Source organism: Pyrus communis, chromosome 7, assembly GCF_963583255.1.
Source record: "Pyrus communis chromosome 7, drPyrComm1.1, whole genome shotgun sequence".
Classification (NCBI taxonomy): Eukaryota; Viridiplantae; Streptophyta; class Magnoliopsida; order Rosales; family Rosaceae; genus Pyrus; species Pyrus communis.
Genome location: NC_084809.1, coordinates 19,059,977 through 19,132,065, shown reverse-complemented (window position 1 = coordinate 19,132,065; position 72,089 = coordinate 19,059,977). Strand labels below are relative to the sequence as shown.

General features: G+C 37.9%; 3 protein-coding genes across 3 annotated transcripts; all 3 read left to right on the top strand.

Annotated features, from left to right (window-relative positions):
* The first annotated feature begins 16,041 nt into the window (after nucleotides 1–16,041).
* On the top strand, nucleotides 16,042–18,432 carry LOC137740663 (uncharacterized). Its single transcript, XM_068480499.1, has 5 exons — nucleotides 16,042–16,561; nucleotides 16,784–16,920; nucleotides 17,350–17,482; nucleotides 17,717–17,885; nucleotides 18,171–18,432. The coding sequence occupies exons 1-5, from the start codon at nucleotides 16,042–16,044 to the stop codon at nucleotides 18,430–18,432; spliced, it is 1,221 nt and encodes a 406-aa protein (XP_068336600.1).
* Nucleotides 18,433–30,259: 11,827 nt separating this feature from the next.
* On the top strand, nucleotides 30,260–31,783 carry LOC137740662 (uncharacterized). The gene has a single exon (XM_068480498.1). The coding sequence runs from the start codon at nucleotides 30,260–30,262 to the stop codon at nucleotides 31,781–31,783; it is 1,524 nt and encodes a 507-aa protein (XP_068336599.1).
* A 2,941-nt stretch (nucleotides 31,784–34,724) lies between these two features.
* On the top strand, nucleotides 34,725–35,792 carry LOC137740661 (uncharacterized). The gene has a single exon (XM_068480495.1). It carries the CDS (start codon nucleotides 34,725–34,727, stop codon nucleotides 35,790–35,792), a length of 1,068 nt encoding a protein of 355 aa, XP_068336596.1.
* The last annotated feature ends 36,297 nt before the right edge of the window (nucleotides 35,793–72,089 follow it).

Here is a 72,089-nt window from a genome sequence, read left to right as displayed (position 1 = left end):
AAGTTTAAGACAAAGAAGATAAGGAAAGAGCAAGAAGTAAGGAAACTTATCCTAACAACCTTATCTTATCCAAACCTTATCCTATCTTATCCTAACCAAATCTTGTTCCAGCTTAATCCTAGCTCCAAGTGGACCTAAAAACCTAATTTCTAGAAGCCTTGCACCTTTCCTCCTTTTATTTCTTCTAGAAAATCCAAAATCAGCCACAAAACACCTTGTTTCTAGAATGCCCAATTTTGGACGAATTTCCCTAACCTTTTTCCTCTTGGATTCTAATTTAAATTGACCCTTTTCCTCTTGGATTTGGATTGTATAAGTCCATATCTGAAATTAACTGGGCTATGACTTAATTTCCAAGCCTTGTACCGCACCCTAGGGTAGGGGCCCTAATCACTTGTTTCTGCTAGGCTTAACCCTAATTCTGATTCCTAGGGTTTTTGCTGCATTATATTGGGACCTTAATGTGTTGCACCCCCTTACACACCCTATGTAGCCATTCATCCTTCAATTCATTCATTCATTCACACCACACACCATATATTCAGAGACATAACCCTAGCCGCAAACCCTAGCGAGAAGAAGGAGTGTCGTGGCTTCCATAGGAGAAAGACCATCTTGTGCCGCAAGAAATCTGCATCCATTGGAGACTTTTAGAGTTCTTTCTTCCCACGTTTCGTTTCCATGTTTATTTTAATTCGCTTTTCAATTGTTATGAACATGTGTACTTAAGTTTTTCTTAGTTAGAGGTGAATTCACGGCCATGCACATATGTTTTATATGAATTGATTTCATCCAGATTTTGTTTCTTGAATTGTGAATGCGATTTACTTAATTGATTTATTGAAAACTTGTTCTTGTGTGTTGATTAAGGATGCATATTGATAGGAGCATATTTAGGCGACTTATTTAGCTTGTTTTCGTGCATTTATGTTGTTAGTTCATAGTTGTTTTAGTAGTTTAAGCCATTTTCGTGTGTTTTTACGTTCCCATGGCTAAGGAAGCAAAAAGATGCATTTTGGAGCATTTTGGAGCAAAATTGGACTTGGAATGTATAGCTTATGCTTGGAGCAAAAGGAATGGACGAAATTGAAGACCTAAAAGAGTTAGGATTCCTAATCACAAGAGAATTCCTAATCACAAGAGGATTCCTAATCACAAGAGGATTCCTAATCAAATGAGGAATCCTAGTCAAAGAAGGTTTCCTACTTGAAGTAGGAAAGTTAAGCCAAGGTTTCCTATTTTGGTTTAATCTTTCCTAATCCTTAAAGACTCCATGTTTCAGCAATATCAAGGACTTCTACCTATTCTAGGACACAAGACAATGTTCCCTTGCAAACCAAAATCCTTGCCGTGTATCCCCTTGGTATTTCCCTTCCTTGCCGTGCAAGGAAGGGTCCTCTTTCCTATTTTAAAGCATTCAAACACATTCCTTTTTCATATCAAACTCAGCCATAATTCACATACCCTTTTCTAAACCAAAATCCTTGCCTAATTTCAGAAATAAAGAGCATTCCCTTTCTTGCACTCCTTTGCCGTGAGTTTTGCCTTTCCTTTGGATTTTCTGACTTTGTGTTTCCTATTCTTGAAGGATTTGGAGTTATTTCTTTCCCTAAACTAAGTAATAAAGCCTTAGGATTCTTTCTTCCATATAAATACCCTATGCCGCATCCTTAGAGACCCTAATCACACTTCCACACAACCTGCCTTCATTCATTCAGAAAACCAACCCTTGCCACAGCCTTCCATTCAACTTCCCACCATTCCCCTACTTCCAAACCTTCATCCAATCCTCCATACACCACCCACAACCCTTGCCGCACCTCCCTACCTTCCTAAATCATCCACAAAACCACCCTAGCATCTTGTGCCGTGACTCAGCAAGGAGGAGGAGAAGGAAGACGAAGCCTTGGACGTTTATGCATTCAAGTTGGAGTGTTGGAACGTTTTTAGGTGTAATCTATCTTTTATTTTCAATGTTTACTTCTATTCTCCTTTGTTTTGTTATGAATATGAAAGGCTAAACTCGTTTAGCCTAGGGATGCTTTGAAACCATGATTACGTTTATAATATGAGTTGATAAATTCCAGTTGTGATTTCATAAATTGTGAATGCAATTTACTTAACCGTTTGATGGATAACTTATTCTTGTATGTTGATTAGGGAGGCCTACTTAATTTGCATGCTTGAATTTGGTGCTAGAATATAAGGGTGTTTCACATAATCGTTACAAACTTATAATCACAAGTAGTTACGGTTGTTTTCGCAATCATGTTAAGTAAATTCCTAGCATGAGTATCATGATGTCATAGTTACAAGTGCTTTGTCAATACTTATGATTTCCATTGAACGTAATGATCTTTGATTGTATCTCTATTATGATGTCATGTAGGGGACTTTTGAAGAATGCTTTGGGTTGTCGTATGATGTCATCCAATCCAATAACTTAAGGGAAATCTGAGGGTTAATTAGTGATGTCACGGTTAATCTGGGGTATTGAGGTTCATGGTTTAGCGGAAAAGCAACTGGAAATCAACTTATGTTTGAATGTATCATGTGTGGAGAAGTATCCCTTGGCTAGTTCATCATCCATTGGTTTTTCTTAAATTCGTCCAAAATCTGTTTTAAAGTTTTCAGTTACTTGTTTTCTTTTCAATTCGTCCAAAATCAAACCCCCTTTTCTTACTTGTTCTAAATCTGTCCAAAAGTGTCTTTTTAAGTCTTTTGAGTCAAAACTAATTGTATTTTCGTCCAAATTGAGTCTTACAGTCTAAATTGAGTCTTTTTGATTGTTTTGAGTTGTTTTGAGTCTTTAAAGATTGTTTTAAGTCATACAAGTTTAGTTAGAGTCTTTTGAGTGCGTTTAAGTGTTTTAAAGCATATTTTTACATCTTTGAGTCGATTTTCATTAGATTAGCAATCCATCCTAATCCCCGGCCTAGAACGATCCCTACCTATATCTATACTACAATTGTCTAAAAGAGGGTTTAATTTGAGTGCTATCTTTTATCACATCAAACTTTTTGGCACCATTGCCGGGGATTAGCAACTTTGCTAATCCCCCATTGTTTCTTTTTGTTTATTTTTCATATCTTTTTGTTTTAGCTACTGACCTCATTTCTTTTCTTGTTTGTAGGTACTAGTTTATGACTCGTAGTTCTCAACCTATTAGTGCAAACATCTTGGATTTTGACGACGATTTTGAGCGCACTTTGAGAAAGAAGAAGAAGAACCCAGAACTTCACCCATCAAGTTCTAGTTCGGCTTCCAATCTTGAGGAGGAAGAAGAACCCACGGCAAGGGAGGAAGAAGAGGTCCAAACCATGGCAGTGGACAACTGTACAATCAAGGAGCTTTCCGCTTCGGGAATGGACAATGCCGCACCGTTGTGCATCCAATACCCAAGGGCAGCTAAAGACAAAACCGACGAATTTGAATTGAAGTCAAGTTTGTTGCACCACATTCCAAAGTTCCATGGACTGTCCATGGAGGATCCCAACAAGCATTTGAAGGGGTTCGAGGTGGTGTGTTCGAGTATGACTCCAATCAACGTTGATAGTAGCATTTTGAAGATGAAGGCTTTCCCGTTCTCACTATTGGAGAAGGCCAAGGATTGGTTATACGAGTTAGCACCCGGAACGGTCACTTCTTGGGAGAGCATGAAGAGGGCGTTTCTTGAAAAGTTTTTTCCTACTTCAAGAGTCATTCTCTTGAGAAAGAAGATTAGCGGAATCCAACAAAGTCAAGGCGAGTCTTTTCCTACGTACTATGAGCGTTTTAAAGCCCTTGTTGCATCATGTCCTCAACATCAAATGAAGGAGGAGCTTCTACTTCAATACTTCTATGAAGGTCTTCTTCCCATTGAAAGGCAAATGCTTGATACTTCGGCGGGAGGTGCGTTGGTGGATAAAACTCCCATGGCAGCCAAGAACCTCATTGCGAACCGGGCTCTCAATGCACAACAATACGAAGGAATTGGGAAAAGGGACCCCCCACAGCAACAAGTGCATGAGGTAAGTTCTCAATCCGACATTCAAACTCAATTAGCGAATCTTACTTCTCTTGTGTCTCAGATGGCCGAAGGAATGAAGATACAAGGTCCAATTGTATCTGGCGTATGTTCTATTCAAGGGCATCCTTCGGAAAAGTGATGTGATAAAAGATAGCACTCAAATTAAACCCTCTTTTTGACAATTGTAGTATAGATAAAAGTAGGGATCGTTCTAGGCCGGGGATTAGGAGGGATTGCTAATCTAATGAAAATTGGCTCAAAGATGTGAAAATAAGCTTTAAAACACTTAAATAAACTCAAAAGACTCTTAACTAACTTGTATGACTCAAAACAGACTTTAAAGACTCAAAACAACTCAAAACAACCAAAAAGACTCAATTCAGACTCTAGGACTCAATTTGGACGAAAATACAATTAGTTTGAACTCAAAAGACTCTAAAACACACTTTTGGACAGATTGGGAACAAGTAAGAAAAGGGGATTTGATTTTGGACGAATTTAAAAGAAAACAAGTAACTTAAAACTTACAACAGATTTTTGGACGAATTTAAGTAAAACCAATGGATGATGGACTAGCCAAGGGATACTTCTCCACACATGATACAATCAAACATAAGTTGATTTCCAGTTGCTTTTCCGATAAACCATGAACCTCGATACCCCAGATTAACCGTGACATCACTAATTAACCCTCAGATTTCCCTTAAGTTATTGGATTGGATGACATCATACGACAACCCAAAGCATTCTTCAAAAGTCCCCTACATGACATCATAATAGAGATACAATCAAAGATCATTACGTTCAATGGAAATCATAAGTATTGACAAAGCACTTATAACTATGACATCATGATACTCATGCTAGGAATTTACTTAACATGATTGTGAAAACAACCGTAACTACTTGTGAATATAAGTTTGTAACGATTAGGTGAAACACCCTTATATTCTAGCACCAAATTCAAGCATGCAAATTAAGTAGGCCTCCCTAATCAACATACAAGAATAAGTTATCCATCAAACGGTTAAGTAAATTGCATTCACAATTTATGAAATCACAATTGGAATTTATCAACTCATATTATAAACGTAATCATGGTTTCAAAGTATCCCTAGGCTAAAACGAGTTTAGCCTCTCATGTTCATAACAAAACAAAGGAAAAAAGAATTAAACATTGAAAATAAAAGATAGATTACACCTAAAAACGTTCCAACACTCCAACTTGAATGCATAAACGTCCAAGGCTTCGTCTTATGGATGATTTTCTGGGTTTTTGATGTGATATATAATAGCACTCAAATTAAACCCTCTTTTTGACAATTGTAGTATAGATATAAGTAGGGATCGTTCTAGGTTGGGGATTAGGAGGGATTGCTAATCTAATGAAAACTGACTCAAAGACACAAAAATATGCTTAAAAACACTTAAACAAACTCAAAGACTCTTAACTAAACCTATATGACTCAAAATAAACTCAAAAGACTCAAAACAACACAAAACAATAAAAAAGACTCAAACTAGATTCTAGGACTCAATTTGGATGAAAATAGAATTGGTTTTAACTCAAAACACTCAAAAACACTAATTAGGACAATTTGAAACAAGTAAGTAAAGGGGATTGGGTTTTGGACGAAATTAATGTAAAAACAAGTAACTAAAAGACTTAAATAGGATTTGGACAAATTTGGGAAAAACGATGGATGATTAGATAGCTAGAGGATCCTTCTCCACACATGACACACTTGCATACAAATTGATTTCCAGTTGCTTTCTCAATAAACCATGAACCTCAACACCCCAGATTAACCGTGACATCACTAATTAACTCTCAGATTTTCCTTTAGGTATTGGATTGGATGACATCATACAACAACCCAAAGCATTCTTCAAAAGTTCCCTACATGACATCATAATAGAGATACAATCAAAGATCATTACGTTCTATGAAAATCATAAGCATTGACAAAACACTTGTAACTATGACATCATGATACTCATGCTAGGAATTTACTTAACATGATTGTGAAAACAACCTTAACTACTTGTGAATATAAGTTTGTAACGATTATGTGAAACTCCCTTATATTCTAGCACCAAATTCAAGCATGCAAATTAAGTGTGCACCTTAATCAACAAACAAGAATAAGTTATCCATCAAACGGTTAAGTAAATTGCATTCACAATTTATGAAATCACAACTGGAATTAATCAATTCATATTGCAAATATAATCATAGTTTCAAAGTCTCCCCTAGCTAATACAAGTTTAGCTCATCATGTTTACAACAAAACAAAGAGAATATAAATTAAACATTGAAAACAAAGATTGAATACACCTAGAAACGCTCCAACAATCCAAGTTTGAATGGCCAAAACGTCCAAGGCTTCTCTTCTCTTCTTTCTCCTTCTTTGTTGCGGCACAAGGGTGTTTGGGTATGAATTATGGTGATGGATGGATAGGTTGGATGGTGGTAGGGGGTGGATGATGGCTGAATGAATGGTGAGAATGAGAGAAAATTCGTATGGATGTGTATGGCTGTCTAGAATCTCCCATAAGTGCGGCAGATTATGTATATATAGAGGAAGAAAGGTTAGGGCAATAAGTAATCAATTTGGGAAGGTTTTTAGCTCCAAATCCTCAAGGAAAAAGGGTAACAAATCAGAATTCTAAGAGGAAAAAGGGAAACAAAATATGCAGCAAGGAATTGGGAAAAGGGAAAGGGAAAGCTGCGGCAATGATGTTTTAGAGAATGGGAATGTGATTTGCTGCAATAAAAAGGGAAATCTAGAAAAGATAGGTGCGGCATGGATTAGGAAGTATGACTAAGTTTTCTAGACATATATTTAAGTGTCCTAAATTAATTAGGAACCCTTCAAAGTTGCTGGAACTTAGGTAGGAAGAGATTAGGAAAGTTAAGTCAAAATAAGGAAGTTTGACTCATGTTTCCTTCTTTGTAGTTGATTCCTTTTCTTCCAAGTCTTGAATTAATTTGTTCCATCTTCTTAGCAGATTCCTAGACTCCTTTGGACTTCAATTTCGTCCATCCACATTGCTCCAAGCATGTGCAATCCATTTAATGCCCAAAACTGCTCCAAAATGCACTTTCTTGCCACTTTAACCATTTGAACCTACAACCATACAAAAATAGCTTAAAATACTAAAATAACTAAGAACTAACAACATAAATGTAAGAAAACAAGCTAACTAAATCACTTAAATATGCTCCTATTAGTTTTTAATGGATTTAGGAAGGTATCGTGGTGCGGCAAGAGTTGTGGGTGGTGTATGGAGGATTTGATGGAGGTTTGGAAGTAGGGGAATGGTGGAAAGTTGAATGGAAGGCTGCGGCAAGGATTGGTTTTCTGAATGAATGAAGGGAGGTTGTGTGGAAGGGTGATTAGGGTCAATAAGGGTGCAGCATAGGGGTTTTATATGGAAGAAAGAATCCTAAGGCTTTATTACTTAGTTTAGGAAAGAAATTAACTCTAAATCCTTCAAGAATAGGGAACACAACATCAGAAATTGAAGGAAAGGGGAAGTGACTTGCGGCAATCAATTGAGAAAAAGGGAATGTCATTTATTTCTGAATTTAGGCAAGGACTTTGGAATATAAAAGGGTATGTGAGTTATGGCTGAGCTTGATATGAAAAAGGAAGGTGTTTAAGTGGTTTAAAACAGGAAACAAGGCCCTTCCTTGCACGACAAGGAGGGGAAACACAAAGGGGACACACGGCAATGACTTTAGGTTGCAAGGGACATTGTTTTGTGACCTAGAATAGGTAGGAGCCTTTTAATATTGCTGAAATATGAAGTCTTTGAGAATTAGGAAAGATTAAACCAAAATAAGAAACCTTGGCTTAACTTTCCTACGTCAAGTAGGAAACCTTCTTTGACTAGGATTCCTCAATTGATTAGGAATCCTCTTGTGATTAGGAATTTAATTTCGTCCATTCCTTTTGCTCCAAGCATAAGCTATTCATTCCAAGCCCAATTTTGCTCCCACATGCTCCAAAATGCACCTTTTTGCTTCCTTAGCTATATGAACCTAAAAACACACGAAAATGGCTTAAACTACTAAAACAACTATGAATTAACAACATAAATGCACGAAAACAAGCTAAGTAAGTCGCCTAAATATGCTCCTATCAAATTCCCCCACACTTAGCTTTTGCTAGTCCTCGAGCAAAACAAAACAAAAGAAACCAAAAACAAGCCAAAACACATTCTAAACCTTCCAACATGTACCTCAGGGATTTCAAACGAACATGACACAATATAGAACATCATTCCCACGGTTTTTAGCTTTCTTTACACTTCAACAAACACTTAATCATAGTTACCACTTATTAATTCACAATTAATCAATTAAAACAATGTTTTGAATGTAGTAACATGCCTTAGAGAATTCCCTCAATTCCTCACTAGAATGCACTCTATTTTCACACAGATTTTCTAACTTCACACCCTACACTAGGTATATGTGAGAAGATTGATGTAAATATGAAGACTAACACTCACATATGTTATATCAAAGAAAGCATTTTTTGGATTTACAACAATGACATGAATATGATCTCATGAATGGAATGCTACTACTTAGAACGAGAACCAGTGATTCCATATGCTCATACCAAATTCAAACTCCACATATTGAACACATAACATCAAGATAGAAGTTGAGGGTTGCAACGGGGCTAAGGGTATTGGCTAACAAAGAAAGGTAAAGGATAATAAAGGTTCTTAAAGCAATAGGAAGCAAAGTAATGAAATTGACACTTAAACTCACTTTTAATGGCAGAAATCAACTTTTAAACACAAGGGAAGATTCATGCAACATTTAGGGTCAAATTCAAACTTTTGGACCCTTTCTTCAACAACCAACACTTGTGAGATCATTCTCACTTGTGAGACCTTTTCACCATTTTTTCTTTTCTTTTTACTTTTCCACGAAATTTTTATTTTTATTTTTTATTTTCTTCTTTGCCGTGCCCTATCATCTTCCCCCACACTCATTTTCTGCAATATATTGATCAAAAGGAGTTCATTCTAAGTCGTACTTCACTGTCTTTTAAGAACAAAGGTATGGAAAGTCCTAATCTAGGCTAAGTAAGGAAGGTGTGGCTAACAAAGAGAATAGGTTTTGAAAAGGCTCAAAAAGGGTAATCCTACAATACATGTGAAAAGGGATAGGCTTTTTGGCTTTGGCTTTGACTAACTGATAGGAGCATATTTAGGCGACTTAGTTGGCTTGTTCTTGTGCATTTACGTTGTTATTTCTTAGTTCTTTAAGTCTTTTAAGCCATTTTCGTATGTTTTCAGGTTCTAAGGGCTAAAAAGAAGTGCATTTTGGAGCCTTTTGGAGCGTTTTTGGGCTAAGGATGGATAGCTTGTGCTTGGAGCCATAGTTTTGGACGAAATTGAAGACCAAGTGAGCCTGGAATCGAAGGAAGAAGGAGGAATCAAGATTTGGAAACCAGTTTCCATTATGGGGAGTTTCTATTCTTGAAAGGTTTCCAATTGTGCAAGTTTCCAAATAATGTTGGTTGCCTAAATCACATGTTCTGCCATGTTATGTTGTTTAGTTGCTGTTTGTGTGTTTACTTGTGTTTTGTGTGCATGTATGTTTAAAACATTGAGGACAATGTTTGATTTAAGTGTGGGGGGGTAACTAAGTATATTTGATGCAAATTCGTGGGATTTTATCACCCATAACTTCAAGTGTTGTTCCTTGCTGTTTCAAAGTGTTTTTAAGCTGTTTTGGAGTGTTTTGTTCTATAACTCCGAAAATCACATAAAAATTTGAAAAACATGTTTTGAAAAGCCTAAAAAGAGTGTTTTGAGTCATTTTTGTGTGTTTGTGTCTTAGGGTACCTTCCAACACAATGATGAGGATTTGGTTTGTAATTGCATGACTGTTAAAAAGAGTTATAAACATGGAGAAAAGTTTGATTTACTCTTGGTATATGCTTGCTTATGGTTATTGATAGGAGCATATTCATGCGACTTAAATGGCTTGTTCTCGTGCATTTACGTTATGTTTCTCTCGTTATTTTAGTCCTTTATGCTTCTTTTGTGTGTTTTCAGGTTCTAAGGGCCTAGGGAGCAAGAAAGTGCATTTTGAGGCCATTTGGAGCATTTTTGGGCATGGATTGGATAGCTTATCCATGGAGCCAAGAGGATGGACGAATTTGAAGGCCTTGTATGCACTTGAAGACACAAAACAATGGCTCTAGCCCAATCAAACACATTATGCCATACAAACCAACCTATTTTAGGCCCATTCTATGTACTTAAACCCTAGCCCTTTAAACTAATTCATTTATCACTTATCAAACCATTCACTTATCACTCACCACATATCATTCACTTATCACTTAACATATCATTCATTTATTTCACTTCCATACTCCTCTTAATTCCACATGCATTCTCACACATGCACATCATTCACTCACATTTCCACCATTCATTCTTTATTCCTTTCCAAACATCTCACATGCATTTCCACCTTCCTACTTCATCATTTCACCACATTCTCCCTCTTTAACTCACATGCATTCATCATAATTCACAACACAAAACAACTTCATTGCCGTGGGTTCCCATTTCCTTTCCAAACATCTCACATGCATTTCTTCATTATTTCCTAACCCTACATGCATTATTTATTGCATCTTCACATGCATTCACACACACTTTACACATTCAAACCGTGAGCTCCCATTCCTATATGCCATTTTCAGATTTCCACCCACTAACCTAGTCATCAACACATGCACTTCCACCTTTCATCCACAATGATTCATGATTCATTCACTTTGCATCCTTTAATTCAATCACATACTTTTCCATCATTAATTAGCCACTTGCATCTTAAACAAACAGCCATATGTTCCCTCCACTACTCCTATAAATACCCTTGCATTCATTCATTCAATTCATATCTCATATTTCCATTCACAACACTTCACACAACACAAATACACATCCATTGCCGCAATTCCCCTTCCATTTTCTGTGCAGTTTTTCTCCTTCATTGCAGCCACTATCCAACCACTTCCCATCCCTCCAAAACACTTCACATAATCCCCAAAGCTCACCTTAGACCTTGTGCTACAACAACGAGGAAGAAAAGAGTGCCTAAACGTTCATACAATTCAAGTTTGAGTTGTTGGAATGTTTAGGTGTTTCTTTGATTTCAAAGTTTAAATTTAATTCTCTTTGTTTTGTACGTATGAGAAAGGAAGAGAAGAGTGCCTAAACGTTCATACAATTCACGTTTGAGTTGTTGGAATGTTTAGGTGTTTCTTTGATTTCAAAGTTATGAGGAACTAAACCCCCTTTAGCTAGGGGGTGATTCGAAACTATGTTTATATTTGCAGTTTGAATTGATTACGTTTGGTTGGAATTTCATAAGTTGTGGATTCAATTCGTTTAACTGTTTGATTGATAACTTATTTATGTATGTTCATTGAGATTGCAAGCTTAATTTTCATGCATAAATATGACGCTAGAATATAAGTGAATTTCACCTAATCGTTATGAACTTATATTCACAAGTAGTGGAGGTTGCTTATAAACAATCGCGTTAAACGAATTCTTGGCATAAGTTTCATGCGTATTCCATAGTAACGAATGCCTCGTCGATGTTTATGATTTCCGTTGAACTTAATGATCTTTGTTGAATGTCTCTATCATGCGTATTCCATAGTTAGGGACTTTGATTAAGAATAATTTGGTTGTAATGCGTATTCCATTCAATCCAACAAATTTAGGGAAATCTGAAAGTTAATCTAAGCGGATCTAATTAACTTGGAGCATTGAGTTTCACAACTTATCGAAAGACCAACTGAGAATCAATTTTGTTTGCAAGTGTAACATGTGTGGAGAAGAACCCCTTGGCTATTCCATCATCCATATTTTCATCACATTCATATTTACATTTTGCCTTTAATTATATTCTGTCTTTTTAATTTAATATCGTCCAACCACAATTCCCCCCCTATTTTGTTAAGTCTTAATCATTCGTATTTGTTTTATTTTTGTATCTTTAAGCTTTTGGAGTCATAAACAATTGCAAATTCGTCTAAATCAAGTTCTAGCTTCTATTTGAGTCAATTTGATTGTTTTAGACAATTTGAGTTTTTCAAAGCCTTTCTGAGTCATAGTAGTCTTGTTAAGAGTATGTTAATTTAGTTTTTATGTTTTTAAGTCAATTTAGAAGGTTTTAGCAAGCCCTCCTAATCCCCGGTCTAGAACGATCCCTCACTTATCCATTCTACTACAATTGTCCAACGAGGGTTTAATTTGAGTGTCAAGTAAATCTCGCATCAGTTATAATGTATGACTTCACATGCAATCATAAAAGAAAAAATTCGTTTTTGTAACATGCTTGAAGGAAGGAACTCAAACAAACGCTACAACCTTGTGAGACTTGAGCCTAAACGTTATTTGGAGAGTTAAAATCTGTGCATTATTGTTTTCTAAAGTCGTTGCATGATCTCATTATTCTTTGCTTGGTTACTACTTAGAAGGCGTTTCATCATATAGTTCCAAATTCTAGAACTCATGCCCATTTCATTCAAAGCATGTTATTGATTTGCATAACACATATTCAAGAAGAAGTTGTGTAGTAACCACCACCAGAGCCAAATTGCCATGTATCCTACTTCATTTTATGTTTAAGTTAACCCCGTTGAGCCTTGTTTAGCCTTTATTCTTTGTTAAACCACATTATCCTCACCTAGCCTAGTTTAGGACAGTCCACACCTTTGTTCTTAAAAGATAGTGAGCATGACTTAAATGAATTCCTTTTGAGTTACATTATGCAAGAAAATGAGTGTGGGGGAGGGAATGTTTGTTCTTAAGTTTATATGTATGTTTTGAGATTCAAAAGAAAAGAAAAAGTTGTGAAAAACGTATGAAAAAGAAAAACAGAAAAGAAAAGAAAGAAAGAAAGGAAAAAGAGCTTGAAAAGATATAAGAATGAGTGATGAAGTGTGGAATGTTGAAGAAAGGGTCCAAAACACCAAATCTGGCCCTAAATTGTCTAAATTCTCCCTTTTTGTTCAAACGTTGAGTTTTCATTCAAAAGTGAATTCTAAGTTGATTCAAAGGCTTTGCTCACTATTTCTTTAAGAACCTTTGTTTTCCATATCCTTTCTTTGTTAGCCAAACACCCCTAGCCCCATTACAACCCTCGACTTCAATCTTGAGTGTTATGTGTTTCAATTTGTGGAGTTTGAATTTGGTATGAGCATATGGTGTCACTGGTTCTCGCGTCTAAGTAGTAGCATTCCATTCATGAGATCATATCTAAACATGCTTATTAACTCCAGAAATTGCTTTCCTTGTGATACATATATGTGAGTGTTCGTTTTCATGTTTACATCAATCTTCTCACATATAACTAGATTAGGGTGTGTAGTTAGAAAATCTGAGTGAAAATTGAGTGCATATCTTGTAAGGAATTGAGAAAATTCTCTAAGGCATGTTACTACATTCAAAACATGGTTTTAAATGCTTAATTGTGAACTAGTATGTGGTGACTATGATTAAGAATGTACTTAAGTGGGAAGATGACTAAAACCTGTGGAGATAATGAATTTTAACATGTCATGTGCATTGGAAATCCCTAAGGCAACGTTGGAAGGTTTAGATTGTCTTTTGTTGTTTTGTTTCATTTTGTTTAGTTTGTTTGTTTTGCTCGAGGACTAGCAAAAGCTAAGTGTGGGGGAATTTGATAGGAGCATATTTAGGCGACTTAGTTGGCTTGTTCTTGTGCATTTACGTTGTTATTTCTTAGTTCTTTAAGTCTTTTAAGCCATTTTCGTATGTTTTCAGGTTCTAAGGGCTAAAGGAGCAAATAAGTGCATTTTGGAGCCTTTTGGAGCATTTTTGGGCTAAGGATGGATAGCTTGTGCTTGGAGCCAAAGTGTTGGACGAAATTGAAGACCAAGTGAGCCTAGAATCGAAGGAAGAAGGAGGAATCAAGATTTGGAAACCAGTTTCCATTATGGGGAGTTTCTATTCTTGAAAGGTTTCCAATTGTGCAAGTTTCCAAATAATGTTGGTTGCCTAAATCACATGTTCTAGAAGCCCTAGACATGTCCTAAATTGTGCCGTGAGTTGCCTTCCTTTTCTCTCCCAAAATCTGCAAGATTATGTCACAATCCTTTTCTTAAAAGCCTTGCCGTGCACTTCCCTTGACTTTTCCTCTTCCTTGCCGTGCAAGGAGGGGCCTTGTTCCCTGTTTTAAACCATTTAAACACATTCCTCTTTCATACCTAGCTCAGCCATAACTCACATACCCTTTCTATACCAAAATTCTTGCCTAATTTCAGAAATAAAAAGCATCCCTTTTCTTACAAACCCTTGCTGTGTAAGGGAGATAGTTCTTTCCTATTTCCTTGCATTAAAACACATTCCTTTTGTGTTTTATTCCTTTGCCGCACCTATTCACCACTTTCCCTTAAATTTCTGATTTGATTTCCTATTTCAAAGAGCTTTTGACTTAATTTCTGATTACCTAAATAACCTAGGGTTTTAATTCCTGAAATCCTGTTAATAAACCTCCTTGTTGCACCCACAAAACATTCATTCATTCACCATTCACGCCAGAAATTCATCCCTTCCCTCTAACACATCCATACTTCACCATTCTCCATATTTTCTGCCCAAAAACTTCCCTTGCCGTCCCCTACATCCATCCCAAACCTAATTCCATCATTCTACATCATCCATAACCCCCAACACTCACAAAAAACCCTTGTGCCGCAGCAATTAGGAGAGGAAAGAGGCCTTGAACGTTTCATGCTTGCAGATTGGGGCGTTCTTAGGTGTACTTCGTTCTTGTTTCCAATGTTTACTTTGTTATTACTTTCTGAGTTTGCTGTAATCATGAGTGGCTAAACCCCTAATTAGTTAGGGGAAAGTTTGAAGCCATGAACATGTTTGAGATATGAATTGATTTCTTCCAATTGTGATTCATTAAGTTGTGATTGCAATTCAATTATCTGTTTTATTCAAAATTTGTTCTTGTATGTTGATTAAGGATGCATACTTAGTTTTCATGCATGAACTCGATGCTAGTTTATAAACGAGTTTCACCTAATCGTTACGAGTTTATAAACATGAGTAGTGAAGGTTGCTAGTCACAACCGTGTTAATTGAATTCTTGGTAAGAGTTTCATGCTTTTCATAGTAACAATTGCCTCGTCAATACTTATAGTTTTCATGAAACTTAATGATCTTTGATTGTACCTTTATTGTGCTTTCACGTAAGGGACTTTTAGAGAATGTTTTGAGTTGTTGCATGCGCATTCCCATCCAATTCAATAACTTAAGGAAAACTTGAAAGTTAAAAAAGTGCTGTTCACGGTTAACTTGGGGTATTGAGCATCATAGTTAGTGAAAAGCAATTGGAAAATCGATTCATATACAAATGTGTCATGTGTGGAGAATGGACCTCTAACTAATCCATCCATCATCTTGTTTCCAAAATTCGTTTTACAATCTGCCTAGTTTTATAACTTGTTTTGTTATTTCAATTTTCGTCAAATCAAAACCCCCCTTTACTTTCTTATTCTATAGTGTTTAGAATCTGTTTAGTTTGTGTTTTAAAGTGTTTTGAATCAACCTATAATCTTAAATTCGTCCAAAATTGTGTTTAAGGTCAGAAACTGCCTAGTTAGTGTTTTTAGGCAGTTTTGAGTCTTTTGAACTTGTTTTGAGTCCTTTGAGTCTTTGTAAACGTTTTTAACCTTTCTTTTATGTTTTTAAGTCAGTTTAGAGGTTTTAGCAAGCCCTCCTAATCCCCGGTCCAGAACGATCCCTACTTGCATCCTTACTACAATTTGACAACAAGAGGGTTAATTTGTGTGCTTAACTATTTTCGCATCAAATTTTGGCGCCGTTGCCGGGGGTTAGCAACTTTGCTAATCCCTCGTTAATTCTTTTATTTCTTTTTCATATATTTTCGTTTTAGTTACTGACCTTATTTTTTTGTTCTTGTTTCTAGGTCCTAGTTTATGACTAGAAGTTCAAAACCTGTTCGTGAGCACATCCTTGACTTTGACGACGATTTTGAGCGGACCTTGAGGAAGCAAAAGACTCAACAAAACCCTAACCCACCGGCTTCTAGCTCTACATCCGAGTTTGACGAAGGAGGTGAGGAAGGAGAGGCCACGACACAGTTTGTGGAGGAAGTACAAACCATGGCCGTGGACAATCGAACCATCAAAGAGCTCTCTGCCTCAGGTATGGATAATGTCGTTCCTTTATGCATACAATACCCCACGGCAGCTCAAGGTAAGACGGACGAATTTGAACAAAAGTCTAGTTTATTACATCATATTCCTAAATTCCATGGGCTGTCCATGGAAGATCCTAACAAACATCTTAAGGAATTTGAAGTAGTTTGCTCAAGTATGACACCCATCAACGTGGATGAGAGTATTATGAAGATGAAGGCCTTTCCATTCTCCCTTGTGGACAAGGCCAAAGATTGGTTGTTTGAATTGGCCCCCGGAACTGTGAATTCTTGGGAAAGTATGAAACGTGCATTCTTAGAGAAATTCTTTCCCACTGCAAAGATCATTCTCTTGAGGAAACGAATTAGTGGCATCCAACAAAATCAAGGTGAGTCGTTTCCTTCTTATTATGAACGTTTTAAATCACTTGTTGCTTCATGTCCACAGCATCAAATGAAGGAGGAGCTGCTCATTCAATATTTCTACGAGGGACTCCTTCCCATGGAACGTCAAATGCTAGATGCCTCGGCGGGTGGTGCATTAGTGGACAAGACTCCGGTGGATGCCAAAACTCTAATTGCAAACCAAGCACACAATGCTCAACAATATGAAGGTGTTGGACAAAGAGAGGGGCCACGGCAACAAAGTGTAAATGAGGTAAGTGCAATTTCTGACATTCAATCACAATTGGCTAATCTTACTTCTCTTGTGTCTCAGGTTGTCAAGGGGTCAAAACCACAAGAAAACCAAGTGTGTGGAGTGTGTTCAATGCAAGGGCATCCATCCGAGACATGCCCTCAGTTGATAGAGAATGGAGGATGGGAATCTGCCAATGCCATTGGTTTCCAAGGCCAAAATCAACCTAAATATGATCCGTACTCCAACACCTACAACCCCGGGTGGAGAGATCAGCCTAATTTTAAGTGGAGAGAGCCCTAACAATCTGCACAACAAAGGGGATTTCAACAAAATCCCCCTGGGTCCCCACGGCCATACCAATCCAACCAACCACCATTGTCCCAAAACAACTCAGGTTCGTCCTTTGATAATTCTCAAGTTATTCAATTGCTAACTACATTGGCGCAGGGGCAAGAAAAACAAGCAAAGGACATGCACAATTACGCCAATGAGGTGCAAAATCAAGCTCGAGAGGTGACTGAGTTGAAGAGACAAGTGGGACAAATGGCTGAATTCATGGGGCAATTTAGTAGAGAACAAGGTAAGTTACCAAGTTCAACGCAAGTGAATCCGAAAGGTGGATTCGAATCTGCAAAAGCCATAGGGTTGAGAAGCAGAAAAGAAGTTGGGGCAGGTTCTTCATCAAAAACATGTCACAAAGAGGATGAAAAACTGCATTTTGAAGAGGAGGAATCAACCAAACCCACGGCAAGGGTGGAACTCCCTTTGCCGCAAGTTTCTAGTGACCCTAAACCATTCAATCTGTCCAATAAAGGTAAAAACGTGTTAAGTTCAGTTCCTACTAATGTTTTTCCTTCGAATGTGCCTTTTCCTAGTACGTTCATGCAAACAAAGAAAGAGGAAGCCGAAAGGGACATTCTCGAGACGTTTCGGAAAGTTCAAGTCAATATCCCTCTTTTGGATGCAATCAAGCAAGTCCCGAGGTACGCCAAGTTCTTTAAGGAACTTTGCACTAATAAGAGGAAGATTTCGACCAAGGAGGTTGTAAAAGTGGGTGAAAACGTCTCAGCCATCTTGCAAAGAAAACTGCCCCCTAAATGCAAGGATCCAGGTAGTTTTACAATTCCATGTGTCATTGGTAACACTCGTTTTGAATCTGCCATGTTAGATTTAGGTGCATCAATAAACGTCATGCCATATTCAATTTATGCATCTATGAATCTAGGAGCATTGAAAAATGATGGTGTTATTATACAATTGGCCGATAGATCTAATGCCTATCCAAAGGGAGTTTTGGAAGATGTTTTAGTGCAGGTCAATCATTTAGTCTTTCCGGCAGATTTCTATGTGCTTGAAATGGATGAATCCGACCATACCCCTTCATTGCCCATCCTCCTTGGAAGGCCATTCATGAAAACTGCTCGTACGAAGATTGACGTATATAATGGCACTTTGACAATGGAATTTGATGGGGAAGTTATTAATTTCAATCTTTCTGATTTTATGAAGTACCCTAGTGAGAATTGTTGAAGTATATTTCCTTCCTAATGCTAGAATATATTTAGTATAATGGCACAAGTAAGGGTGTCGAATCCACAGGGACTAATTGGACCTATGTAATCACTTGTTTTGCAAGAACTCTATGAAATGAATCAAACTAATCAAATTGAGCAGATTTGTTGTTGTTACTTAAAAGCATAAATAAAAGAAGTAAACACAACTAAATGAATCAACAACCAAAATAATGAGATAGTATCAATGGAAATGAAACTAGGGATTCGATTTCACCATTGCTCAATTAAATCCATGTTTGTTAAGTTAGTTTATACTCATTCATCTACCTATTTCTTGAGTTTGTTTCACTTGGATATGATCAACCATATGATGTGTGGATTTGATCAAATGTCTCTAATCTTGAACCTAATTGTGATGTGCAACTTTGGTTCATAAACTAGAGTATGTAATGCACAAGAAACTTTCATAAAACCAAAGGGAATAACTCGGCAGGATGTATGCTAAACCTTCCCTTCATTCATTCACATATCCACCAAGATTATGCATGATGTGTGCTCTAATCTTGGCTAAACAACCTGTGGTTAATTCAAATGGTGATCAAACATTAAAATCAACTCACAAAGTCACAATTAAATCGGAGAATGAAACAAGAAATAGATTGACAAAATGAGCATTCTAACTTGATTACATGGCAAACTTTGCAAGGCTACATCGAATCCCTATAGAAAGATTAGTTACAATTCATGCTTACAGAATGTTTAACATAAAGATACACAACATGAATGAACATAGAATTAAGTAGAAGGAACCCTTGAAGCAAAACTGATGTTGAATTCCTTGAAGAGTGCCTTCGGTGTTGGAGCTCCCAAATGTGTTTGTAAATGAGGGTGGAGAAACTAATGTCGAATGGTATGGAATGGGGAGAATGTGAGAGTGTCTAAGGGACTGAAAAATGAAGAAGTAACTTGCGGACAGAAACTGGAGCAAAATATGGTCTGTAATGGAAAAAATGGATCCGAGAGAGGGAATTAGTGAGTGACCTTGGTGAATTTCTGAATGAGTCTAATGATGGGGAGACAATCAGATTGGATCTTGGCTTTGTTTAACTCAGATGGCAGAGCTTAAGTGATGGAAATGATTGTGTTTCTGAGATGGAAGACTCACGGCATGTGTAATGTCTAAGGAAATGTTAATGTATTCAAAGAGGCACATGCTCTTGCTGCAACAAGTGAGTGGACAATCTGACTTGGTTATAATAATCTGGGCATGGGAATGGAAATGCACGGGATGGACTTGAAGGAGTGCTGAAATGGTATGGAATGTTTAATGGGGATGCATGTGGAAGTGCATAAGGGAGCTGCACATGCATGGAATGAATGGATGCACGAAATGGGCAATGTCCAAGCATGTGGTTATTTTAATTGAATCATGCAGGTGGATTTCTGCACAGATGAAATGGAGAAAGCAATGGAATCCACGGCATAAGTCATGTGGAATAATAAGAAATCTGCATGTTTTTGCCTTGTTTAGAACCATCCAATGTGACTCCAAAGCACCACTTTCCTAATCACATCTTCTCTTGAATCACCTCCGCCATATTAGTCTTAGATTTCACATATTTGGACTTCAAATTAATTCCCAAGAACCCTTTCCATGTTTGGAATAATGCTCAGCTACCAAAAGGAATGTTTTTACTTCATTTGCCTTCCAATTGATCTTATTACACACTTGGCTGCACACTAACACAAAACAATGTAAAACGCAACTAGTTTAATCCAAAACAATCACAAAGACACCAAATAAGGAAGATTTAAATGCATGCAAAATGTGACTTATCAAATACCCCCAAACCTGGTTTTTGCTAGTCCTCGAGCAAACTTAAAACTAAAACACACAAAATACAAACATCTAACTAAACCACTTTCGCTGGCCAAACGATTGCACTGAGCATGTGCAACACGCCTTTGAACCCCTAGGTGTCCCTAGTTGGAGGAGTTGTGTCTCCTGAGGGTTTACAGTGATGACACCCACAAACATTCACCAATTCTGCAAATACTTGGTTAAAACATGCTTTAAACAAACTAATAAGAACCAATGAAGATTTTGTCATTCATTCAACTCAAAAGATTGTCACTTCAAAGAATCGTATCAATTGTAACGTATAAAGATATTTCTCCATGTCTTACAACTTCAAGGTCACCATACCCAAATGCTTAAGATAGAATTCGCCTCAACTCTACTCCTCACAGATTTCACTCAAATTTTCACTCAGATCCTAATGTTTAATCTCTCCACAACCATATGTGAGTGAAATTATGTAAATGGAATCCAAATTCTCACATATGAAATCTGAAATGAACGCACAATTTCTGAGTAGATCTCATGAAATAAATCAAATGCTAAGAATATAGATAACACACACACTTACCATCACCTCATGAATACATCCTCAATGATCAGCTAGGTCTTTTCTCAAGATTGTAATGTAAGGCTTAGGTTATAGGTTACGAAAGAAGTGATATGAAATACTAGAGCTTGGGGCATACCAGAGTGTCCTTGAGGATCATGCTCTTCACTTGCATTTGTTTTCTTTCTTCTTTGTTTTTGGCATCCAGGCCCTATGTCTTATCATGAGGAGATTTGGAACTTGTATCCACTTTGATTCTCTTCTCTTTTTTTTTTATAACTTTTTTTTTTAGAAGCATCTTCAACATAGGATACCTCGGTACATGCCATAATCTTGTTCTAAGCTCAATTTACCTTTAGTCTTCATCACCTTGGTATTCCCCAAACTATAAGGTATGGCTTGTAATGGGCTAGAATGGGTAGAGTATGGTGTGGGTGCTGAAAGAATTGGGCTAAAGTGTTTGGCTGCAACAAGGGTGAATGGAGCACACAAAGGGGTAGGAATTAAGCCTTTTAGTAGTTAAACATGCATAGCCTAACATCATCTCATTAAGTTCATTCATGAATGATACTAAATACATGGTATCTGCAAAGAAGAATGATTCTTAGCATCCAAACGAAATAGAAGTAATGAGATCATTTAAAGTGAAAATGAAAGAAAACGATAGGAGTAGAAACAATTTAAACCCTCTCAAAGAAGCAATTAGGCTCAAAATAACTCACTAGGGTAGTCTCCACTATTCTTCTTCCACAATTTGAGTATGGTACCTCCATGATCATAATTTCAAGAGTTATAACTTTATAAATGACAATAAGATGCAACTCTTTTCCATAGCAACCCAATCGTTTGTTTTCAAACATAGTCCTCATATACATTCATATTAGCATGCAAAAACACTCTTAACCAAAACTAACACCTCAAACAAACACAAACACACAAAAACGACTCAAAACACTCTTTTTAGGCTTTTTAAAACAAGTTTTTCAAATTTTTATGTGATTTTCGGAGTTATAAAACAAAACACACTAAAACACTCTAAAACAATTTAGAAACTCCTTAAAACAGCAAGGAACAACATTTGAAGTTATGGGTGATAAAATCCCACGAATTTGCATTAAAATCTTAGTTACCCCCCCACACTTAAATCAACCATTGTCCTCAATGTTTTAAGCATAGATTCACACAAATCATAAGTAAACACACAAAAAGCACTTAAACATACTAAACATGGCAGAATGTAATTAACAAAGAGAAGAGTTTAGGGACGCAAATCTGGTTATGGAGTGTAAATTCCCTCTTCTCCTTGGTAATTGCATTGAGGCTTTGATCATAGTGACTCCACAGGCTTACTCTTGAACTGGTTTCTGCCCATCGTTGATTTTCCTTTGTGCTACTTCTTGAACTGGGCAGCAGGATGGTTCTTTTGGTCTCCCCCGAAGGTCTGAGCTTCCCCCCTTTATCTGTTTCTTTGTTCAATCTTTGCAGTAGTGGTCCCTTCTCTGGAAGTGTATCAACCGTTGAAGATGACTACCCGAGAGCAACGCTAGGTAAGCAATCAGGAATAGATTCCAGGCAGTTGGCACCAGATTGGAAGACTGACTCCAAGTGCCGGCTGATTGCTTCTTTCACTTTGCCATGCGAGTAATAACAAGGACAAAGAAAAGGACAGGGAAAGAGCATGATATGAGATATTTTTGCTTTTGACCTTAATGATATGAGATACCTTTGCTTTTGAAGAAACGATGAATGAATCAGCGCATGCTTCAATCCGCCGTTTCCTCCTGGGTCATATGTACTCCAGGCATCTGGTATCATCTTTGGGGAAGAAGAAAGAATTGAGTATTTCAAGAGGCTTTGCTGGGAGTGCGCCCTCAGAGGTGAGGGAGAGTTGGGTATTTTCTTCAGGCTTGCCCTGCCATAAAAAAAAAACGAAGGTCGACATATATAGAGATAATATCAAGTGGTGGTACTTTGTACCTTTGTCGACAAACGTTTTGATCCCGCAACTCCGGCTTTTTGAAATAGTGGTGCCTCTTCGATCTTTGAACGCCTCTTCGATTTCTGAACGGTAAAAGTAGTCACGGGTGCGGCTCCTTTTGACAGAGCTGCACGCGGTTTCTGAAAAGCAGAGAAAGCGTCGCCGATATTTGCGCTTGTCGGCTAAAGACGTGAAGTTGTGATGATGGCCTCCACGTGTCTTCGACTTTGTCAGATATCTTTTGACAAAGTTGAACGCGTTTTCTGAAAAACCGCGAACGCGTCGTCGAAATTTGCGGAGGAAAATCCGGCTTTCTGAATGGGTGGACGCGTCGCCTTGGCATTTTATAGAGCTATCTATCATCACAACAAACACACTCTGAAGAATTCCCATTCTTGAAAATCGACTCCGACTCTTTGAAAATTAACTCCATCCACCTCTTCTCTTTGAACACTTGTGAAAAAAAATGGCAAACTCATCGAACCTTAGCTTAGATTTGAGTCTCAGCAGCGATCCGGTTGCGCCCCGTCAAGGTAATGTATGGCGCCCTTCTTTTTTATCTTCTCACGGTCTTCTTACAGGTGAAGACTCCGTGATGCAGGACGCCACAACAGCTACAATAGTAGCTAGGAACCTCCTCACTCCAAAAGATAGTAGGCTGCTGTCAGGACGGTCCGATGAGTTGGCCGTTCAAGAGTCCCTCGCACTTAGTGTTCAGTGTGCGAGTTCTGTGTCCAACATGGGCCAACGCCTGCTAGCCCGCTCCCGTCAGGTGGAATCATTGATGGCAGAGGTGGAAAGTCTTAAGCAAGAGAACCAGCAGCTTAAGTACGAGAATAGAAGTTTGCATGTGCTTGCAAATAACTATTCGTCGGGCATGAAGAGGAAGCTTGATGAGCTGCAAGAGTCTGAAGGTCGGATTCACAGTGACCGTCAAAGGTTTTCGTCTTTCCTCCAGAGGCACCTTTTTCCTGGCTCATCCAGCGCTTGGCCAAGTATTGAGGCCTGGAATGCTCAAGCTCCGATGCCTCCCACTCCGATGCCTTCCGCTCCGATGCCTTCCGCTCCGATGCCTTCCGCTCCAATGCCATCTGCTTCGAAGCCTTCTGCTTCGACGCCTCGTAGTGGGGCTTCACGTAAACAACCTTTGTGAAGCACCACCTTTCTCCATGTTTAGTATTTTATTTAATAAATGAAACTTTTTTTTTTTTTTTTTTTTTTTTTTTTTTTTTTTTTTTTTTTGACATGCTTTGTTTTATTCAGTGCATTGGGTTGCCTCCCAAGTAGCGCTTTCTTTTACGTCTTGCAGCCGGACGAAGAACCCAATCACTCCAGGATATGTTCACGAATCGGATGAGAACTCCGAGTCATGAACTAGTACCTAAAACAAGAAACAAAACAAAATTAAGAATCTGTAAAAATACAAACAAACAAAATTAAAACAATCCAAGGGATTAGCAAAGTCCTCCAAAGCTCGAAGTTCATCTTCGTTGCCCGCCATCTCTTCCTCTCTTGCCCAATCAAATTGCTCAGATTCTTTACTTGTTGAACTAGGTGAATTCCCTTCCTCTTCCTCACGGTTAAAGGATGAATTTGATGGCACAAAGTTGTCCAAAGTGTGGCCCTTTAATCTTTCAATTCTTTGGCCTAACTCAACAAGTTTATTTGACATATACTACCTGAAACAAAGTAACACAAGTGTGAATGAAAATCAAGAAGCAACAACAATGAAAAGAACAAAAATAAACTTAAAAACGTTTGAAAAGACTCAAGGGATGTGGAACTAAACTCTTAGAACACTTAAACAATCCAAAAACCCAAAACAGCAACTAGAAGACTCAAAATTGCCTAAAAACCACTTTCTGGGCAGTTTTGAGCACCTACACTAATTTGGACGAAATTGGATGGAAACTTGAGTCAAAACACTTATAAACACAAATCAAAACACTTTCTAACTAATTTGGACAAAACAAAGACTCAAAGGACTCAAAACAGATTCACAAGACTCAAAGCAAGCTAAAAACGCTCAAAACTGCCTAAAAACACAAATTGGGCAGTTTTGACACTAAACTCAATTTTGGACGAAAATTAGGTTTGGACTTGACTCAAAATGCTTCAAAACACAAGATAAGACAGATTCTAAGCCTAAAACCTAACAAAATATGGGGAAAATTGTATTTGGACGAAATGCAATTAAATGGTCAGATTATAACAAAACCAGATTGTAAAGCAAGTTGATGTAAACCAATGGATAATGGAATGGCTAAGGGATTCTTTTCCACCCCTGAAATATATGCAACTTAAATCAACTTCCAGTTATCAATTTGACAAGTTATGAACCTTGACACTAATCAAAATAACAAACAAGCAAACAAGCAATTACAAGGGACTGAAATCAGTCCCCGGCAACGGCGCCATTTTTGTTGAAGTATATTTCCTTCCTAATGCTAGAATATATTTAGTATAATGGCACAAGTAAGGGTGTCGAATCCACAGGGACTAATTGGACCTATGTAATCACTTGTTTTGCAAGAACTCTATGAAATGAATCAAACTAATCAAATTGAGCAGATTTGTTGTTGTTACTTAAAAGCATAAATAAAAGAAGTAAACACAACTAAATGAATCAACAACCAAAATAATGAGATAGTATCAATGGAAATGAAACTAGGGATTCGATTTCACCATTGCTCAATTAAATCCATGTTTGTTAAGTTAGTTTATACTCATTCATCTACCTATTTCTTGAGTTTGTTTCACTTGGATATGATCAACCATATGATGTGTGGATTTGATCAAATGTCTCTAATCTTGAACCTAATTGTGATGTGCAACTTTGGTTCATAAACTAGAGTATGTAATGCACAAGAAACTTTCATAAAACCAAAGGGAATAACTCGGCAGGATGTATGCTAAACCTTCCCTTCATTCATTCACATATCCACCAAGATTATGCATGATGTGTGCTCTAATCTTGGCTAAACAACCTGTGGTTAATTCAAATGGTGATCAAACATTAAAATCAACTCACAAAGTCACAATTAAATCGGAGAATGAAACAAGAAATAGATTGACAAAATGAGCATTCTAACTTGATTACATGGCAAACTTTGCAAGGCTACATCGAATCCCTATAGAAAGATTAGTTACAATTCATGCTTACAGAATGTTTAACATAAAGATACACAACATGAATGAACATAGAATTAAGTAGAAGGAACCCTTGAAGCAAAACTGATGTTGAATTCCTTGAAGAGTGCCTTCGGTGTTGGAGCTCCCAAATGTGTTTGTAAATGAGGGTGGAGAAACTAATGTCGAATGGTATGGAATGGGGAGAATGTGAGAGTGTCTAAGGGACTGAAAAATGAAGAAGTAACTTGCGGACAGAAACTGGAGCAAAATATGGTCTGTAATGGAAAAAATGGATCCGAGAGAGGGAATTAGTGAGTGACCTTGGTGAATTTCTGAATGAGTCTAATGATGGGGAGACAATCAGATTGGATCTTGGCTTTGTTTAACTCAGATGGCAGAGCTTAAGTGATGGAAATGATTGTGTTTCTGAGATGGAAGACTCACGGCATGTGTAATGTCCAAGGAAATGTTAATGTATTCAAAGAAGCACATGCTCTTGCTGCAACAAGTGAGTGGACAATCTGACTTGGTTATAATAATCTGGGCATGGGAATGGAAATGCACGGGATGGACTTGAAGGAGTGCTGAAATGGTATGGAATGTTTAATGGGGATGCATGTGGAAGTGCATAAGGGAGCTGCACATGCATGGAATGAATGGATGCACGGAATGGGCAATGTCCAAGCATGTGGTTATTTTAATTGAATCATGCAGGTGGATTTCTGCACAGATGAAATGGAGAAAGCAATGGAATCCACGGCATAAGTCATGTGGAATAATAAGAAATCTGCATGTTTTTGCCTTGTTTAGAACCATCCAATGTGACTCCAAAGCACCACTTTCCTAATCACATCTTCTCTTGAATCACCTCCGCCATATTAGTCTTAGATTTCACATATTTGGACTTCAAATTAATTCCCAAGAACCCTTTCCATGTTTGGAATAATGCTCAGCTACCAAAAGGAATGTTTTTACTTCATTTGCCTTCCAATTGATCTTATTACACACTTGGCTGCACACTAACACAAAACAATGTAAAACGCAACTAGTTTAATCCAAAACAATCACAAAGACACCAAATAAGGAAGATTTAAATGCATGCAAAATGTGACTTATCAAGAATCATTCGTGTTTTGCTATTGATATACTTGACTCTTTGGCGCAGGACTATTTAGACTATTGATATACTTGACTCTTTGGCGCAGGACTATTTACACCTAAAACACTCCAATCTGCAAGCATGAACCGTTTTAGGCCTCCTTCCTCTCCTAGTTGCTGCGGCACAAGGGGTTTTTGTGAGTTTAGGGAGTTATGGATGATGTAGAATGATGTGTTTAGGATAGGGATGGATGTAGGGGATGGCAAAGGTTGTTTTTGGGCAGAAAGTATGAAGAATGGTGAAGTATGAATGTGTTAGAGGGAGGGGATGAATTTCTGGCGTGAATGGTGAATGAATGAATGTTTTCTGGCTGCAACAAGGAGGTTTATAAATAGGATTTCAGGAAATAAAACCCTAGGTTATTTAGGTAATCAGAAATTAAGTCAAAGACTCTAGAAATAGGAAAGAATCATCCCCCTTGCACGGCAAGGAAGAGGAAGGGTCAAAGGAAGTGCACGGCAAGGCTTGCATGAAATAAGTAAGTGTTTAATTCCCTAAATCAATTCTAAGAATCAGGAATTAAGCTAAATCCCTTTAGAATAGGTAATTGAAATCAGGAATTAGGGGAAAAAGGCTAAGTCTTGCGGCACAAGGGAGGAAAAGAAGGGGAAAGTGCCAAACTTGCAGATTTTGGGAGAAAAGGAATGTATAGGTTCGGCCAAGGCTTTTAGGAAAGGGATTGTGACATAATCTTGCAGATTTTGGGAGAGAAAAGGAAGGTAAGGTGCGGCACATGTCTAGGACTTCTAGAACATGTGATTTAGGCAACCACATTATTTGGAAACTTTCATAATTAAAAACCTTTCAAGAATAGAAACTCCCCATAATGGAAACTAGTTTCCAATTCTTGATTCCTCCTTCTTCCTTCCATTCTAGGCTCACTTGGTCTTCAATTTCGTCCAATGCTTTGGCTCCAAGCATAAGCTATCCATCCTTAGCCCAAAAGTGCTCCAAAATGCTCCAAAATGCACTTCTTTGCTCCTTTAGCCCTTAGAACCTGAAAACATACGAAAATGGCTTAAAAGACTTAAAGAACTAAGAAATAACAACGTAGATGCACAAGAACAAGCCAACTAAGTCGCCTAAATATGCTCCTATCAAATTCCCCCACACTTAGCTTTTGCTAGTCCTCGAGCAAAACAAAACAACTAAAGAACACAAAACTAGACAAAACGAACAAAACACAACCTAAACCTTCCAACATTTACCTCAGGGATTTCCAATGCTCCTTTGAGTCTTTGTAAACGTTTTTAACCTTGCTTTTATGTTTTTAAGTCAGTTTAGAGGTTTTAGCAAGCCCTCCTAATCCCCGGTCCAGAACGATCCCTACTTGGATCCTTACTACAATTTGACAACAAGAGGGTTAATTTGTGTGCTTAACTATTTTCGCATCACTAACAACTTCATCTTATTGTATGTTATGCAATCAATATCATGCTTTGAATGAAATGGGCATGAGTTCTAGTATTTGGAACTTTAATGACATACATTCCAAGTAGCAACCAAGCAAAGAATGATGAGACCATGCAACGACTTTTGAAAACAAGAAATCACAGATTATACTCTCCAAAGAACGTTATAGGCTCAAGTCTCTCAAGGATGTAGCTTTAGTTTGAGTTCCTTCCTTCAAGCATGTTACAAAAACTGATTTTCTCTTTGTAATTACATGTGAATTCATAAGCTATAACCATAACCAAGCATAAACCAAAGCATAAATCAACTTCCAGCCATGTTTACAACATTCTTTAATAGTCATGACATTAAAAACCAAATCCTCATCATTGTGTTGGAAGGTAACCTAAGACACAAACAAACACACAAAAACAACTTTAAAACAACTCTTTTTGGGTTTTTCAAAACTGTTTTGCAATTTTTTTTGTAAATTTTCGGATTTTCTGATCACAAGACATGAAAACAGTCCAAAACACTCTAAAAACACTTAAAAACAGTGAGAAACAACATTATAAGTGATAGGTGATAAAATCCCACGAAAATCATGTAAAATCATGCAACAGCAACTTGTTTACCCCCCCCCCCCACACTTAAATCAAACATTGTCCTCAATGTTTAGGCAGAATATACGAGCTTACAACCACATTTTTTCCTTCACTTCAATAGGAGTTCATGTTGACGAAAACCTAGCAACAGGAAGACGTGGTATTTACACATTTCGTGCTCAAGTTTCCATATATCATAAGATTGGAAGTCTTTTGCCTATTAGAGATAGTAGACCGAGATTCCTACAAATGTATATATATGACACAGCTCATGAAATAGACAATCGAATGAGAGAAAGTGAAGCACTAAACAGAGATGTGGTTGAAAAAATCCAACAAATCTTGAATCAATATAATCCATTTGCGCAAACATTTCACCACCTTGCGCAACGTCAAGATTTGCAAAGTTGTAGATTGATTATCAAAGAGCAGCTCGCGAATCAATGACAATATTGTTTACCGTCTGCATCTCAGGTTGCTGCAATCATAGTAGGTGGTGAAGGATCAGAAAACATTAGAGGTCGAGATATTGTTGTGCAAACTACAAATGGTCAACTTAAGAGTATCAAAGACTGTGTCGGCTACTATGACCCTTTACAATATCCATTGTTGTTATCTTATGGAACATATGGATGGGATGTGAATACTCGAAATAACAACAGCAGAAAAGTGACATGTTGTGACTATTATTCGTATCTTCTTCAGGTAACCTAAGACCTTCATCTCTATGAATACAATATTAATTTTTAAAACTTATATTGTGTTGAACAATGAATTTTATCATTTTAGATTCGTCAACACGACGAATTGCTTCTACTTCGTGGTGGCCGCCTATTGCAACAATATGTAGTTGATAACTACGTCAAGATCGAATCACAAAAGCTTTGATGGATGCGTATAATCAACACACAATTCGATCTGAATTTTATCGAGGACTGCAAGACTCATTAATTGCAGGACAAAATAATGCAGGTATGAAGCTAATCAGTTTATAATAAAACATATATTCTTTAAGTTCATGTTCTGTCACATTAAATGAGACTTATTAAAGGGTTGAAACAAAACAAACATATTTAGACTTATTAATGACCTATAACAAAACAAATACAGGAGACGTCGGTCGTCGTAGGACTATATTACCATCATCTTTTGTTGGTAGTCCCCGAGACATGTATCAGAGGTATCAAGATGCAATGACTTTGGTTCAAAAATATGGAAGACCAGATATTTTCCTAACAATGACATGTAATCCAACTTGGGAAGAAATAAGTGATGAGCTACTACCTGGCCAAACACCACAAGATCGACCAGATTTGCTTACAAGGGTTTTTCATGCAAAATTTGAAGAGTTGAAGAATGATGTTATAAAAAAAGGTGTTTTAGGCAAAGTTCTTGCATATGTATATGTCATTGAGTTTCAAAAGCGCGGTCTCCCCCATGTTCACATGCTTCTCATGTTAGAAGAAAATGATAAGCTTAATAGTCCAGATGATTATGATCAGGTGGTACGGGCTGAAATACCAAATCCAAATGAAGAGCCTGAATTGTATGGTGCCGTCTTAAGGCATATGATACATGGTCCATGTGGAATACACAATTCACGGTCACCCTGTATGAAACGTGGTAGCTGTAAACGAAATTATCCTAAGCCATTTACACTAACTACAATTCAAGGAAATGATTCTTATCCAGTCTATCGTAGAAGAGACAATCATGATCCAATCCCATTAGATCATAATGCACGTATAATGGTGGATAATCGGTGGGTCATTCCGTATAACTCATGGCTACTCCTCAGATATGATTGTCATATTAATGTTGAGATTTGTTGCAGCATTAAGAGTGTTAAGTATCTGTACAAATATGTTTACAAAGGTCCCGACCGAGTAGCTTTTGAAGTCCATCATGAACCTATTCAAGATGAAATAAAGCAGTTTGCTGATGCAAGATGGGTTTGTGCACCTAAAGCTTTATGGAGAATATTCAAATTTGTAACTAATCGACTTTATCCATCGGTGGAACGATTACAAATTCATCTTCCTGAAGGACAAACTATTCATTTTTACCCTCACCAAAGAGTAGCAGATATTTTGGCAGATGACACTAACTCGATGACTATGCTGACAGAGTTTTTTACCAAGAATACCACTTGCCCGGAAGCACGACAATACTTATACCGGGAATTCCCTGAACGGTTCAAATGGAGTCAAAGAGATAAACTCTGGAGTGAGAGGATGAATAACCATAAAGTTATTGGCCGGATATATGCAATCTCGCCGAATGAGGGTGAAAAATTCTACTTACGCATCCTTCTTAATCATGTTAGAGGACCAACATCATTTGAGAATTTAAGAACAGCAAATGACGTTGTACAACCAACATTTAAGAAGGCAGTGGAACAACGAGGTTTGCTAGAAGATGATGATAGCATCAGACAGTGTCTCTGTGAAGCCACTAACATTCGCATGCCGTCAGCTTTGCGAAGGTTGTTTGTTACCATCTTAGTTTATTGTGAGCCACATGGAGTAAGAAGATTATGGGATGAATTTCATTCATTTATGGTGGAAGATTATTCTGTTTCAAGTACCACAAATAATACTTCTATCTTGAACAAGCTTTTGCAAGACTTGAACGGACTATTAGTGCAACATAGTAAGTCTGTATCTGATTACGATTTACCACAAATAACATAAGATTGTGTTAGAGACAACACAATTCCAAGGATAATACAAGATGAAGTTTCACTTGACATCTTTGAAGCAGACCTCAATGCGGTACAAAATCTAAATGAAGACCAAATGGCAGCGTATAACTCGATTGTGTCTGCTATTTGATAGGAGCATATTCATGCGACTTAAATGGCTTGTTCTCGTGCATTTATGTTATGTTTCTTTAGTTATTTTAGTACTTTAAGCTATTTTCGTGTGTTTGTAGGTCCAAAGGGCTAAAGGAGCAAAAAGATGCATTTTGGAGACTTTTGGAGCACTTTTGGGCTAAGGATGGATAGCTTATGCTTGGAGCCAAAGTGTTGGACAAAATTGAAGACCTAATTGAAGACCAAAGTGTTGGAACCTTGTTCCCTTTAGTTTTAGGACATTTAAACCTTTCCTAATCCCATTCATCAACACATGCATCCACATGCATTCACCCTTTAAACCATTAAATCCACATGCTTTCCTATTCAATTAAATCAGCCACATGCATTCATCATCATAACCTAGCTGTCATTCCACTTCATTGCACACGCATCTTCAAATAAATCAGCCATTCCACATGCATATTCAACCTAGCTGTCATTGCACATGCATTCACTCTTTAATTCACATGCATTTACTCTTTAATTCACATGCAAAACATCCCATTCCATCTCCCATTTCAGATTGCATTCCATAATCATTCACTCACCTTTAATCCACATGCATCTTCCATAAATCAAATCAGCCACATTCACCACCACATTCACTCACCACAAACATTCCACATGCATTCATCAACATATCTAGTTGTCACTCACATGCATTTCCTTCATCATTTCCAACCCACATGTCCCTTTAATCATTCAAACATACACCCATTCACCACCAGAAATCATCCTTGCCATGAGTTCCCATCAGATTTCCATCATATTCACATGCATTCCATCCTTTAAAACATTGCACATGCACTCCCTTTAATTAATTAAGCCACATGCACTCCCATCCATTTCATCATTGCAGCCAACACATGCTTTCACATGCATTTTCAGATTGTCCCCTTGCACATGCAGCCACTTATTCAAAGCACATGCATTTCCACCCTTTAATCACATGCATAAATCAGCCACATGCATCTCCCATCACCATTCCAGATTTCCACCACCCTCCTAGCTGTCATGTTCCCCCCATTTCACCTATAAATAACCCTTCATTGCAGCCACAAAGGGGGGGATCCATTCACCACAGAAATAAGGCCTTTGTGCCAGAAATTCATCCATTCCATAAACACTTCCATTCCATTGTACATACCACCAACACTTCCCCCTTTGTGCCGTGAGTTTCCCTTACAATCCAAACACCATCCTTCCATTTTCACCACTCCCCAAACCATTCACACCATCAAACTATCCTTAGACCATGTGCTACAACGAAGAGGAAGAGAAGAGTGCCTAAACGTTCATACAATTTAAGTTTGAGTTGTTGGAATGTTTAGGTGTTTCTTTGATTTCAATGTTAATTTCAATACTCTTTGTTTTGTACGTATGAGGAATGGAAGAGAAGAGTGTCTAAACGTTCATACAATTCAAGTTTGAGTTGTTGGAATGTTTAGGTGTTTCTTTGATTTCAAAGTTATGGGGTGATTCGAAATATATGTTTATGCTTGCATTTTGATTTGATTACTTCTAATTGCGTTTCATAAGTTGTGATTCAATTCGTTTAACTGTTTGATTGATAACTTATTTATGTATGTTTATTGAGAGTGCACGCTTAATTTTCATGCATGAATATGACGCTAGAATATAAGTGAGTTTCACCTAATAGTTACGAACTTATATTCACAAGTAGTGGAGGTTGCTTATAAACAATCGTGTTAAACGAATTCTTGGCATAAGTTTCATGCGTATTCCATAGTAACGAATGCCTCGTCAACACTTATAATTTTCATAGAGCGTAATGATTCTTGCTTGTATCTCTATTATGCAATCATGTAGGGGACTTGTGGGGAATGTTTTGAATTGTTGTATGCGCTAACCCATCCAATTCAATAAGGTTAGGAAAATTTGAAGGTTAATTAGTGCATCACGGTTAACTTGGGGTGTTGAGAATTCATGGTTTATTGAAATGCAATTGGAAATCATTTTATTATACAAGTGTAACATGTGTGGAGAAGAACCTTCTAGCTAGCATTCATCCATTCATTTTCATCGCATTCATATTTACATTCTGTCTAGTTTATTAAACTTGTTTCGTTATTTCAATTTTTGTCAAATTAAAATCCCCCTTTACTTTGTTGTCTAATTTAGTTAGAAAGTGTCTTAGTTTGTGTTTATAAGAGTTTTGAGTCATTTTGTTACACAAATTCGTCCAAATTTGTGTTTGTGCTCAAATCTGCCCAGAAAGTGGTTTTTAGGCAGATTTGAGTGTGTTTGTGTTGTTTTGAGTCTTTTGGTTTGTTTTAGTGTTTTAAAGTTTAGTTTTGCATTCTTTGAGTCTAGTTTAGTGTTTTATATTGCGTTTTTATGTTTTTGAGTCAAATCCAAGTGATTAACAATCCCTCCTAATCCCCGGTCCAGAACGATCCCTACTTACATACTTACTACAATTGATAAAAAGAGGGTTTAATTTGTGTGCGTATAAATCACGCATCACTATTGAACAACGAGACAATGCCATATTTTTTGTGGATGGTCCCAGAGGGACAGGAAAGACATACTTATATCGTGCTTTGTTAGCAACCTTAAGGAGTAAGGGTCATATTATATTGGCAACAGCAACATCTGGAATTGCAGCAACCATATTGCCAGGTGGAAGGACATCACACTCTAGATTTAAAATTCCCCTCAGTCAAGATGCATCTTCCACATGTTCTATTAGTATCCAGTCAGATTTGGCAGAATTGATAAGAAAAACATCAGCTGTTGTTTGGGATGAAGCACCAATGGCACACAGGTTTGCATTTGAGGCTCTCGATCGAACGTTCAAAGATATAATGGGCGTTGACCTACCATATGGAGGAAAGGTCATAATCTTTGGAGGAGATTTTCGACAAGTTCTTCCAGTTGTTCCAAAAGGTACAAGATCTGAATTGATGCAAGCAAGTATGATTAATGCTTCATTTTGGGAACACGTGAAAATCATTCGTCTTAGGCATAACATGAGATCCATCAATGATCAAGACTTTTCAGAGTTCTTACTTCATGTTGGTAATGGGGAACAAGAAACTATGATAGACGACATGATGCAATTACCATCATCTATGGTTATTCCATGGAATGGTGAAGAATCCATTGTCCAATTGGTTAATGAAGTTTTCCCCGATTTGGAATGTCATGTATGTGATGCAAGATACTTGGTGGAAAAAGCAATTATAACACCAAAAAATGAGGATGCTGACAAAATCAATAAAATGATCATCGATAAATTTCCGAGGATTGAACATATCTTATACTCTTTCGATTCAGTTGAGGACGATGTGAGAAATTTGTATCAACAAGAATTCTTGAATTCAATCTCACCTGGTGGAATGCCCCCTCATCAGTTAACTTTGAAAAAAGGTGCCCCGATAATGCTTTTGATAAATATCGATCCGAAGATGGGGTTGTGCAATGGTACAAGAATGGCTTGCCATGGAGCTTACAATAATCTAATTGATGCTGAAATCTTATCTGGACAATTTGCTGGAACTAGAGTGTTTTTACCAAGAATCTCTTTAAAGACCACAGAAAGCGCAGGACTCCCATTCGAAATGATGAGAAAACAGTTTCCAGTGAAATTGAGTTTTGCACTAACTATAAATAAATCACAAGGGCAGACAATACCAAATGTGGGTATTTATCTACCAGATCACGTATTCAGTCATGGACAATTGTACATGGCTTTATCAAGAGGAGTTTCCGCGTCTACAACAAAAGTCTTGGTAAAGAAAGGAGAGTTACACGGTAACGAAGGAGTCTTCACAAGAAATGTTGTGCACAAAGATATTTTGCTTCCCTCGAATTCAACATAAGGTTACATTCTTTCTTTTAATGTTTAATTCCCTTTTTCAACTTTTAATGCACTTCAATTACAAATAATGCTAATATTTGATTTTAACCAAACGCATTAAATTTTCAACAGGACGGAATGATATGAGTTCATGATATTTTTTGGTGTCATGTGCATCAAGGTCAATTAAATTTCTCGGATTGTTTTTATACTTTTTATTTAAATTTTAGTTGCAACTAAGTTATAAGGATCTTCTTTGTTATTTATTACTTTTTTTTTTTTTTTTACATATTCTAGACAAAATACTTTAGATTCCGCCTGTATTATTAGAGACGATGATCGCCTTTATTTTATGTTTCTATACTTTGAACCAATCCTCGCATATAAATACATCTAAAATGTGTAAGTTGCGTGTAGCGTGCCGTGATTTAAAAAGTGTCTTTCGCACGTGCTTGAGAACACCGTAATAGGCATTGCTGTGTGTGAGAGAGTATCCACGTCAACAACTTCAATTTATTGCTTCCAATTAGGTGCAGTCATCTTCTAGATTTCATACCTCACCTCCAAACTTGGTATCATACTTTCTAACTACTCAATAAGAGAACAATTAAAACGTATTATATTGTCATAGTGACTTGTCCGTGTAACTAAATGGACAATTCAAACATCTTAGAATGGATGCAGTGCCGTTCATGGGAGCAACGAAACTCCTTTTCAAACTACTACAACTTCTATAGAAGGATAGCTAGCGGTTAAGTATGACTAAAGAGATAAAAAAAAAAAAAAAGAAAAGACAGGAACCTTCTAGCTAGCATTCCATCCATATTTTCATCAAATTCATCTTTACAATCTGTTTTAATTACAATCTGTGCATTTTATTTAATTTCGTCAAAAACTAAATCCCCCTTTACTTTAGTGTCCAATTTAGTTAGAAAGTGTCTTAGTTTGTGTTTCTAAGTGTTTTGATTCAAGTTATTACCCAAATTCATCCAAATTAGTGAAAGTGCTCAAAACTGCCCAGAAAGTGTTTTTAAGGCAGTTTTGAGTGTTTTGGGGCTGTTTTGAGTCTTTTGGTTAGTTTTAATGTTTTTATTGTTTAGTTTTGCATTCTTTGAGTCTAGTTTAGTGTTTTAACCTTTGTTTTACGTTTTTGAGTCAGTTTCCAAGTGATTTAGCAATCCCTCCTAATCCCCGGTTTTGAACGATCCCTACTTATACATATACTACAATTGTCAACAGAGGGTTTTAATTTGTGTGCTTAAATATTTCGCATCAATGATTCGACAAGTGGGGAAAAACTTCTCCAGAAATGCCCTCTTCATACTCTCCCATAATGTGACGGTTCCGGGAGCTAGTTCATACAACCAATCTTTGGCTTTGTCCATTAAAGAGAATGGAAAATCCTTCATCTTCAAAATACTTCCATCGACGTTGACAGGAGTCATGCTTGAACACACCACCTCGAATTCTTTCAGATGCTTGTTCGGATCCTCCATGGACAACCCATGGTATTTTGGAATGTGGTGGAGCAAACTTGACTTCAACTCGAACTCTTCGGTCTTACCTTGGGCAGGTGGGGGATATTGGATACACAAAGGTGTGGCATTATCCAATCCCGACGCAGAAAGCTCCTTGAGTGTCCGGTTGTCCACGACCATGCCTTGTGGTTCTTCAAAAATCCTTGCCGTGGCCTCTCCTTCCTCTTCTAGGACTTGTTCTTCAAGGTCAGGTTCCGGGCTTGGTGGATTTGATTCGTGTTGCTTCCTTTTTCGTCTCAAAGTCCTCTCAAAATCGCTATCAAAGTCCAAGATATGCTCACGAATCGGTTGAGAACTCCGAGTCATACACTAGTACCTAAAACAAGAAAAACAAAACAAGGTCAGAAACTTTAACAAATTAAAATAAACAGAAAGTAAACAATCCAAGGGATTAGCAAAGTTGCTAATCCCCGACAACGGCGCCAAAAATTTGATGCGAAATATATAAGCACACAAATTAAAACCCTCTTTTGACAATTGTAGTATATGTATAAGTAGGGATCGTTCTAAACCGGGGATTAGGAGGGATTGCTAAATCACTTGAAAACTGACTCAAAAACATAAAACAAAGGTTAAAACACTAAACTAGACTCAAAGAATGCAAAACTAAACACTAAAACACTAAAACAAACCAAAAGACTCAAAACAGCACCAAAACACTCAAAACTGCCTTAAAAACACAATCTGGGCAGTTTTGAGCACCTACACTAATTTGGACGAATTTGGTTCATAAATTGAATCAAAACACTTAGAAACACAAACTAAGACACTTTCTAACTAAATTGAACACTAAAGTAAAGGGGGATTTAGTTTTGACGAAATTAAACCAAAGTGCACAGATTGTAATAAAAACAGATTGTAAATACGAATTTGATGAAAATATGGATGGAATGCTAGCTAGAAGGTTCTTCTCCACTGATGCGAAATATATAAGCACACAAATTAAAACCCTCTTTTGACAATTGTAGTATATGTATAAGTAGGGATCGTTCTTAACCGGGGATTAGGAGGGATTGCTAAATCTCTTGGAAACTGACTCAAAAACGTAAAACAAAGGTTAAAACACTAAACTAGACTCAAAGAATGCAAAACTAAACACTTAAAACACTAAAACAAACCAAAAGACTCAAAACAGCACCAAAACACTCAAAACTGCCTTAAAAACACAATCTGGGCAGTTTTGAGCACTTTGACTATTTTGGACGAATTTGGGTAATAAATTGAATCAAAACACTTAGAAACACAAACTAAGACACTTTCTAACTAAATTGGACACTAAAGTAAAGGGGGATTGAGGTTTTGACGAAATTAAACAAATAGCACATAATGTAATTCAAACAGATTTTAAATATGAATTTGATGGAAATATGGATGAATGCTAGCTAGAAGGTTCTTCTCCACACATGTCACACTTGCATACAAGATGATTTTCAGTTGGTCTTTCGATAAATTATGAAACTCAACACCCCAGGTTAATTAGGTTCGCTTAAATTAACCTTCAAGTTCTCCTTAAGTTAATGAATTGGATGGGACAGCGCATACACAATTCAAAACATTCTCCAAAAGTCCTTTACGTGAAAAGCACAATAAAGATACAATCAAAGATCATTAAGCAACATGAAAACTATAAGTGTTGACGAGGCATTCGTTACTATGATGAGCATGAAACTAGTGCCAAGAATTCATTTAACGCGATTGTTTATAAGCAACCTCCACTACTTGTGAATATAAGTTTATAACTATTAGGTGAAACTCACTTATATTCTAGCGTCATATTCATGCATGAAAACTAAGCGTGCACTCTCAATAAACATACGTAAATAAGTTATCAATCAAACAGTTAAACGAATTGAATCCACAACTCATGAAATTCCAACCAAAGGTAATCAATTTATATTGCAAGCATAAACATGGTTTCGAATCACCCCCTAGCTAACTAGGGGTTTAGCCTCTCATGTTCACAGAAAGAGAAACAAAATTGAAATTAAACATGAAGAACAAAAGATTGATTACACCTAAAACGCCCAAGGAATCCACTTGAATTTCTGCACGTTTAAGGTCCTCTTTCTTCTTCTCCTTGCTGCGGCAGAGATGGTGTGGGTGGTTTTTGGATGTTATTTTGGGTAGGGAATGGATTTAGGGAGGTGAAGGGTTGCGGCAAGGGGTGTGGGTGATGTATGGGAAGCTGCGGCAAAGGTGGGTAATGGCTGATTTGGATGGGGAAGCTATGGATTGAATGGAGAAAGGGGTATGGTGGCTGCGGCAAGGGAGTGAATGTGGCTGAATGTGAGAGAATGAATAATCAATGAATGAAGAGAGACTAGGGTGGAATAAAGGGTACGGCTCAGATTAGAAGGCTTAGGGTTTATGGATGGGAATTGCGGCTGAGATGATTTTGTGGCTGAAAGCCACAAAGAATGAATCAAAGAAGAGAATATAGGGTGCGGCTAGGTGGTGGAAAACCTAGGGTTTCAGAAATTCAAACCCTAGTTTATTTTTATTAACTAAAATTAATTTAAAGGCTGCTAGAATTAGGGAATTAAATCAGAAATTAAAGGGGATGGCTGCAATGTGCGGCTAGGGTTGAGTTTAGGAAGGGAAATAGGGTTTAAGTACATAAATTTGGACCTAAATACCCCCCTTGCACGGCAAGGGAAGGGGAGAAGAGAAAAGGGCACGGCAAGGGTGTTTAAGGGGCCTAGGGCCTTCGTTTTGTGTCCTAAAGTGCCTACAAGGCCTTCAAAGTGGCTAGAAAATACGGCCGTTTAAGATTAGGAAAGGTTACCAAAACGGGAAACCTAGGGTTAACTTTCCTACTTCAAGTAGGAATCCTTGTTTGAGTAGGAATCCTCGTTTTGGTAGGAATTCATCGTTGGAGTAGGAATTCATCGTTTCTTCAAGTCTTCAACTCATTCATTCCTCTTTTGCTCCAAAAGGCTCCAATTTGCATCTTCTTGCACACTTTGGCCTTATAATATGAAAATACACAAAAGTGACTTTAAACACTAAAATCACTAAGGAAACATAACATAAATGCACGAGAACAAGCTAGTTAAGTCGCATGAATATGCTCCTATCAAATTCCCCCACACTTAACATTTGCTAGTCCTCGAGCAAAACAAAACAACTAAAGAATAAGACGAAACAAAACAAACAAAACAAAACCTAAACCTTCCAACGTTTGCCTTAGGGATTTCCAATGAAACATGACATGTCAAAGATCATTACTCGCATAGCTTTTAGTCTTCCTTCCCCTCGAGCACATACTTAATTATAGTCACCATTCACTAGTTCGCATTTAATCAATTAAAACACATTTTGAATGTAGTAACATGCCTTAGAGAATTCCCTCAACTCCTCACTAGTTATGCACTCGATTTTCACTCAGATTTTCTGACTACACACCCTACACTAGTTATATGTGAGAAGATTGATGTAAACATGAAAGACTAGTACTCACATATGTTATAACAAAGAACACAATTTCTGGAGTAATTAAACATGTTTAGATATGATCTCATGAATGGAATGCTACTACTTAGATGCGAGAACCAGTGACACCATATGCTCATACCAAATTCAAACTCCACAAATTGAAATGCACAACACTCAAGATAGAAGTCAAGGGTTGTAACGGGGCTTGGGGTATTGGCTAACAAGGAAAGATAGGGATAAACAAAAGTTCTTTAAGCCATAGTGAGCAAAGTAATGAATTAGACACTTAGAATTCCCATTAGAACGCAAAAATCAACTTTGAACACCCAAGTGGAAGTTACACAAACTTAGGGCCATATTCATTGTTTTGGGCCCTTACTTCAACACACAATACTTTGGAACTCTTTTCACTTCTTTTTTTTTTTTTTCCTTTTCTCTTTTTTTCACAACTTTTTTTTTCTTCTTCTAGCCGTGCCTATGGCACATTAACTCACATATATACTCCTTCCCCCACACTTATTTTCTGCAACACATAAATCAAAAGGAATTCATTCATGCTTACTATGCTTCAAGAACAAGGGTATGGGTGGTCCTAATCTAGGCTAGGTGAGGATGATATGGGTTAACAAAGAACATGGCTAACACGGCTCAATGGGGTTAAACTTAAACACAAAATGAGTGAAGGGCACACGACTATTTGGCTTTGGTGGTGATCACTACACAACTTCATCTTGACTATTTGTTATGCAAATCAATAACATGCTTTGAATGAAATGGGCATGAGTTCTAGCATTTGGAACTAAGTGATGAAACGCCTTCTAAGTAGTAACCAAGCAAAGAATAATGAGATCATGCAACGACTTTAGAAAACAATAATGCACAGATTTTAACTCTCCAAATAACGTTTAGGCTCAAGTCTCACAAGGTTGTAGCGTTAGTTTGAGTTCATTCCTTCAAGCATGTTACAAAAACTAATTTCTCTTTGTGATTACATGTGAATTCGTAAACTATAACTACAAACAAGCATAAACCAAAGAGTATATCAAACGTCCATCCATGCTTGTAACTTTCTTTAACCATCATGCAATTAAAAATCAAATCCTCATCATTGTGTTGGAAGGTACCCTACGACACAATCAAACACACAAAAACAACTCTTTTTGGGTTTTTCAAAGCAATTTTTCAAATTTTTAGGGGATTTTCGGATTTTTAAGTCAACACACTCTAAAACACTCTAACATGGCTTGAAAACAGCAAGGAACAACATTGGAAGTTATGGGTGATAAAATCCCACGAATTTGCATCAACAACATTAGTTACCCCCCCCCCCCCCCCACACTTAAATCAAACATTGTCCTCAATGTTTTAAGCCTAAAATCACACCAAACAAAAGCAAACACACAAACAGCAACTAAACACACTAAACATGGTAGAATGTAAATAACAAAGAGAAGAGGTTAGGGACGTAAATCTGGTTATGGAGTGTAGATTCCATCTTCTCCTTGGTGATTGCATGGGTTGCCTCCCACGAAGCGCTTGCTTTAACGTCTTGCAGCCGGACGATGGTATGCTCATTCCTCACTTAGGGCCCACGGCATGGAGGGTGATGTCCTCCACAACCTGCCCTTCAACACTTTGATGATATGGCTCAATGAATGGGAGGGGATAGTGATCCTCCCTGATGGTGGTGTTTTGGTTCCGAAAGTCCATGTAAATGTTCCCACCACCTTTATATCGGTTGGGCATCTGCACCAAAGAAGGTAACACCCTATTATTTGAAATGGGAATTGAAATTGGGCTTGACGACTTACAAACATATTGTAGTGAAGGCTCAAGATCGGCAGCCCTATCAACAATGTCACCATGGCTACTTTCGGCCATATTGGGTGGTTGTAGGGCAATCACTCCAAGTTCTTTTCCAATGGTGGTTCTTGATACATCCTTCGTGATAAGTGTGGCTCCTTTCGACCCTTTGTCCTTATGCACATCTATGACAAAACAAGAATGACTATCGTTAGGATTCTTAATAGAGTCATAAACATTGAATTTAATTACATCACCACCAAACTCCATTGTTAGTGCTCCTTTGGCCACATCAATCTTGGTTTGGGCCTAGCAAGAGTGGCAACGATGGAGCATGGCTCGAATCCTCCATTTCTAAGACATAGAAATCTGCAGGAAATATGAGATGATTGACCTGCACTAAAACATCCTCAAGGACTCCCTTGGGATAAACATTAGAACGATCGGCCAATTGAATTACAACGCCATCTTTTTTTAACTCACCAAGGTTCATAGATGCATAAATGGAATATGGCATGACATTAATAGAAGCACCTAAATCTAACATGCATTGTTCAAATTTAGTGTTTCCAATTATGCATGGGATAGTAAAGCTCCCTGGATCCTTACATTTTGGAGGTAACTTTCGTTGCAAAACCGCGAATACATTTTCACTTACTTTCACAACTTCTTTGTTTGCAATTCTTTTCCTAGTTGTGCATAACTCTTTTAAAAACTTTGCATACCTGGGCACTTGCTTGATTGCATCCAAAAGAGGTATGTTGACTTGAACTTTCCGAAATGTCTCAAGGATGTCCTTCTCGGCTTCTTCTTTCTTTGTTTGCATAAACCTACTAGGAAAAGGCACATTCAGAGGAAAAACATTAGTAGGAACCGAATTTGACACATTCTTACCCTTTTTGGCCGAATTGGACATTTTTGGATCAATAAAAGCTTGCGGCAAAGGTGTTTCCACCTTTTCCGTGGGGTGGCTTGCTTCCTTCTCTTCAATTCTCAAATTTTCATCCTCGTTAGGACCTGATGGTGATGGTGTAGGACCTGCCCCAACTTGTTTTCCACTTCTCAAGATGATTGCATTGGCCGTTTCGAACCCTCGCTTTGGGTTTGGAATGGTTGAGCTTGGGAGCTTGCCTTGGTCTCGGAATTGGCCTACAAACTCCGCAATCTGCCCAATTTGTTTCTCCAATTGATCCACCCTTTTTTCTTGATTTTGCATTGCCTTGGCTTGATTCTCTTGCCCCTGAGACAAATTAGTTAGTAACTTGAGAAGTGTATCATTGTCTAGGGACGTACCTGAAGCATTTGGGGCAGATTGTTGTGGAGCATGTGTGGGTGCGAATGGCTTAGTGAAGAAACCCGGGGGTTGTTGTCTAAAGCCTCCTTGTTGTGGTGGTTGTTGGGGCTCCCTCCATTTGAAGTTTGGGTGGTCTCTCCAACCTGGATTATAGGTGTTAGAATACGGATCGTTCCTTGGTTGGTTTTGGCCTTGAAATCCAATTGCATTTGCGCTCTCCCATCCACCATTTTCGATGAGTTGTGGGCACTTCTCAGAAGCATGTCCTTGGATAGAACACACCCCGCATACAATTGGTCCTTGCATCCTCATTCCTTCGGCCATCTGAGACACAATGGAAGTAAGATTAGCTAATTGTGAATGAATGTCGGGTGTGGAACTTACCTCATGTACTTGCTGCCGTGGGGGTCCTCTTTGGCCTACTCCTTCGTATTGTTGAGCGTTCAACGCTCGGTTAGCAATCAAAACCTTGGCCGCTATGGGTGTCTTGTCCACCAATGCTCCACCCACTGAGGCATCGAGCATTTGACGTTCGATTGGTAGGAGCCCCTCGTAGAAGTATTGGAGAAGTAATTCCTCCTTCATCTGATGCTGTGGACAAGAAGCAACAAGGGTTTTAAAACGTTCATAATACGTAGGAAAAGACTCACCTTCTTCTTGTTGGATTCCACTTATTCTTTTACGTAAAAGGATGATTCGAGAAGTTGGGAAAAACTTCTCCAGATATGCCCTCTTCATACTCTCCCATGATGTGACGGTTCCGGGAGCTAACTCGTACAACCAATCTTTGGCTTTGTCCATTAAAGAGAATGGAAAAGCCTTCATCTTCAATATACTTCCATCAACGTTGACGGGAGTCATGCTTGAACACACCACCTCAAATTCTTTCAGGTGCTTGTTCGGATCCTCCATGGACAACCCATGGTATTTCGGAATATGGTGGAGCAAACTCGACTTCAACTCGAACTCTTCAATCTTCCCTTGGGCAGGTGGGGGATATTGGATACACAATGGTGCGGTATTATCCAATCCCGAGGCCGAAAGCTCCTTGAGTGTCCGGTTGTCCATGGCCATGCCTTGTGGTTCTTCAAAGATCCTTGCCGTGGGTTCCTCCTCCTCTTCTAGGACATGTTCTTCAAGGTCAGGTTCCGGGCTTTGTGGATTTGGTTCGTGTTGCTTCCTCTTTCGTCTCAACGTCCTCTCAAAATCGTTGTCAAAGTCCAAGTTATGCTCACGAATCGATTGAGAACTCCGAGTCATGCACTAGTCCCTAAAACAAGAAAAACAAAACAAGGTCATAAACTTTAACAAACTAAAATAAACAGAAAATAACAATCCAAGGGATTAGCAAAGTTGCTAATCCCCGGCAACGGCGCCAAAAATTTGATGCGAAATATATAAGCACACAAATTAAAACCCTCTTTTGATAATTGTAGTATATGTATAAGTAGGGATCGTTCTTAACCGGGGATTAGGAGGGATTGCTAAATCTCTTGGAAACTGACTCAAAAACGTAAAACAAAGGTTAAAACACTAAACTAGACTCAAAGAATGCAAAACTAAACACTTAAAACACTAAAACAAACCAAAAGACTCAAAACAGCACCAAAACACTCAAAACTTCCTTCAAAACACAATCTGGGCAATTTTGAGCACTTTGACTATTTTGGACGAATTTGGGTAATAAATTGAATCAAAACACCTAGAAACACAAACTAAGACACTTTCTAACTAAATTGGACACTAAAGTAAAGGGGGATTGAGGTTTTGACGAAATTAAACAAATAGCACAGAATGTAATTCAAACATATTTTAAATATGAATTTGATGGAAATATGGATGAATGCTAGCTAGAAGGTTCTTCTCCACACATGTCACACTTGCATACAAGATGATTTTCAGTTGGTCTTTCGATAAATTATGAAACTCAACACCTGATGCGAGATTTATACGCACACAAATTAAACCCTCTTTTCGTCAAATTGTAGTAAGTATATAAGTAGGGATCGTTCTGGACCGGGGATTAGGAGGGATTGTTAATCACTTGGATTTGACTCAAAAACGTAAAAACGTAATAATAAACACTAAACTAGACTCAAAGAATGTAAAACTAAACTTTAAAACACTAAGACAAACCAAAGACTCAAAATGCTTTTAAAAACACAAACTAAAATGATTTCTAACTAAATTGACATTAAAGTAAAGGGGGATTTAAGTTTATACGAAATTAAATTAAATGAACAAATTAAAACAGAATGTAAATATGAAATTGATGAAATAGAATGGATGAGTGCTAGCTAAGGGGGTCATCTCCACATATGTTACACTTGCATAATAAAAAGATTTCCAATTACATTTCAATAAATTATGAATTCTCATCACCCCAAGTTAATTAGGTCCGCTTAAATTAACCGTCAAGTTTTCCTCAAGTTAATGAATTGGATGGGTTAGCGCAACGCAATTCACTACATTCTCCAAAAGTCCTTTACGTGAACAGCACAATAAAGATACAATCAAAGATCATTAAGCATTATGAAAACTATAAGTGTTGACGAGGCATTCGTTACTATGATGAGCATGAAACTCGTGCCAAGAATTCATTTAACGCGATTGTTTATAAGCAACCTCCACTACTTGTGAATATAAGTTCATAACGATTAGGTGAAACTCACTTATATTCTAGCGTCATATTCATGCATGAAAATTAAGCGTGCACTCTCAATAAACATACATAAATAAGTTATCAATCAAACGGTTAAACAAATTGAATCCACAACTTATGAAACGCAATTAGAAGTAATCAAATCAAAATGCAAGCATAAACATTTATTTCGAATCCCCCCTAGCCAAGGGGGTTTAGTTTATTATAACTTTGAAATCAAAGAAATACCTAAACATTCCAACAACTCAAACTTGAATTGTATGAACGTTTAGGCACTCTTCTCTTCCTCTTCGTTGTAGCACAAGGTCTAGGGATAGTTTGATGGTGTGAATGGTTTGGGGAGTGGTGGAGGAATGGAAGAGGAGTGGTGGAATATGGAAGGATGGTGTTTGGATTTGTAGGGGAGCTCACGGCAAAGAGAAGGAATGGAAGTGTTTGTGGTGTGTTGTGTATGAAATGAGATGTTCATGAATGAATGAATGCAAGGGTATTTATAGGAGTAGTGGAGGGAACATATGGCTATGTCATTTGTAGGTGAAGTAAGTGTGTGAGGTTGGTGAAGTAAGTGGAGGTTGTAGGTGAAGTAGGTGGATGTTGTAGGTGAAGTAGGTGGATGTTGTAGGTGAAGTGGATGTTGTAGGTGAAGTAGGTGGATGTTGTAGGTGAAGAAGGTGGATGTTGTAGGTGAAGTAGGTGGATGTTGTAGGTGAAGTGGATGTTGTAGGTGAAGTAGGTGGATGTTGTAGGTGAAGTAGGTGGATGTTGTAGGTGAAGTAGGTGGATGATATGTTAAGTGATAAGTGATAAGTGATATGATATGTGGTTATGATATGATAAGTGGTTAAGTGGTGATGATAAGTGATAAGTGATTAAGTGATATGATATGTGGTGATGATAAGTGATAAGTGCATGTGGGTTAACTAATGAAGGAAATGCATGTGCAATGACAATGTGTTAGAATGGATGTGTGTTATGCATGGCATGATTGGGATTAGGAAAGGTTTAAATGTCCTAAAACTAAAGAGAACAAGGTTCCAACACTTTGGCTCCAATTAGGTCTTCAATTTCGTCCAACACTTTGGCTTCAAGCATAAGCTATCCGTCCTTAGCCCAAAAGTGCTCCAAAAGTCTCCAAAATGCATCTTTTTGCTCCTTTAGCCCTTTGGACCTACAAACACACGAAAATAGCTTAAAGTACTAAAATAACTAAAGAAACATAACGTAAATGTACGAGAACAAGCCATTTAAGTCGCATAAATATGCTCCTATCAAATACCCCCACACTTAGATTTTGCTAGTCCTCGAGCAAAACAGAAAAACAAAACAAAAAGAACAAAACACAACCTACACCTTCCAATAATCGTATCAGGACTTCCAATGCACATGACAAGTTAAAAATCATTATTCTCACAGATTTGAGCCATCTTTACACTTAAGTACATTCTTAATCATAGTCACCACATACTAGTTCACAATTAAGCATTTAAAACCATGTTTTGAATGTAGTAACATGCCTTAGAGAATTCCCTCAATTTCTTACTAGATGTACTCTTGTTTTTCACACAGATTTTCTGACTACACACCCTACACTAGGTATATGTGAGAAGATTGATGTAAACATGTAGACGAACACTCACATATGTTATAATAAGGAAAGCATTTTCTGGAGTTAATAAGCATGTTTAGATATGATCTCATGAATGGAATGCTACTACTTAGACGCGAGAACCAGTGACACCATAAGCTCATACCAAGTTCAAACTCCACAATTGAAATACATAACACTCAATATAGAAGTCAAGGGTTGTAACGGGGCTTGGGGTAATTGGCTAAAAATGAAAGGTAAGGATAACAAACGTTCTTCAAGCAATAGTGAGCAAAGTATTGAATTAGGCACTTAGAATTTCCTTTAGAATGCAGAAGTCAACTTTGATCACCCAAGGGGGAATTACACAGAACTTAGGGCCATATTCATCTTTTTTGGACCCTTTCTTCAACCATCAACGCTCGTGAGTTCATTTTCACTTATTTTCATTTTTTTTTTTTTTAATTTTTTTAAGCTCTTTTTTCTTTCTTTCTTTCTTTTCTCTTTTTTTTTTTTTTTTTTTTCTTTTCTTTTTCTTTTCTTTTGAATCTCAAAACATAAACACTTAAACATTCTCTCCCCCACACTTATTTTCTTTCATAATGTAACTCAAAAGGAATTCAATTAAGTCATGCTCACTATCTTTTAAGAACAAGGGTGGGGATTGTCCTAAACTAGGCTAGGTGAGGAAATTGTGGGTAAACAAAGAATAAAGGCTAAACAAGGCTCAACGGGGTTAAAACTTACAACATATACGAAGTATGGGAAGTAAGGCTATTTGGCTATGGTGGTGGTCACTACACAACTTCTTCTTGAATATGTGTTATGCAAATCAATAACATGCTTTGAATGAAATGGGCATGAGTTCTAGCATTTAGTTTTATCATGATACAATTGCATTCTAAGTAGCAACCAAGCAAGGAATAATGAGATCATGCAACAACTTTAGAAAATAAAGAATCACAGAAAATAACTCTCCAAAGAAAGTAATGGCTCGAGTCTCACAGGGATGTAGCGTTTGTTTGAGTTTCTTCCTTCAAGCATGTTACAAAAACGAATTTTTCTTTTATGATTGCATGTGAAGTCATACATTATAACCATAACCAAGCATATACCAAGAGTAAATCAAACTTTTCTCTATGTTTATAACTCTTTCTAACCGTCATGCAATTATAAACCAAATCCTTATCATTGTGTTGGAAGGTACCCTAAGACACAAACACACAAAAACGACTTTTAAAACAACTCTTTTTGGGTTTTTCAAAACAATTTTTCAAATTTTTATGGGATTTTCGAATTATAAAACAAAACACACTAAAACACTCTAAAACAACTTAAAAACACCTTAAAACAGCAAGGAACAACATTAGAAGTTATGGTGGATAAAACCCTACGAATTTGCATCAAAACACTTTAGTTACCCCCCCCACACTTAAATCAAACATTGTCCTCAATGTTTTAAGCATAGATTCACACAAAACATAAGTAAACACACAAAAAGCAACTAAACATTTTAAACATGGCATAATGTAATTAACAAAGAGAAGAGTTTAGGGACGCAAATCTGGTTATGGAGTGTAAATTCCCTCTTCTCCTTGGTGATTGCATTGAGGCTTTGATCTTTGTGATTCCACATGCTTACTCTTGAACTGGTTTCTGCCCATCGTTGATTTTCCTTTGTGCTACTTCTTGAACTGGGCAGCAGGATGGTTCTTTTGGTTTCCCCCGAAGGTCTGAGCTTCCTCCTGTTATCTGTTTCTTTGTTCAATCTTTGCAGGAGTGGTCCCTTCTCTGGAAGTGTATCAACCGTTGAAGATGACTACTCGAGAGCAACGCTAGGTAAGCAATCAGGAATAGATTCCAGGCAGTTGGCTCCAGATCGGAAGACTGACTCCAAGTGCCGGCTGATTGCTTCTTTTACTTTGCCATGCAAGTAAGAACAAGGACAAAGAAAAAGACAGGGAAAGAGCATGATATGAGATACTTTTGCTTTTGACCTTGATGATATGAGATACCTTTGCTTTGAAGAAGCGGTGAATGAATCAGCACATGCTTCAATCCGCCGTTTCCTCCTGGGTCATATGTACTCCAGGCATCTGGTATCATCTTTGGGGAAGAAGAAAGAATTGAGTATTTTGAAAGGCTTTGCTGGGAGTGCGCCCTCAGAGGTGAGGGAGAGTTCGGCATTTTCTTCAGGTTTGCCCTACCATAAAAGACGAAGGTCGACATATATAGAGATAATATCAAGTGGTGGTACTTTTTACCCTTGTCGACAAACGTTTTGATCCCGCAAATCCGGCTCTTTGAAATAGTGGCGCCTCTTCGATCTTTGAATACGCCTCTTCGATTTCTGAGCAGGCGCCCCTTCGATTTCTGAACGACGCCCCTTCGCTTTCTGAACGACACGTGGTAGTGCAGATGCGGCTCCTTTTGACAAAGCTGCACGCGTCTTCTGAAAAGCAGAGAAAGCATCGCCGAACTTTGCGCTTGTCGGCTAAAGATGTGTAGATGCGATGATGGCCTCCACGTGTTTTCAGCTTTGTCATAAATCTTTTGACAAAGTTGAACGCGTTTTCTTGAAAAGCCGAGGGGGCGTCGCCTAAATTACGCCGGAAAATCCGGCTCTTTGAATCGGTGGACGCGTCGTCTTGGCTTTTTATAGAGCTATCAATCACCCCAACACACACACTCTGAAGATTTCCCATTCCTGAAACTCGACTCCGGCCCTTTGTGAAATTTTAACTCCATCCACCCCTTCTCTTTGAACATCGTTGAAAAAAAATGGCGAACTCATCGAACCTTAGCTTAGATTTGAGTCTCAGCAGCGATCCGGTTGCGCCCCGTCAAGGTAATGTATGGCGCCCTTCTTTTTTATCTTCTAACGGTCCTCTTTCAGGTGAAGACTCTGTGATGCAGGACGCCACAACAGCTACAATAGTAGCTAAAAACCTCCTCACTCCAAAAGATAGTAGGCTGCTGTCAGGACGGTCCGATGAGTTGGCCGTTCAAGAGTCCCTCGCACTTAGTGTTCAGTGTGCGAGTTCTGTGTCCAACATGGGCCAACGCCTGCTTGCCCGCTCCCGTCAGGTGGAATCATTGATGGCAGAGGTGGAAAGTCTCAAGCAGGAGATCAAACTGCTTAAGTACGAGAATAGAAGTTTGCACGTGCTTGCCAACAACTATTCGACGGGTATGAAGAGGAAGCTTGATGAGCTACAAGAATCCAATGGTCGGATGCAAAGTGACCGTCAAACTGACCGTCAAAGGCTTGCGGCTTACTTCCAGAGGCACATTTTTCCGGGCTCATCCAGCGTTTGGCCAAGTATTGAGGCCTCTTCTTTGATGCCTCCCGCTCCGATGGCTTCCGCTCCGATGCCTCCCGCTTCTATGCCTCCCGCTTCTATGCCTTCCGCTTCTGCGCCTCGTAGTGGGGCTTCACGCAAACAACCTTTGTGAAGCTCCACCTTTCTCCATGTTTAGTATCTTTCTTTTTTTTTTTTTTTTTTTTATTAAATAAAATCAAACGGCATGGAATTGGTCCTTGAATGGAAGGTGATACTTGAAGTGAACCGGCATTGGTTCAAATTCTAAAGTGGGTGCCTGGATCATTAACAACATATTAGTATAAAAGAAAATTGAAATTCGGGGAGGCGGCTTACCTGTGTGTTCCGACATAAACTCAAGAATAAACACCACTCGCTGGAAAGTTTCAGGGATATTGGACTTGGCCAGATTGCATGTGAGTATTGGTCCTTGTCTTGTGTCATAAAATTCAATTTCTTTGTTTGCCTCAAGTATATCCTTTTCTAGACATTCCCCAGTCACATCTTGCTCTTGATTCTTTGGAAAGGATTCGAAGATGCCTTTCTCACCCTCTTCTTCCTTGGATTGCATAATCCTGCAAGGAATAGGGACATTCAGTGGAACGGGGTTAGAAATAATTAACTTTGGAACAACCTTACCTGAATTGGATGGCGTAGGAGCGATAGGTGCCTGCGGCAAAGGTGTTTCCACCCTTGCCATAGGTTGCGTGTGTTCCTCTTCCTCAATTAGCAGCTCCTCATCCACTTCTTGCTCTTGAATTTGTTTCATGAACTCCATAATCTGCCCAATTTGCTCCTCCCATTTACCCAACTTCTTGTCTTGATTTTGTTCGTCCTTGGTTTGAGTTTGGACTTCCTGCGTCAAAGTAGTAAGTAATTGAAAAATCGTATCATTATCGCTTGAATTACTTACATTGCTTTGGGCAGGTTGTGGTGGCTGCATAGGCGTTGTATAGAACTCCTCATATGGTTGCCAATATTCTCCTTGTTGAGTCTCCTCGACTTGGTTTTGCGAGCCCTGTACCAAACAAAGTAATTCATTAAGCTTTTGATTATAATCTATTGACGAACTTGAGTTTGGTTGGGCATATTGAATATGAGGTTGTGGTGGATGCATAGACGTTGAATAGAACTCCTCATAAGGCTGCCAATATCCTTCTTGTTGAATATGTTGAGGTTCCCACCATATAGAGTTTGAATGATCACTCCAATCGGAATTGTAAGTATTGGAAAACACGTCGTTCCTTGATTGATTATGATCAAATGTACCAACTCTTTGCGTTTGGTACTCTTCCATAAGCTGTGACAAAAGAGAAGCACTATCAAGTGTCATGTTTTGCGTCTAAAATAAAACTAAAAATATATACACACAAACGAAAATAAAACAATCCAAGAGATTAGCAAAGTTGCTAATCCCCGGCAACGGCGCCAAAATTTTGGTGCGAGATTTATACGCACACAAATTAAACCCTCTTTTCGTCAAATTGTAGTAAGTATATAAGTAGGGATCGTTCTGGACCGGGGATTAGGAGGGATTGTTAATCACTTGGATTTGACTCAAAAACGTAAAAACGTAATAATAAACACTAAACTAGACTCAAAGAATGTAAAACTAAACTTTAAAACACTAAGACAAACCAAAGACTCAAAATGCTTTTAAAAACACAAACTAAAATGATTTCTAACTAAATTGACATTAAAGTAAAGGGGGATTTAAGTTTATACGAAATTAAATTAAATGAACAAATTAAAACAGAATGTAAATATGAAATTGATGAAATAGAATGGATGAGTGCTAGCTAAGGGGGTCATCTCCACATATGTTACACTTGCATAATAAAAAGATTTCCAATTACATTTCAATAAATTATGAATTCTCATCACCCCAAGTTAATTAGGTCCGCTTAAATTAACCGTCAAGTTTTCCTCAAGTTAATGAATTGGATGGGTTAGCGCAACGCAATTCACTACATTCTCCAAAAGTCCTTTACGTGAACAGCACAATAAAGATACAATCAAAGATCATTAAGCATTATGAAAACTATAAGTGTTGACGAGGCATTCGTTACTATGATGAGCATGAAACTCGTGCCAAGAATTCATTTAACGCGATTGTTTATAAGCAACCTCCACTACTTGTGAATATAAGTTCATAACGATTAGGTGAAACTCACTTATATTCTAGCGTCATATTCATGCATGAAAATTAAGCGTGCACTCTCAATAAACATACATAAATAAGTTATCAATCAAACGGTTAAACAAATTGAATCCACAACTTATGAAACGCAATTAGAAGTAATCAAATCAAAATGCAAGCATAAACATTTATTTCGAATCCCCCCTAGCCAAGGGGGTTTAGTTTATTATAACTTTGAAATCAAAGAAATACCTAAACATTCCAACAACTCAAACTTGAATTGTATGAACGTTTAGGCACTCTTCTCTTCCTCTTCGTTGTAGCACAAGGTCTAGGGATAGTTTGATGGTGTGAATGGTTTGGGGAGTGGTGGAGGAATGGAAGAGGAGTGGTGGAATATGGAAGGATGGTGTTTGGATTTGTAGGGGAGCTCACGGCAAAGAGAAGGAATGGAAGTGTTTGTGGTGTGTTGTGTATGAAATGAGATGTTCATGAATGAATGAATGCAAGGGTATTTATAGGAGTAGTGGAGGGAACATATGGCTATGTCATTTGTAGGTGAAGTAAGTGTGTGAGGTTGGTGAAGTAAGTGGAGGTTGTAGGTGAAGTAGGTGGATGTTGTAGGTGAAGTAGGTGGATGTTGTAGGTGAAGTGGATGTTGTAGGTGAAGTAGGTGGATGTTGTAGGTGAAGAAGGTGGATGTTGTAGGTGAAGTAGGTGGATGTTGTAGGTGAAGTAGGTGGATGTTGTAGGTGAAGTAGGTGGATGATATGTTAAGTGATAAGTGATAAGTGATATGATATGTGGTTATGATATGATAAGTGGTTAAGTGGTGATGATAAGTGATAAGTGATTAAGTGATATGATATGTGGTGATGATAAGTGATAAGTGCATGTGGGTTAACTAATGAAGGAAATGCATGTGCAATGACAATGTGTTAGAATGGATGTGTGTTATGCATGGCATGATTGGGATTAGGAAAGGTTTAAATGTCCTAAAACTAAAGAGAACAAGGTTCCAACACTTTGGCTCCAATTAGGTCTTCAATTTCGTCCAACACTTTGGCTTCAAGCATAAGCTATCCGTCCTTAGCCCAAAAGTGCTCCAAAAGTCTCCAAAATGCATCTTTTTGCTCCTTTAGCCCTTTGGACCTACAAACACACGAAAATAGCTTAAAGTACTAAAATAACTAAAGAAACATAACGTAAATGTACGAGAACAAGCCATTTAAGTCGCATAAATATGCTCCTATCAAATACCCCCACACTTAGATTTTGCTAGTCCTCGAGCAAAACAGAAAAACAAAACAAAAAGAACAAAACACAACCTACACCTTCCAATAATCGTATCAGGACTTCCAATGCACATGACAAGTTAAAAATCATTATAAAGATACAATCAAAGATCATTAAGCAACATGAAAACTATAAGTGTTGACGAGGCATTCGTTACTATGATGAGCATGAAACTTGTGCCAAGAATTCATTTAACGCGATCGTTTATAAGCGACCTCCACTACTTGTGAATATAAGTTTGTAACTATTAGGTGAAACACACTTATATTCTAGCATCATATTCATGCATGAAAACTAAGCGTGCGCTCTCAATAAACATACACGAATAAGTTATCAATCAAGCAGTTAAACAAATTGAATTCACAACTCATGAAATTCCAACCAAAGGTAATCAATTCATATTGCAAGCATAAACATGGTTTTGAATCACCCCCTAGCTAACTAGGGATTTAGCCTCTCATGTTCACAGAAAGAGAAACAAAACTGAAATTAAACATAGAGAACAAAAGATTGATTACACCTAAAACACCAAACAATTCCACGTTGAATTTCTGCACGTCAAGCTCCTCTTTCTTCTTCTCCTTGCTGCGGCAGAGAGGGTTTAGGGGGTTTTTGGATGTTATTTTGGTTTAGGGATGGATTTAGGGTGGTAAAGGGTTGCGGCAAGGCTTATGGGTGGTGTATGGAGGTGTAGATGGATGATTTGGAGTGGCTGCAATGGTGGGAAGTGGCTGGAATGGATGGGAGTTGCGGCAAAAAGGTTTTAGGAATGGATGGTGGCTGCGGCTGAAAAGGGGAATGATGAATGAATGATTAAAAGAGGATCCCTAGGGTGCGGCTAGGCTTAGAATATATAGGGTTTCAGAAATTAAAACCCTAGCTTAATTTTATTAACTAAAATTAAGTCAAAGGCTGCTAGAATTAGGAAATCAAATCAGAAATTAAAAAGGGATTGGCTGCAAGGTGCGGCTAGGGTTTTATTTAGAGAGGGGCATGTGTTTAAGTGCATAAAATGGGACAAAAATGCCCCCCCTTGCACGGCAAGGGAAGGAGAGAAAGGGAAAGGCCACGACAAGGGTTGTAAGGAGGCCTAGGGCCTTTGTTTTGTGTCCTAAAGTGCATACAAGGCCTTCAAAGTGGCTGGAAAATAAGGACTTTTAAGATTAGGAAAGGTTACCAAAATGGGAAACCTAGGCTTAACTTTCTTACTTCAAGTAGGAATCCTCGTTGAAGTAGGAATCCATCTTTCTTCAAGTCTTCAACTCATTCATTCCTCTTTTGCTCCAAAAGACTCCAATTTGCATCTTCTTGCACACTTTGGCTTTATAATCTGAAAATACACAAAAGTGACTTTAAACACTAAAATAACTAAGGAAACACAACATAAATGCACTAGAACAAGCTAATTAAGTCGCATGAATATGCTCCTATCAATCTGATGAGAAGATGAAGGAACTAAACTCAAGACAAAGTGGATAAGGAATTAGCTCAAAAGACGAAACCTTATCCAAAACCTTATCCAACATTATCCAAAACCTTATCTTGTCTTATCCTATCCTAACCTTATCATGCCTTAATCCTAGTTGCAAAGGGACCTAAATAGATATTTCTAGAACTTATTTCTAGAAGCATTCTCTTCTAGAAGCCCCAAATCAGCCACAAAGCTCATTCTTTCTAGAAACCCTACCAATGTGGCGCTTATTCCCTTCTAGAAGGCCTTGCCTTGCCTTGCAAGCCATTCCCTCCTTCCCTCCAACATGTGCCACACCCTCTAGGGCCTATCCCTGATTGAATCTGATTTTTAGGGCCTCATTCCTTATGGATTTGGGTTACACAAATCCTTTTATGAAACTAAGTGGGCCAAACTCCCTCCTAAGTGGATTTAATCACCTATTGCCGAACCCTAGGGCCCTAATCCACTAAATCTGCTAAGTGTAACCCTAATCTAATTAACCCTAGGACTATATAAACATAATTTCAGCCACAGTTTCGTAACACCCCCTTATCCTACTTGTGCCGCAACACCCTAGCCTCCATTCTTCATCCTTCATCCACTCCATACACCTCCATACACAACCTGCCACACCCTACCGCCATAATCAGCCCTCATTCATCATCCTAAACAAGAACACTCCATTCAAAACCCCCAAAACCACCACCCACAACTTGTGCCGCAGCAAGGAAGAGGAAGGGAAGCCTAGCCGTGCATGTCATTCAACCTGGAATTGCTGAAACGTTTAGATGTAATCTTTCTTGTGTTTTCAATGTTTAATTTCAAGAATCTTTGCTTTGCGAGTATGAGGAACTAATCCCCTTTTGGCTAGGGGGAATTTCAAAACCATGGCTATATTTGCAATATGATTTGATTACTTCCAGTTGTGATTTCATGAATGGTGAATTAAATTTACTTATCTATTTGAATTAAAACTTGTTTGTGGATATGAATTGAGAGTGCACACTTAATTTGCATGCATAAATCTGATGCTAGGGTATAAGGAAACTTTACCTAATCGTTGGGAACTTATATTCATGAGTAGTTAAGGTTGTTAGTCACAATCATGTTAAGTAAATTCTTGGCATAAGTATCATGCGCTTTCATAGTTACGAATGCCTCGTCAACACTTATGATTTTCATAGAAATTAATGATCTTTGATTGCTTCCCTATTATGCTCTTTCATGTAGAGAACTTTTGAGGAATAATTTGATTGCAATGTGCTAATGCCATTCAATTCAACGACCTAAGGAAAATCTGAGAGTTAATTTAAGCGTACCTAATTAACTTGGGCTGTTGAGGTTCATGATTCATTGAATAAGCAACTGGAGATTGTTTTGTATGCAAGTATGCTATGTGTGGAGAAGGACCTCCTAGCTAGCCTACCATCCACTTAATTCTACCAATTTCGTGCAAAATCTGTCTAGTTAAACTTCTTGCTTTGGTTGTTTTATTTTCGTCCAAAACCAAATCCCCATTTATTCTAGAGCGTCTAACTAGTTAGAATATGTTTTAAATTGTGTTTTCAAGAGTTTTGAGCCAAGTTAGAACCAAATTTCGTCCAATTTTGTGTTTAGAGTCAAATCTGCCCAGTTTGTGTTTTTTAGGCAGTTTTGAGTGTTTTCAGCTCATTGTGAGTCTTGTGAACTTGTTTTGAGTCTTTTGAGTTGAGTTAAGTGTTTAAAAGCTTTGTTTTATTTATTTGAGTCAGTTTAAAGTGTTTAGCAATCCCTCCTAATCCCCGGTTTAAGAACGATCCCTACTTACTTATATGCTACAATTGTCAAAAGAGGGTTAATTTGTGCGTTAAGTTAACTGTTGCATCAGTCCAAGTAGGTGAGAATGTTTCTGCAGTGTTACAAAGGAACTACCACCTAAATGCAAAGATCCAGGTAGTTTTATAATTCCTTGTGTTATTGGCAATACTAAGTTTGAACATGCTATGTTAGACTTAGGAGATTCAATTAATGTCATGCCTTAGTCAATTTAAGCATCTATAAACTTAGGAGAGCTTAAAAATGATGGTGTGATTATTTAATTGGCCGATCGTTCTAATGCATATCCATAAGGAGTTTTGGAAGATATTTTAGTGCGGGTTAGCAATTTGATCTTTCCAGCGGACTTTTATGTGCTTGACATGGAAGATTCGGCCCATTCTACCCCATTGCCGATCTTCCTTGGGAGACCGTTCATGAAAACAGCCCTCACCAAGATAGATGTGTTCAAGGGGACATTAACAATGGAATTTGATGGGGAAGTTATTGATTTCAATCTTTCTGAAACTATAAAATATCCTAAAGATGATCATTCTTGTTTTTCTATTGATATATTTGATTCATTAGCGCAAGACTATCTTGACTCCTTGGAGAGGGATCCCCTTGAAACAACCATTACTAAAGGAATGGGACTAAAAAACCGAGGGGCAGGAAAGGATAAAACCCACGGCATGCATGAAGAATTCCATGCCGTGCTTACATGTGAAGATAAGGCCGAGATGGTTGCTGCCCTTGAGTCGTTGCCACAACTCTTTGGTAAACCTCCAAACCCAATTCCAATTCCTGCTTCTACTAACAAGTTGTTACCTTCAGGGATTCAGGCACCCATTCTTGAGCTTAAACCATTGCCGAATCATTTGAAGTATGTCTATTTGGGAGAAATTGATTCGGGTGTTGAAAGAGCACAAAACAGCCATAGGATGGACCTTGGCCGACATGAAGGGTATTAGTCCTATAACTTGCATGCATCACATACTTGTAGAGGAGGGCTAGAGAGGCTCAACGCCGACTCAACCCTCCAATGATGGAAGTTGTGAAAAAGGAGATTATCAAGCTTCTTGATTGGGGAGCGATTTATCCTATCTCGGATAGCCGTTGGGTTTCATCGGTTTAAGTTGTGCCAAAGAAATTTAGAGTAACTGTGGTGAAGAATGCTGAGAATGAGCTTGTGCCAACCCGTATCCAAACAAGTTGGAGAGTGTGCATTGACTATAGGAAGCTCAACGCCACCACAAGGAAATATCACTTCCCCTTGCCGTTCATTGATCAAATACTTGAAGTCATTCTTTTTATTGTTTTCTTGATGGTTATTTGGGATATAATCAAATTGTTATAGCTCCAGATGATCAAGAAAAGACTACTTTTACTTGTCCATTTGGTACTTTTGCTTATCGTCGAATGCCATTTGGTTTATGTAATGCACTAGCCACCTTTCAAAGATGCATGGTAAGTATCTTTCAGATTTTGTAGAGAAGATTATTGAAGTTTTCATGGATGATTTTAGCGTGTTTGGTGATTCGTTCGATGATTGTTTAGATAATCTCACATTAATCTTGAAACGATGCATTGAAACTAAACTTGTTTTAAATTGGGAAAAATGTCATTTTATGGTAAAACAAGGAATAGTTCTAGGACATATTGTTTCGGCCAAGGGTATTGAAGTTGATAAATAAAAAATAGATCTTGTACGCTATTACCCTTTCCTACTTCGGTTAGAGAGGTTCGTTCTTTTCTTGGACATGCAGGATTCTTTAGGCGATTCATCAAAGACTTTTCTAAGATTTCCCAACCCCTATGCCGACTTCTCCAAAAGGATGTACCATTCAAGTTTGACGAGGAATGTGAGAAGGCCTTCAAACACCTCAAGGAGATGCTTACTTCGGCCCCTATCATAGTTCCACCAGATTGGAGCCTTCCTTTTGAGCTTATGTGTGATGCCTCAGATTATGCATTAGGAGCTGTTTTAGGCCAAAGGAAGAACAAGCAGCCACATGTCATATATATTATGCATCTCGGACCCTAAATGATGCTCAATTGAACTACTCCACAACGGAAAAAGAACTTCTTGTTGTTGTTTTTGCTTTAGATAAGTTTCGTTCTTATTTACTGGGTACTAAAGTTATAATCTATTATGATCATGCAGCGTTGAAGTACTTACGAAGAAGGAGGGCCAAACCAAGGCTTATTCATTGGATGCTTCTCCTTCAAGAGTTCGATATCGAAATCCGGGACAAGAAAGGAAGTGAAAACGTAGTGGCTGACCATTTGAGCCGTATAGTGCATGAGGAGGATGCCGTGCCTATCCCAGAGACATTCCCAGATAAGCAGTTGTTGTCCATAGAGGTAAGTGTGCCATGGTATGTCGATTTAGTAAACTATTTAGTGTCTAAACAAGTTCCAAGCAACCTAAACAAGCACCAACGTGATAAACTTAAAAAGGATGCACGTTTTTATGTGTGGGATGACCCATATTTGTGGAAATATTGCCCTGATTAGTTTCTACGTAGGTGTGTGCATGAAACGGAGTTTAATTCAATTTTAACTTTCTGTCACACTTATGCATGTGGGGGTCATTTTGGCACTCAAAGAACAGCACATAAAGTTTTAGAATGTGGATTTTATTGGCCTACTATATTTAAGGACGCTAGAACTTTTTGTGTGACTTGTGATCGTTGCCAAAGAACGGGCAATATAGGTGCCAATGACTAAATGCCAAAACATCCCATCTTTTCTGTCGAAATCTTTGATGTTTGGGGCATTGATTTCATGGGTCCTTTTCCTTCATCTTATGGTTTTGTTTATATTTTACATGCGGTTGATTATGTTTCGAAATGGGTGGATGCAAAAGCCACTTGTACTAATGATTCCAAAGTGGTTGCAGAATTTGTGAAAACTAACATATTTGCAAGATTTGGAATGCCAAGGGTTCTTATAAGTGATAGAGGTTCTCACTTTTGTAATCGGACCATAGAGGCATTGCTCAAGAAGTATAATGTCACACATAAGGTTTCCACACCTTATCATCCTCAAACAAGTGGGCAAGTCGAGGTTTCTAATCGAGAAATCAAGCAGATTTTGGAGAAGACCGTTGGGCCAACTCAGAAGGATTGGAGCTTGCGTTTGAATGATGCATTGTGGGCATATCGTACCGCCTACAAAACACCAATTGGGATGTCCCCATTTCGGCTCATCTATGGGAAACCATGCCATCTTCCCGTTCAATTGGAGCACAAACCACATTGGGCCGTCAAGACATTCAATACGGACATGGATGCCGCTGGAATTCATAAGAAGCTTCAATGAATGAGCTTGAGGAGATAAGGAATGAGGCTTATGAGAACGCGCGCATTTACAAAGAGAAAACAAAGGCTTACCATGACAAGATGATTCGTAGCAAGACATTCTGAATAGGGCAGAAAGTGTTACTTTTCAATTCTCGCCTTCGTTTGTTTCTGAGTAAGTTACGTTCTAAATGGATTGGTCCTTTTGTTATTACTAATGTCTTTGCTTATGGTGCAGTCCAAATTCAAAGTTTGAAGACGGGACATGAATTTAAAGTGAATGGACACCGTTTGAAGCCCTACTACGAGAATTTCAAGGAGCATGCCGTGGAGGACATACCCCTCCATGCCGTGAGCCCTATAGAAGATTAAAAGGAGGTATCGTCAAGCTGGAAGACGTTAAAGCAAGCGCTTCTTAGGAGGCAACCCATGTGTTCAAACGAGGAGATGATGGAACTCTAGCTCCACAACCAAATTTGCGTTCCTAAACCCTACTCTTTATTGCTTTTACTTTGCCATGCTTGTCATATTGTTAGTTGTGTTATTTGTTTGTTTGTGAGTCTATGCTTAAAACATTGAGCACAATGTTTGGTTTAAGTGTGGGGGGGTAAACAAGTTGTTTTTGCATGATTTGCGTGGGATTTTGTCACCTATCACTTCTAAAGTTGTTATTCACTGTTTTTAAGTGTTTTTAGTGTGTTTTTAAGTGTTTTTTATGTGTCTTAAACAGAAAATCCGAAGATTTAAAAAAAAAATCGAAAAAAAGTGTTTGAAAAATCCAAAAAGAGTTGTTTTCAGAGTCCTTTTTGTTTTTATATGTGTCTTTGATAGGAGCATATTTAGGCGACTTACTTAGCTTGTTTTCATGCATTTATGTTATTAATTCATAGTTGTTTTAGTCTTTTAAAGTATTTTCGTGTGTTTTTAGGTTCTAATGGCAAAGGGAGCAATAAAGTGCATTTTGAGGCTATTTGGAGCATTTTTGGGCAAGGATTGGATAGCTTAACATAGGAGCAAAGAGGATGGACGAAATTGAAGACAAGAAGAGCTAGGAAAGGCTACAAATCTGGTGGAAGAAGTTCTATTCCAATGAAGATAAGGAAGAAGCAAGAAACAAGGGATCTTATCCAAACCTTATCTTATCCAACCTTATCCAAACCTTATCTTATCCAATCTTATCCAACCTTATCCAAACCTTATCCTATCCTATCTCTAACATTATCCTATTCTTTCCTATCCAAATTAGGTGGGGACTTATACTTAGCTATTTAGGTGGGATTAGATATATATCTAAACACTTAGAACAGATTCTAGACCCTCATTCCTTTGTATGCCGCATGTACACCACTCCTAGTAGGTTTAGAAATTGAAAACCTTCTCCTACTCTTATATCACATGTTCATATCCCTTTAGGATTAGGAATCTATTCTAAACCCTTCTTTTTAGAAGCCTTATCTTATCCCTACAGCCCTTGCCGCACCTATCCTTCTAGAATCCCTAAATCCTAGCCGAATTCCCTATTCCAAATCCCACTTGATTTCTGCCTTGAGTTAACCTTTTTCCAATGGGATTAGGCAATCCTTTTCCTACACTAAGTGTGCCAAACTAGCCTATATAAACAGCCTTGCCGTGCCATTTAATGACGACCACCACCCTTCACACAACAATCATTCATTCATAAACACAACCATCCTTTGCCGTGACCTTGCAACCACCCATCCATCATTCTCCTACTTCCACACCTCCATTCCAACCTCCATACACCTCCATCTACCCTTGCCGCACCACCATACATACCTAAATCCATCCAAAACCCAGAAAATCATCCACAAACCCATTATAGACCTTTTGCCGTGACTTAGCAAGGAAGAGGAGAAGGAAGACCAAGCCTTGGGCATTTGTGCATTCGAGTTGGAGTGTTGGACGTTTCTAGGTGTAATCTATCCTTTATTGTTAATGTTTAAATCTATGTTGCTTTGTTTTGTCATGAACATGAGAGGCTAAACTCGTTTTAGCCTAGGGATGCTTTGAAACCATGATTACATTTATAATATGAGTTGATTAAGTCCAGTTGTGATTTCATAAATTGTGAACGCAATTTACTTAACCGTTTGATGGATAACTTATTCTTGTATGTTTATTAGGGAGGCCTACTTAATTTGCATGCTTGAATTTGGGGCTAGAATATTAGGGTGTTTCACATAATCGTCACAAACTAATATTCACAAGTAGTTAAGGTTGTTTTCACAATCATGTTAAGTAAATTCTTGGCATAAGTTTCATGCAATTCATAGTAACGAGTGCTTCGTCAATGCTTATGGTTTTCAAAGAACTTAATGATTCTTGCTTGTATCTCTATTATGCAATTCATGTAGGGAACTTGTGGGGAATGCTTTGGGTTGTCGTATGCAATCATCCAATTCAATAACGTGAGGAAAATCTGAGGGTTAATTAGTGCAATTCACGGTTAATCTGGGGTGTTGAGGTTCATGGTTTATCGGAAAAGCAACTGGAAATCAATTTATGTTAGAAAGTATCATGTGTGGAGAAGTATCCCTTGGCTATCCCATCATCCATTAGTTTTTCTTATTTTCGTCCAAAATCTGTTCGTTTTACAAAGTTTTAAGTTTTGTTTTCAAATTCGTCAAAATCAAAATCCCCCTTTACTTGGAGTGTCAAATTAGTTAGAAATCAATTTAGTTTGTGTTTTTAAAGTATCTTGAGTCAAGTTATAACTATTTTCGTCCAAATTCTTCTCTAGTGCTCAAAACTGCCCAGAAAGTAGTTTTAAGGCAGTTTTGAGTGTTTTCTTGCTGTTTTGAGTCTTTTGGTTTGTCTTAGTGTTTTAAACTTTAGTTTTGCATTCTTTGGGTCTAGTTTGGTGTTTGATATTGTGTTTTTATGTTTTTGAGTCAAATCCAAGTGATTAACAATCCCTCCTAATCCCCGGTCCAGAACGATCCCTACTTACATTCTTCACTACAATTGATAAAAAGAGGGTTTAATTTGTGTGCGTATATATTCGTTTGTGTCTTAGGGTACCTTCCAACACAATGATGAGGATTTTGTTTTTAATTGCATGACAATTAAAGAAAGTTACAAACATGGATGGAAGTTTGATATATGGTCTTTGGTTTATGCTTAGTTGTAGTTGACATTTACGAATTCACATGTAATCACAAAAAGGAAATAAAATCAGTTTTTGTAACATGCTTGAAGGAAGAAACTCAAATTAACGCTACAACCCTAAGAGACTTGAGCCTAAATGTTCTTTGGAGAGTTATTAATCTTGATTTCTTGTTTTCTAAAGTCGTTCCATGATCTCATTATTCTTTGCTTGGTTTCTTCTTAGAATGCGTTTCATCACTATAGTTCCAAATACTAGAACTCATACCCGTTTCATTCAAAGCATGAAATTGATTAGCATAACAAGTAACAAGATGAAGTTGTTTAGTTTAAGCCCAGAGCCAAAAAGCCTTACCCCTTTGCATATGTATTGTAGGATTAGCCCCTTTGAGCCTTATTTAGCCTATTTTCTTTGTTAAAGGATAATGAAGTATGACTTAGAGGGATTTCCTTTTGTTCTAGAAATTGCAGAAAAACAAGTGTGGGGGAAGGGTTTATATGAAAAAATTAAAAAATAAAAAAAGAAGAAAAAGTTGAAGAAAAGAAAAGAAAGAAAAATTTGAAAATAAATGAGAATGAACTCACAAGTATTGGTTGTTGAAGAAAGGGTCCAAAAGTTTGAATCTGGCCCTAAGTGTTGTGTGAATCCCCCCCCTTGGGTGTTTAAAGTTGGTTTTTGCATCAAAAGTGAATTCTAAGTGGTTATTTCATTACTTTGCTTACTATTGCTTTAAGAACTTTTGTTTATCTTTACCTTTCTTTGTTAGCCAATACCTTAGCCCCATTACAACCCTTAGACTTCTACCTTGATTGTTATGTGTTTCAACATGTGGAGTTTAAAATTAGTTTGAGCATATGGTATCCCTGGTTCTCGCGTCTAAGTAGTGGCATTCCATTCATGAGATCATAAACATATACATATACATGTTAATAATTCTAGAAAGTGTCTTCTTTCATTATTGATGCGAGATTTATAAGCACACAAATTAACCCTTTTTTTATCAATTGTAGTAAGTATGTAAGTAGGGATCATTCTAGGCCGGGGATTAGGAGGGATTGCAAAATCACTTGAAAACTGACTCAAATACGTAAAAATAAGTTTAAAACACTATACTAGACTCAAAGAATGCAAAACTAAACTTTAAAACACCAAAACAAACCAAAAGACTCAAAACAGCACCCAAAACACTCAAAACTGCCTTAAAAACACAATCTGGGCAGTTTTGAACACTAGACACAACTTTGGACGAAAATTGGTTTTAACTTGACCTAAGACACTTAAAAACACAAACTAAAGGATTTCTAACTACTATGACTCAACAAAGTAAAGGGGGATTGGTTTTGGACGAATTTAAAAACAAAACAAACTTTTTAAATTAGAACAGATTGTAAAAACGAATTTGATGGAATTGAATGGATGGGAAGCTAGCTAAGGGGTTCATCTCCACACATGTTATACTTGCATATAAAACGATTTCCAATTGCTTTTCAATAACCCATGAATTCTCAATGCCCCAAATTAACAGTGAATTGCACTAATTAACCCTCAGATTTTCCTAACGTTATTGAATTGGATGATTGCATACGACAACCCAAAGCATTCCCCACAAGTTCCCTACATGAATTGCATAATAGAGATACAAGCAAGAATCATTAAGTTCTTTGAAAACCATAAGCATTGACGAAGCACTCGTTACTATGAATTGCATGAAACTTATGCCAAGAATTTACTTAACGCAATTGAGATCATCAACTTTTACTACTTGTGAATATAATTCCATAATGATTAGGTGAAATTTCCTTATATCCTAGCATCCAATTTATGCATGATAATTAAGCGTGCACTCTCAACCAACACACACAAATCAATGTAATTCACATAGATAAGTAAATTGAATTCACAACTTATGAAACGCAATTGGAAGTAATCAAATCATATCGCAAGCATAAACATGTATTTCGAATCCCCCCTACCCAAGGGGGGGGTTTAGTTCCTCATACGCACAAAACAAAGAGAATTGAAATTAAACATTGAAATCAAAGGAAAAGAAACACCTAGAAATTCCAGCGACGCGAACTCGAATTGCATGAACTTCCGAGCTTCATTCTCCTCCTCCTTGGTGCGGCAAAGGTCTAGGGACAGGTTTAGGGCCTTAGGTGTATGGATGCATGGTCATGGAGGGATGTAGTAGTGTTTAGGGGAAGGGGATGGTGCGGCAAAGCTTAAAACTAAGGAGAAAGGTGTTTGGTGGCTGCGGCAAGGGTGTGGAGAGGGTTGGACGAATTTCTGGAATGAATGAATGTGTATGAGAGGTGGTATTCTGATCTAGGGGTTAATATGAGTATATATAGGCACTTAAAACCCTAGGGTAATCAGATATGAACTTGAATAACCCAAATCCACAAGGAAATAGGCTTAGAAATCAGAAATAAAAAGGGATAATGCTTCCTAGGTGCGGCAGGTAAGGAGATGAGGTGATAAGGCTTCTAGAATGCCTTGCAAGGCAAGGGAAAGCAGCTTTCTAGAAGGGATAGGTGCGGCACTAAAGGATAGGGCAGATTAGGGCTTCTAGAAACCCTCTAATGCAAGGAAAACTCACGGCAAGGATGGATAAGGTTTCTAGAACAAGGATAAGGTATCCTAAATGGATAAAGTGCCCTAAATGGATAAGGACTCCTCATTGCACTTGGAAACTTTGCCTATTAGGATTAGGAAACCTTGTCTTCGTCATTCCTTCTTCATCTTGGACTCCTTTTCCTTCTTGGACTTGGAAAACTTCTTTGTTGCTTCACTTGAGACCATTTGGATTTTGACTTTCCTTCATCAAGTAGGAAACCTTATTTGAGTAGGAATCTTCATTCTTCTAGGAATCCATCTTCAACTAGGAATCCCTCGTTGATTAGGAATCCTTCTTCAATTAAGAATCCTTTGTTGACTAGGATTTCATCTTTTAATTAGGCGCTTTCCTACTTCGACTAGGAAACCTTGTTCAAGTAGGAAACATCATCTTCAAATCTTCAATTTCGTCCATCATCTTGGCTCCAAGCATATGATGTCCATTCCAAGCTCTAATTTGCTCCAAAAGGCTCCAAAATGCATCCTTTTGCATACTTTGCCCTTAAAACCTGAAAACACATAGAACTAGCTTAAAAGACTACTTTACTAAGGAAAAACACTATAAATGCACAAAAACAAGCTAAACTAAGGTGCGTAAATATGCTCCTATCAAATTCCCCCACACTTAGCTTTTGCTAGTCCTCGAGCAAAACAAAATGAAACAAAGTAAATAAACGAAGTAAAACGAGTAAAACACAACCTACACCTTCCAACAATCGCCTCAGGGATTTCCAATGCACATGACATGTTAGAAATCATCATTCCCACATATTTTAGCCATCTTTACGCTTAAGCATTTACTTAATCATGGTCACTACTCATTAGTTCACAAATAACCAATTAAAACATGATTTTGAATGTAGTAACATGCCTTAGAGAATTTCCTCAATTCCTTACTAGATATGCACTCAATTTTCACACAGATTTTCTGACTACACACCCTATACTAGTTATATGTGAGAAGATAGATGTACATATGAAAACGAATGCTCACATATATGTATGACAAAGAAAGCACTTTTCGGAGTTAAAAAGCATGTTTATCAATATGATCTCATGAATGGAATGCTACTACTTAGATGCGAGAACCAGTGACACCATATTCTCGTACCAATTTTAAACTCCACAAATTGAAACACATAACACTCAAGATTAAAGTCAAGGGTTGTAACGGGGCTAGGGGTATTGGCTAACAAAGAAAGGTAAAGGATAAAACAAACGTTCTTTAAACAATAGTAAGCAAAGCAATGAACTTGATACTTAGAATTCACTTTAGAGTGCAGAAAATAACTTTAAACACAAAGGGGAATACACATGCATACTTAGGGTCAAATGCAACGTTTTGGACCCTTTCTTCAATAACCAACAACTTAGAGCTCCTTTTATGCTCTTCCAACTCCTTTTCATACTTTTCACAACTTTTTCTTTTTTTTTCTTTCTATTTTGCACGAATTTTTCTCTTTTTTTTTTTTTTTTCTTTTTTTTTTTTTTTCTTTTCTCCTAACCCGTGCCTCAATATGAGTTTTGGCACATACCCATATCAAGAATCCTTCCCCCACACTTAGCTTTCTGCAATACCATGATCCAAAGGAATTCATCATGAGTTATGCTTAACTACGTTCTAAGAACAAGGGTATGGATAATCCTAATCTAGGCTAGGTGAGGATAATGTGGGTTAACAAACAACATAGGCTAAACGAGGCTCAACGGGGTTAAAGCTACAAAAACACATGCATGGAATGATAGCTTTTTGGCTATCAATAACATGCTTTGAATGAAATTGGCATGAGTTCTAGTATTTGGAACTAAATGATGAAACGCCTTCTAAGTAGTAACCAAGCAAAGAATAATGAGATCATGCAACGACTTTAGAAAACAAGAATGCACAGAATTTAACTCTCCAAATAAACGTTTAGGCTCAAGTCTCACAAGGTTGTAGCATTTGTTTGAGTTCCTTCCTTCAAGCATGTTACAAAAACTAATTTTTTTTTCTTTTTGATTACATGTGAAGTCATAAGTTATAACCACAACCAAGCATAAACAAAGAGTAAATCAAACTTTCATCCATGTTAATCATTCTCTTTAACAGTCATGCAATTACAAACCGAATCCTCATCATTGTGTTGGAAGGTACCCTAAGACACAAACAAACACACAAAAACAACTTAAAAACAACTCTTTTTAGGTTTTCAAAACAATTTTTTTTCAATTTTTTTCTGGGATTTTCGGATTTTTAGAACAACAAATACTAAAACACACCAAAACAGCCTAAAAACACCTAAAAACAGCAAGAAACAACATTTGAAATTATGGGTGACAAAACCCTACGAATTTGCATCAAAACACTTTGGTTACCCCCCCCCCCCCCCACACTTAAATCAAACATTGTCCTCAATGTTTCAAGCCTAGACTCACACAAATAACAAGCAAACAAACAAAACAACATCTAACAACCTAACAAGGCAGAAACAAAATCAACAACAAAGAGAAGAGTTTAGGAACGCAAATCTGGAATTGGAGTGCTTTCTCGGTCTTCCTTTGTTGAATGCATGGGTTGCCTCCCAAGTAACGCTTGCTTTAACGTCGTACAGCCGGACGAAGACCTCATTCACTCCTTACTAGGGCCCACGGCTTCCAAGGGTACGTCATCCACGGCATGCTCCACAAAGGTGTCATAATAGGGCTTCAAACGATGCCCGTTCACCTTGAATTCGTGTCCCGTTTTCAAGCTTTGGATTTGGACTGCACCATGAACAAAAACATTAGTAATAACAAATGGTCCAATCCACTTAGAACGTAACTTACCGGGAAACAAACGTAAACGGGAATTGAACAATAGCACTTTCTGCCCAATTGAGAATGATTTCCCACGGATCATGTTGTCATGGAAAGCTTTGGTCTTTTGCTTGTAAATGCTTGCATTATCGTACGCCTCGTGCCTTATCTCATCAAGCTCATTTAATTGTGATCTCCTTTGACTTCCCGCTTCATCGAGGTTCATGTTAAACTTCTTGATGGCCCAAAGTGCTTTGTGCTCCAATTCAACGGGAAGATGGCACGCCTTGCCATAGACAAGTCCAAAGGGGGACATCCCAATGGGGGTTTTGTACGCCGTACGATACGCCCAAAGTGCATCATCTAACCATAAGCTCCAATCCTTCCTTGTTGGCCCAACGGTCTTCTCAAGTATTTGCTTGATCTCTCGGTTGGAAACCTCGGCTTGGCCATTCGTTTGAGGATGGTAAGGTGTAGAAACCTTATGGGTGCATTGGTATTTCCTCAATAACACTTCAATGGTCCGATTGCAAAAGTGTGACCCTCCATCACTAATGATCACTCGTGGCATTCCAAACCTTGCAAAAATGTTAGTTCTAATAAAATCTGCAACCACTTTAGAATCATTAGTCCGGGTGGCCTTGGCTTCCACCCATTTTGACACATAATCAACCGCAAGCAAAATATACATGAAACCATCCGATGAAGGGAAGGGACCCATAAAATCAATACCCCAAACATAAAAAATTTCAACATTTAGGATAGAAACCTGCGGCATTTGGTCCTTTGCACTAATACCACCCATTCTTTGGCATTTATCACATGTTAAGCAAAACGTTCTAGCATCCTTAAAAATACTAGGCCAATAAAATCCACATTGTAACACTTTGAGGGCCGTGCGTTGTGTGCCAAAGTGCCCTCCACATGCATATGTGTGACAAAAACTCAAAATTGAATGACATTCAGAATCGTGCACACAACGACGTATAATCTGATCGGGGCAAAATTTCCATAAGTACGGATCATCCCACACATAAAACCGTGCATCATGCCTAAGTTTATCACGTTGGTGCCTAGTGAACTCACTTGGAATACGTTTTGACACCAAAAAATTAACAATATCGGCATACCAAGGTGCACTAACCTTAATGGACAACAATTGTTCATCGGGGAATGTCTCGGCAATGGGTTGGGCCTCTTCATTGTGCACCATTCGGCTTAGGTGGTCAGCCACCACGTTTTCACTTCCCTTCTTGTCCCGAATCTCTATGTCGAACTCTTGAAGTAGCAACATCCATTGAATTAGCCGTGGCTTGGCCTCCTTTTTAGTGAGCAAGTACTTCAGAGCTGCATGATCAGTGAAAACAATTACTTTAGTACCAATTAGATATGATCGAAATTTATCTAAAGCAAAGACAACGGCAAGAAGTTCTTTTTCCGTAGTGGAGTAGTTCAATTGTGCATCGTTCAATGTCCGTGAGGCGTAGTAGATGACATGCGGCCTCTTGTCCTTTCTTTGTCCTAAAACTGCTCCTAAAGCATAGTCGGACGCATCACACATGAGCTCGAAAGGTAGACTCCAATCCGGTGGAACAATGATGGGTGCCGTGGTCAACAACTCCTTAAGTTGGTTGAATGATGCCGTGCACTCCTTGGTGAATTCAAACGTCACGTCTTTTTGTAGGAGACGGCAAAGAGGTTGTGCAACCTTCGAGAAATCCTTGATAAACCTACGATAGAATCCTGCATGGCCAAGAAAAGAACGAACCTCTCTAACCGAAGTTGGAGAGGGTAAGTGACGTACAAGATCTATTTTCGACTTATCAACCTCAATACCGTTTTCAGAGACTATATGACCTAAAACTATGCCTTGTTTAACAATGAAATGACATTTCTCCCAATTAAGAACAAGGTTAGTTTCAACGCAACGTTTTAAGATTAAACTAAGATTATGCAAGCAACCATCAAAAGAATCACCAAACACGCTAAAATCATCCATAAACACTTCAATGATTTTCTTAACATAATCAGAAAATATGCTCATCATGCATCGTTGAAATGTAGCAGGTGCATTACATAAACCAAAAGGCATGCGACGATATGCAAAAGTACCGAAGGGGTATGTAAAAGTGGTTTTTTCTTGATCTTCGGGTGTTATGACAATTTGATTATAACC

What these genes read in the sequence shown, in the direction of transcription:
- LOC137740661 (XM_068480495.1), top strand. Translation starts at nt 34,725, where the DNA reads ATGGCACACAGGTTTGCATTTGAGGCTCTCGATCGAACGTTCAAAGAT.
- LOC137740663 (XM_068480499.1), top strand. Translation starts at nt 16,042, where the DNA reads ATGACTAGAAGTTCAAAACCTGTTCGTGAGCACATCCTTGACTTTGAC. An exon ending in GGCAACAAAGTGTAAATGAG is followed by an intron (nt 16,921 to 17,349) that starts GTAAGTGCAATT and finishes ACATTGGCGCAG; the next exon opens with GGGCAAGAAAAACAAGCAAA. An exon ending in GCAATCAAGCAAGTCCCGAG is followed by an intron (nt 17,886 to 18,170) that starts GTACGCCAAGTT and finishes ATTGGCCGATAG; the next exon opens with ATCTAATGCCTATCCAAAGG.
- LOC137740662 (XM_068480498.1), top strand. Translation starts at nt 30,260, where the DNA reads ATGTATCAGAGGTATCAAGATGCAATGACTTTGGTTCAAAAATATGGA.